At 29.5% G+C, this 62791-nt stretch overlaps 1 protein-coding gene across 9 annotated transcripts; it reads left to right on the forward strand.

Annotated features, from left to right (window-relative positions):
* The first annotated feature begins 34347 nt into the window (after positions 1-34347).
* LOC8274823 (homeobox-leucine zipper protein HDG2) lies at positions 34348-41141 on the forward strand. Of its 9 annotated transcripts, none has more exons than XM_048377086.1 (13): positions 34348-34609; positions 34868-35429; positions 36122-36354; positions 36453-36570; positions 36843-37031; positions 37142-37582; positions 37701-37802; positions 37897-38097; positions 38187-38361; positions 38728-38999; positions 39828-39938; positions 40041-40439; positions 40524-41141. In XM_048377086.1, exons 2-12 carry the CDS (start codon positions 35325-35327, stop codon positions 40410-40412), a joined length of 2319 nt encoding a protein of 772 aa, XP_048233043.1. In that variant the 5' UTR covers positions 34348-34609; positions 34868-35324; the 3' UTR covers positions 40413-40439; positions 40524-41141. The 9 variants fall into 9 exon arrangements, with proteins under 9 accessions (XP_048233043.1, XP_015577878.1, XP_025014011.1 ...); XM_015722392.3 differs by having other exon boundaries at positions 34349-34609; positions 40564-41141; XM_025158243.2 differs by having other exon boundaries at positions 34351-34609; positions 34865-35429; positions 40569-41141.
* The last annotated feature ends 21650 nt before the right edge of the window (positions 41142-62791 follow it).

Here is a 62791-nt window from a genome sequence, read left to right on the forward strand (position 1 = left end):
ATCATCTCATATGAGGAGCATATATGATCTGCTTGGTCAAGTACCAGGACTCACAACAACCATGCAAAATCTGTCAAAAAACAGATCTACTGCAAGTAAGGCCAAAACAATAAAGCACAAGCCATTCAAGCCTCCAATAGTTGTTTAGAAAAATAGTCAAGCACTAAAGAATACTGCATCAAACCAAGAGATTTAAATCAAACCGACTAAAGATACGATAGACAAAAAGATTGAGGATATACCTGCCAAGAAGGAAATTTATGGTGATAAAGAAAAGGAGAAGGTTGATGACACGAGTTCAACGACCAAGAAGGCTTGGCTGCCATCATGAAATGGAGAAGGAAGTAGATAGGGGAAGACCTATTAGGATTACTATTAGCACTAACGTGTGTGAGACCATCTTTTGTATTTAATACTCATTACTATGCATTTTGATGGTGGATGGTGTTTGTGTTCTTTTATTTATTTTGAGGACCAAAATGCATAGTGGTCCTTTTTGCTTTTTTTTTCTATTGCTGGATAGGATAGTATGCAGGGCTCAATTTTGTATTTTGAGCAGTTTAGCACATATTCTTGACATGTGAATCAAACAGGTCTTCATTGCTTTTTGTGGTCAAACTTTAGTTATTAAAATTTATTGTTTGCATAATTAGAATCTTAACTCATTATTTGCACATTTCATCACACAAGCACAGTAAAAACTCATATAAATAATCAACTATTTTTTTATTAATATGGTACCAATAAAAAAAAGTTACATATATTGATTTCAATGATGCACATACCCTACATTTTGGCATTTCAACTACTATAAACCAAAATGAAAATAAAGTTTAAATATATAGTACCATTTTGAAATAAAATATTAAGTCTCGGTGCCATACAATCTAAAGATACTAGGCAAACTGTCATCACCAACATCAATACTAATTATAATAGATTTTGTAGATTAACAACCTGATAGCAGCATAAAAGCCAATCTTATAGTAATTCCTGCCTCCCTTCATTTCATCTATTACCTCTATTGTTTTCTTGCACTGTGATTTAGTTCCTTCTATTTTCTTCTTCACATTTCTCAGCTCACTCAGCTCCCTAGCTTCCCTTTATCTCTTCCAAAAGTTTCAGCCTCAATCCTTTCTAAACTCGCATTTAGTTTTCTCAGCTCTATCAATATCAGCACTTTCCTCTCGTTGATCCACTCATCATGCCACAAGAAAGATTCACAATTATTACCTTGCAACACCAATACAAAAACATATCATCACTAAACAGTCAAGTAAGAAACTTATATATAAAATAGAAGGCCTTACATTTATATGGGCATCCCAAAGATCTTCGTCCAGGATTCTAATGAGTTCTTAAGATCCGTTGGCGAGGTCGATTTCCACAGCCACATCGAGATATCTGCATCCCTAGAAACACATCTCCATCCTCAAATCTCTTACCTAGTTCAGAGTCTTCTAATACTGTGATGCAACTTCCTTTTTAATTTCACTCGAATGCTTGATGTGCTTTTGATAGTTACTTGTGACATTGAGAGGGAGAATGAAAGTGAAAATGGGAGGTGAAGAAAGAAATCAAAGTCCTTTATTTGGTGAAATTAGAATTTTTAATATTTTGGTAAAAAATATAATTTGAGATAAGTTTATACATGCTGATTGAGAAGGCTTATATGGAACTTATATGTCAAATATTAGAAGAATTCTAACTCTAATCACCATGTCAACACTATACAATCAAAATTCTTTTGGGTACTAAAATTCAGCCGTCAAATTGAAAACGAAGTACTAAAAATAAAAAGAAAATTAAGATTTTAATACCGATTAGAAACAAATGTATAGCTTTGGTACCAGCTAGGTTATTTATCTATTTTTAGATCTCAATCTTTATATATAAAAAAAATTGATATTTTACTTTCAAAAACTTTTTCTTTTCGATGTAGGAGGAAAAGAAGAAAATAAATGCTATATTTCCACTAAGGTAACAGATCAAACTTATTTTTATTCTTTTCCTTTTTATTCCTTTTACAAAATTAGAATAGTTAAAAAAGAAGGAACAAAATTGGAGTAAAAGAGTTGGAAGTTTGTTGATTTTAGGGGTCACTTCATGCCAGAAGATAGCCAACTTGCAATTGCTCTCAAGCCCATGACAGCAACAAGAGACCCCAATCCAGATGTTTGCCTGACAGCACTACCGGGTCCATTGGGCCTACTTGCATTTATTTTCACCAGCAAATTACCATAACTTTATTTATTTTGATTAAGAAAAAACATGAATTCCTCTTCTTCTTTTTTAATTATTATTTTTAATGTTAACTCTCTTAATGATTTTAATAATAAATATAATTATCATATTATTATATTAGTGTGTTAGAGAGAATGATGAATTTTTTTTATAAAGTGAAATAAATCATCACATTCGTAGAGCGGTCAACTCTCGACACTAAATGCATAGCCACGGTACTAAAGACTGTTCATTAAAAATCAAACTCAAAAATCTTACAATTATGGAAACATTTTAGTACTAATAGAGCTGCACTCGATTAGTATTCTTACTCAATAATTTTCTTTGTACATATGTATGCAAGTTCTAAAATTTATCAGTTTATGCATATTATTGATAGAAATTGTATCCATGCGTTATGTTAAGTGACAAATTTAAAGAGAAAATCATAAAAGTTTGGAATATGTGCACATGATTATAATTACCATTAAAATATGAGAATCCAACTAAAATCTTTTTATCCATGACAGGACCTCCTTCAACCCCATTGCTTCAATTTCAACAGGCACCTGAAAGTAATATTTAAATATTTTTATATTTTTAATTTAATATAATTAACATATAAAATTTTACTTTTAATAAAATTTATGTATAATATATATAAACATATTGAATAAAATTATATTTTAAAAATATTAAAATATTATAAAAAATTTAAAAATAAAGTGTTTAATGACTGAATAATTATCCACTAGAATCCAATATGCATTTAGGCAAAAGGGAAAAAAAAACAATTGAATTAAAATTAGAGATATTTGATAAAAATAACTGAACTTATATTATCATTCAATTCAACATTGATAAGAAATACTCAAATTTAAAAACTACTATACGGTTACCATAAATGAAAATATTACTGTGTCATTTATGCCAAGCTATAATTAGAAGAATTATTACAAGTATAAAATGACTAACTAGATTCCTCCAATCATCGTTTGTATTTGTAATTTCATATCATTATTATCTTATTTATTGTCTTACTTTTAATGCCCAACAGTGCTCGAAACAACAGAAACTCAGATCCAAGTAAATCTGAAGTTTTCTAATCAACAGCAACTAGTCACACCATTATTCCTTTAAATCAATCTCATCAACGACTAGTAGGGGGCTCGAACGACTTTCAATCATTGAAATATAACTCACTTCTTACTCTCCTCCTTCAAGGAAAAAACAGAAACCCTGAGTATAAATGTCGTTTGGTTCAAGCTCCTCCTCCAGTAATGATCCCAGTCCTAATCTAAGCCTCTCTAACCCAATTTGAGTCGGTTACTATTCAAGAATCCAATAACATAATTCAAAATGAAGACGTTGAAAATGATAAAAAAGCAGTTAATGGATCAGTGAACGAGAACGGTAGTCACGAAGAAGATAGTAACATTCAATGAAAATAAGAACCATTCCTTACAAATTCTTTTTTTAGAAAAAATAGGGTTAGTCCAATTTGCTTTCAAATTCTTTAGGTGAAAAGTTTAACATGTTGTTTCTTTCTTCTCTAGGAATGACTATGGTCGGTCTTAATCTTAAATGATTTTTTGTATCCTGGAAATTTCAAAGACATAAGACAGTAAAAACATTTAAAAAAAAAAATTTTAAAGAATAATATAGAGATGAATTTTTCACTTTATGAGTTTTAAATGATTGTAGAAAGTTTCAGTTATATCCGATATCGTCTTTTTTCTTTTTTATCATATTGGGGCAAATTGGACAAAAATTAGAAAGTTTTGATATAATTAGACCAAAAAGCAAATTTTGGGACGAATTGGACTTCAGTAAAAAGTGTTCAGATGCCCAAGTTGACCCTTTAACCCAGTTGATGTACAATATATGGCTTTTGACCTGTTTGATAGATATAATTATTTAAGATTTAAATTTCCAAACTATTGATCATAGTTAAGGTAGGTAGCTAGGCCGGGCCAAAACTTAGAGGAATTAAATGTTAGAATTAATTACCTTTGTTTAGACTCTGTTAATAAAATTTAGTTACCCAAAGGTCACGAGAGTCATAAATTCCAATGGCGGGTTGAAGAATCCATGAGATGTATGCATTAGAGGAAGTCATTCTCAAAGCAATAAATATAGAGAGAGACTCGCACACAAGGAATTTATGTCACTAGTCACAGTAAATATTTTGAAAGTGATTTTGTATGAATCCATGTTATGCATAAAAAGTGTTCATTTGTAAATTTTTAGTTTAAATAAAATTCAAATAATCAACAATGTTATATATATAACAATTTTAAAATCTTTCCCTCGTCAACAAAATTTTTTTAAAAGAAAAAATGAAAATTTTTTTTCATTGCCACAAATTTAAAAAAAAATAATTTTAAAATTAATTATCTTAGATCTAAATCTCAAGTATAAAGTATTTGTACTTAAAAGCAAAAAGTCTTGCGTTTGTATCTTCTCTTTCGGACTATATATATTTTTACTTTTATAAAAAATATAAAAAATAATTCAATTATTATATATTTACAGCTCATTAAGTTTTTTATAAATAAAAATTTTAAAAATAACTAATTGTATAAAAAAAAGTATGAATAATAAAATGTAAAAAAGTAATAATAAGAAAGAATTTATCAGTTATATAGTTAGTAAATTTACACATTGCATTAAGAATATAGAAATTACTAGACACTAATTGAGGAGTTCATGGTGGAAATGGCACCACATCCCAAAATGAATGGAGTGAGACATGCCCACATTCTCACCTTTGACCTTAAAATAATGTTTGTTTTTTGTTTTATTTGAGTCATACCCCAGCCACCTAAAACTTGACTTGGAATTTGGAAATTGGTGGCCCACATGCTGCCTCATGTCTCTTAAGAAGTTTAGAAAATTAACCAAAAAAAAAAGTTATTTAATTATTTTCCTGATCAAAGTATAGTCAAAGAGTTGAATTGCTAGGTCATATTACTTGCTTATTTCCTAATGCAATTAGCTTAAGTCCTTTCTCTTCTTATTATAAATTCGATTTATAATTTCATTCTTTTTGTATCTAGACTTTTTCTTATTCTGTTTTTTTTTTTTTTTTGCTGTTTTTCTTTTCCTCCAACTCTATATATAGACTTCAGTGTCATACATGGACAATGTCATAATCAATCTAATTAATTAATTAATTTTCTAACTGATACCAATCTGTTGGACTCAAAATCCCATGGGAAAATAGTGAATTGTCCTTTCTTCTTTGGTTGAGGAGGTTGTACAGTGATGATGCAAATGGGTTGGCAACAAAAGAAGATGATCATGATGGAGATAGTACAGTGATGGTTGAAATTATATATATAATCGAAGGAAAATAAAAGAAAAATATTAAGAATGAAAGATATGTGTATTGTTCTTTAAATCCGCTAGTGTTTTTCTTTTTTCTGGAAATTTAATTGGTAGCCCACACATTTAAAGTTGGTAATAAGAGAAAAATCTCAATGTAAATCTTAAAATACTGAATACAATCTTTGTATAAATAGCAAAGCTAGTTGTGCAGAAATCTTGTTTTTCTTTTTCTTTTTCTTTTTCTTTAGTGAAAGGGAGGCCAATGGCCTAAGAAATACTACATATAGCAAATTTTAAGAAAAAGAAAGTCCCATACTCTGTTGAAAAATCAGACTTTTAACTTTATCAAATTCAAGGGATCATTCAAAACATGAACACCCTAAATCATAACTGAAACCAAGATTATGTGAGGGTCTCATGTCTTAAAATTTTGAGGATGATCCTCGCTAAAGGCATCTCTAGAGGCTTGTTTCCTTCGTGACTAACTCAATATAGCCCACACATGATTTGTGATAGCCTGATTTTTAGAAGCTATCCGATACGTGATAATCAAAATAAAATGTCTAAAGAAGGTGCGACTTTTAGCAGATTTTTAAGATAGTAATTTTAAAAATTAATTAATTTTCAAATTAAAATAGATGAGACTGTGTCTGGATTACACTAAAAAGAACATATCTATAGTGATAGTCTATATACAAATAACATCTATATTGTTATAAGAAATTATGGTTTTGATTTGAGCCAATTGTAAATAGAAATAAATTTTATATTGTAATAAATTATAAAAATTTTAAATTTTATCTTAAAAAATATTTATTTATATAATAATATTTATATATATATATATATTTTAAAATATATATATTCTACGTTTTGCTTATAATATTATTATTTTGTCTCTTTAATCTTATTTATATAATGTGTCAAGATATTAACGTATTAAGTTAAAAGAAAAATTTTAATATTCAAACCTCCATTAAATTATCACCTTATTACAATGATAAATTTTATTTAGTTTTAAATATACGATTATAAATAGATTTTAATGTATATATATATATATATATAAAATTAAATAAGGCACTTTTCAGTGGATTGTTTTAGTTTTGCAAACAACTCTAAGATTAACCATATAAAAAATATATTTTAAGATGGTAAACTTCTAGAAAATTCTTTAGTTCATGGGGAAAAAAACCATATATAAGGCCTATGAGGACAAAATATAATTTTTTTTTTTTATGCAATTTTTAATGGCCTTACAAATGATATGAAAGATCAACGATCGAAGTCATGCTTTCATCAATGAGCTAAAATTAGAGTTTATCTATTTTTTGGACAACTGTTTTCAAAAGAAAGTTTTCGTGGCAAGACTTTATCTCAAATAATATATATATATAGGTTATTTGTAAAACTTAGTTACAAAATAAAATTAAGAACTTTATTAAAATATAAGAGATGCAAATAAAACTGGGTTATTTGTAAAACTGAGTTACAAATAAAAATAAAAAAATTTATAAAAGTTTACAAAGCACTGAGTGAAGAACTTATATATAAAGATTGAAAGTTTATGGGCAAGAAAGTGAAAGAATTTGTTAAAGTAGAGTTAATCAGTAGAGAAAAATTTCAAAATATATCTTTGAGAAATTGATGTTGCAAGAATGTTAAGTCGGAATTTAATATTGCTTTTCCTCTTTTCCTTTTCTCATTTGACCCACTTGCATTTATTTTGGATTTGTATTACAGTTATGTTCAATGTTGCTTGCCTTATGATTGAAATTTCTTTATTAATGCTTATAGTTAGAAAAGAGATTTGCTTTATACTTGGTTAAAATCTGAGATTTATAACATTTTATTTATAAATTTAAAATTTACGTATTTTTTATAAAATAAAAATTAATTTAATTTTTTTATTATTAAAGAAATGGGACTTTCATAGCTTAAGGAGACCATCAATCAAATGGTCAACAACACTAAAAAAAAGTGTAAAAAAGAAATAGATAAAATTTTCAAATGAATTTCATATTAGTAATTAATATATTTTATAGCACTAAAATATTTTTTTAATTTAATTATTTTTATATTATTTTATATTTTATGTTTTATGTTTTTTAATTATATATATATATTTTAAATAAAATAAATTTGTTAATAGATTTTAATCAAATATAATATTAAACTAAATTTAAAAAATTTATAAAACAACACTCGATTATACTCTACCTGACGGGAATCTTTCCGTTTTTTCAAATTTAATTGTGTTAAATCAATTCTAAATCACTGATTGTTTTTATATTTTATTCTTTCATCTGAGTTTCTATTTCTAAAATTTATTGTCTAATTAAATTTCTCTATCTTAATCTGATGCATCTAAGAGTCTTTGTGTACTCTTTTATTTAATTTTGCACTTACATGTCATGCACATTAAAGTGCCTTTTAGTTATAAAGGTTTTGCCAAAAGAAACATTAGATCACTGCCAATAAAAAGTATTGAATGTCTTCCATCAATAAGCTCATTAATTCATTGCCAACAGAAAGTATATGAAATTGAAAGTGCCACGATAAGTAGCTGGGAAGAATTTAGTTTAATAAATATTTGGGTGGTAGTATTATTGCCAAAGATTAAAGAAGTTGCCACATTACAAGGTTTAAGGATCGTTCAGTTCTAACTTTAATTTTAGTTTAGTTTATTTTTTAAATTTTAAAAGTTACTTTTAGAGAAACATGTAAATGTTTAATTCCTCTTTTCAAAAAAAATATTTGGAAAGACAGTAAATAAATAATTATGTTAAAAAAATAATTTCTAAATATACCTTTTTAATATCCAAACCACAATTCTAAACATATATATTATCAAATTTGAAATAATTATAGAAAAGTAACCAAGATTAGTCAAAACGGTTGCGGATGGTATTAATGCTGTATTGATTAAGTAACGGGTTGGTGTATCGTATTAGTGCCGTATCGACTGACTCAAGTGATACAATTAGGATCAATATAAACATTACCTATTTATTAATCATGTCAATATATTTTAATTCTAACACGACATGAAATTTAAACGGGTGACACAAATACGATGGACACACAATTTGAATCTCCCACCTGACTGGACATTTCCTCAATTTACAAAAGGGGAACAAACGATCTAGCATTTATGTTTGATTTTACAGAATATTTCTTTATATATGGATTTCGTAGTGATTACTTTCAACAAATTAAACCTTAAATTTTCTCCATTTTCTTTCTTCAGGACAGAGGATGGATGTAACATATTTATTTAATTGGATATGCAGTAAAATGTGTAGCACGATTCGATATGTATAATATGATATGACACTTATAATACCTTTACTTAAATAATAACTAAATTAATTAGTTGTATGCAGTAACACATGTAACACGACACGACAATATATAACATATTTATTTAAATAATAACTAAATGAGTTATAATAGATTTACACGTGAATTCAATATACAACACGCTTTATATCGTGTCATAAATAAATCAACTCATTTTCAATCAAAACCCATTAAAGTTTAATTTTGACGCACTAATTTATGTGTTAAGTGAATTGAATTTGCATGTTATTGCCTATTTTGACACTCCTAAGAGTAACATACAAAATTACTATTAGAAGAGTCATAAAAATATATTCATGATAAGAATTTCTATATTTGGTGAATTTCTCTTCTTAGTGACTACTTTTTTCATTATCAATTCATTATTTTTTAACCTCTCTGTATATATTGATATATTCTTAAAAATCAGTTTAAGTAATAAATATATTAAAGATATTATTTCTTCAGCTTATTATTAGTCGGTTAAATTTTAAAATTCTATAAATTAATTCATCTTGATGTAAATATATTTTCTGAAAACAAAAACTATAAATTAATTTACAAATTTAATATAGATAACAAATCTTTAATAAAAATAGGAAGGTACAGCAGTTGATGGAAAAAATGACCCAAAGAAAAGAGTAAATAAAGGAGGAGGATTTTGAACTTTGGCTATATGATGCTGTGTGATGAAGCCATGAGGCCTGGAAGTCGGAAAGATCGAAATTGATCCATCATATTCATATCTCAGCTGAGTATGGGTTCAAGAGCAGCCACGTGCAACGTGTGGACAGGTGGGCCCGATTCTATGTACTGAGCTGTAGCGGGAGCACGGTTTAACTAACTGGAACATACTCACAAAAACAATTGACTATACGGTTTCCATTTTTATTTTTGCCTAAAATTAAATTAAATATACAATTAACTTTTAATTCCATAAATTAAACACCATTCAGAGTAGTACTTTCACCAAGTGGCTTTAGATTCTGAATTCAAATTTTAATAGAATGATTTTTTAAAAAAATTATTCTCAAAAGCATCTAAAACTGCATTTTAGCTGGTCTCTTTTTCTAGCTCTGAAACTGATATTGCGATAATGATCTTAGGTCCAATTTAAATTAATTATGACTAAAACATTTTGCACTAAATAGAGCTCATATGACCACATCTAATAGAAATTAATACCATTGATCGTCCTCTCTCTCTCTTTTTTTTTAACTAAAAAAATCGATTAATTAAAAAATTTGTATATTAATTATGACTTTTTGGTTAATAAAATAATTAATTATGAAAAAATATAATTTTACTTCTGGAAAGAAATTATATATATTATATAATGTAAATATATTAAAATATTTTTTAAAAAATTATATAAAACTAGTATAAATTTATGTTTATCTAAAATATATATAGAAATAATAAAAAATTAATTATAAAAATATAACCGATCAATTTAATTAATCATTATTTCTAAATTAAAAAATAAAAGCAAACCAATCAACTATATTTTTAAAATAAAATTGAAAACAAACTGACCAATTCCATTAACCAATTTTTCAATTTGATTTTAGTCAATTCAGTTTGTTCAGTTTTTCACTCATCCGTCCTGAGTTGTTATCACCTGGAGTACCTTTTTTTATTCAGAAAATATTATTTTAATTCTTAATAAACCTTCTTAAAATAGTAAATATTATAAAAATAGAAATAATAAGATTCACCTAAAATTGGGAAAAAAGATAAAAGAGAGATACAGATGGAAGCGAAGCACGTGATAAGAGAGCAAGAGGGCGATGGTCAAACTCATTGGGTTATGTGTTGTGTTGTGTGTTATCTTCTTTTGTTTCCTCTTGAAAACTCGATGCCCTGTAAATTGGAAAGAAGCCAAAGTCAACTTCAATCAATTAAATGATAAAAGATGGCTTTGCTTGTCCTCGTTTGCCTATTTATTCTTTTTACATAAAGTGTTTGACTAAATTCTGTAAAATTTATTTATAAATTTAAAATTTTATATATTTTAATTATAGTAAAAATTATTTTAATTTTTTATATAATTAAAATTATATAAAATTAATTATAGTTAAACTAAATTATAATAAAATTGATAGAATTTACAAATGAATTCTACACGACTAAGTTAATATATTTCATAACACAAAAATATCTTTTTTAATTTTATTATTATTTTATTATTTTATATTTCATATCTTTTTTCGAATAAAATAAACTCTTTTATAGACTTCAACCAAACACATTATTAATCTAAATAGAATTTTATTATATATTATTACTTATCTGAATGTTGCTAGTATTTTAATTATAAATATGTTAGTACTTAAAAGTTATTTTATATATTTATGAAGGGTTATTTTATAAAATTTAGTAAAATTATTGTATATTGCAAAAGTATGTGGGATATATTCTTAAAATAAAATTTTAGTTAAATACTCATATATACATGCACTAATTTAAGATTGTTAATATATTGTGTGTCAAAGTATTCACAAAGTTAGTTTGATAATAGTCGTACATATATATTTCAATTATATAAAGTATAGAGTTGAAGTCCTTTAACTCAAAAAATGTGTTACATTATAAATTATTATTATAAAACTCATAAAATGAAGGTATCTAATAGCATGTTATATTATATATTAAATTTTTTGAATGTGTTTAAGTGTTGATTATTTTTTTATATAATATTTTTCAATTAATAAAATTATTTTATTTCTTAGAGATATTTAAAATATATGTAACAGTGTATGTTAGGGCAAATGTGACATGTCTGAATAAAAGCATGTCCTAATAGACTTTTAAAACTGCATCCTCTAGAGTACATAGTGTAGGAATGAATTAAATCGCCTCTCGGAATACGAAGAATGCTGATAATATATGATGTGTTATTTAGTAAGTTTTATAAAATTAAAATTTTTCAAAAGTTATAAATTTAAAGAAATTTCAGCATGAATATTCTTTTAAAATTATTTTGAATTCACCAAAAGAATAAAACTGTAAGGCTTGTAGAAATTAAACTAAACAATTTCTCATACGATTTTAATTCGGGTGTTGGTATCTTTATTATTATTATTATTAATTTAGAATCATAAATAATAGATTAAGAATAAGATTATAAGTCAATATCGCATACAAATTTTTCTATTTTATTATTTATCATGTATAAATAAAATTTTATTAAATACAAATAGTTTATTACTTAAAGAAGATGAAGAATTGCTTATACAATTTCTTTTAAATTTACTTTAATGCTATAGTCAATTAAGAGCAATTGGGTAATTTATTTTATTCGAAAAAAATATGAAAAAAATAAATAAAATAAAAAATGATAAAATTAAAAAAGTTATTTTAGTTATTATGGAATATTTTAACTTATTACTATAAAATTCATTTGAAAACTGTATTTATTATGTTAAAATTTAATTTAACTATAATCAATTTTACATGAATTGAATTACTAATGAATTTAATTATATAAAATTTAAAATTAATTTTTATTTCATTTAAAATATATAAATTTTAAATTTACTGATAAACTCTTTAAATATTTATAAATTTTAACCAAATAAAATATAAACCCGTAAATATAACCTTCACTTTTTAAAAATGACCGGTCTTATCGAGATAAAAGAAAAGTTTCAACTAAAAAAGACATACTAGATTAAGTATTACTATTAAAGAAGCTAAAAATCCTAACGGGGGAATTTAGTAGCAAAAAGCTGTGAAGTGGTTGACTAATGGGAAGTGGAAAAGGAACAAAAAATGATAATTTTATGCTCTTGGAATACTGACCAAATAATAGATTAGTGGTGGTCACTGTAACTCTATGTATAATTGGGGCCCGGCGCTTTGGGTAATCCCATATTAATAACATATTTGTCAGTCTAATCATTGCCACGACATCGTTTGACTTTCGAGCGCTTTTAACATTTTCCACTCTCTTGCGCGCCACTTGAAGAAGGGACCCGGCAATTTGTACACTCCATTCGTTAGGGCTGTTTGTTTGGCTTTGTTGTACCTTATTTGATTTTTGAAATATTAATTTTTTAATTTTTTTTATCTTTATGTTCTAGAATTTACTTTTAAACAAATAAAATTAACTCTATTTTTCTCAAAAAAATTTAAAAGCTTTTTTAAAAGTTGAATTTATAAAATAAAATAAAAATTAAGAACAAGTGAAAGATAATATTAAATTGGCTCCTACTATAATTTTTAAACTTGTAATATTATAATTGTTTACATATTTTGTAGTCCATAAATAATTAAAATATCAGTTTAAAATTAAGCTCAGTCTAAAATTAGGTTCAGGATAAAGATTTAATTAAAATAATTATTTTAATTAAAGTGATGGGCAACAGTTATTTATGAAGCATTTGTTTCACACATGTGGAAAAAGATATTCAAAACTAGAAGTTATTTTAAGCCCCTTCTATGGCAGTTTTGAGATTTAGCCTCATAGTACATATATTAAATACAAGTTACAGTTCTTGATGGGAGTTACAAACATACAATTTAAAAGGAAAAGCATAACAATGATAGAGAGGAAAACCAACACAACACAAACAATTTCAAGCAATAATTTTCTCTGTATTTTCTTTATGCAATTAAGCTTTCTTTTGTATTTTTGAAACTCTTAAGCAATATTATTCCAACACTTTTTTTTTTCAGGTTTACAATCATTTATAACCATTTAGTAGAATATTCAAACAAATTATGGCTGAAAGGTGTTTGAAAACCCACAAACATTTAATTAGAAGTCAGAAGCGCAAAATCCAAACACGGTTCATGTATCATACACACGTGGCACGCCCACAAATCTAAATTGGAGCCAACAAAATTTGACATGCCCAGTGGGACACTATTTTATAATGGCCCGAAGAACAAGAAATAATAATGGAAAAGAACTAATGGAGTCTCAAGACACCAGGGTTGCTGCTGATGAAGCAGAACGTGAAGCTGAGATTTCTGTTGTTAATCCATTATTAGGATTTTTGTTGCGTTCACAAGAAACACAGAAATATACATCTTAAGATCCTATAGAAAATTAATGAGAAATTAACTAGTAGTCGCCCTAATACTCCCAAGAGTAAAAATTCAAATGCTACTTCTAGAGAGAGGAATGTCCTAGAGGAACTCGGACGATAATTTTCTGCAGAAAAAGAAAGGGTTAATAGAAATAGTGTAGAAGGGACTAGAAGGGTGGAGCCTCAAGCTTTTTTAGCGAGGAAAGGTATGTACCTCCACATAAGAGAGAGGATGTTAGAATACAAATTCCTAACAGCCGCAGTAATGTTATCAGGCCCTACTTACCCCATCAAAGTTTTGTTAATACTAATCCATTAATCAACCTACTATGTATGATGTGGAAGCAGGCCTCAGAGGCAATCATCCGATAATTAATTAGTATAAGAATACGAGGAATCTGCTTTTTCAGCCTCACAAACAACCCCATTAGATGTAGAGGTTGTTAGGGATGTGGTACAAGAATTATATGGTCTGGGCCTTAGACAGATAGACCGACCAGAGTTTCATAAGCCATATCCTAATAACGTGGATATGGACAACCCTTATCTTAGGGGATATAGGATCCCTACTTTTACTCTTTTTCTAGAGAGGATAATCACTCAACCCTAGAGCATATTGCTAGGTTTACAATTCAACGTAGGGAATTGGCTAATCTAAAGAATTTTGCTAACTTTAAGTTAAGGCTTTTTCTTAACTCTCTAACAGGAATGACTTTTACTTGGTATGCAACTTTTCCAAGAAAATCTATATGTATATGGCATGAAATGGAATGTCAATTTCATACTCAATTTTTTAGGGCAGAACCAGAAGTATGTATTACATAATTATCTAGAGTGACACAGAAGGTTGGTGAATTGGCTGATGTTTACATTGCCAGATTCAAGAAAATGAGAAGCATGTGTAAGATTTATCTCCTTAAAACAGAGTTTGTAAAAATGGCTCAAATAGGATTAGGCATTGAATTGAGAAAGAAGTTTTAGGGGATGGAATTTAGGGATTTTTATGAGTTAGCAGCAAAAGTAATTAAATATGAAGAATTATTAAAAGAGGAGAATCAAAAAAGAAAGGCTGCTATGGGGAGTTATTAACAAGAAATTTATAATTCTGAGATGGAAGTAGTAGTGGCAGATTTTTCAGCCACTGGTTCTTGCACTTGTCCATCTTTAATAAGGAAAAATCCTGAGTCTTGGAAGAAATCACATGCCAATGGTGCCTTTCCACAATATACTTTTGATGTTTCCAAGATAAAGGATATTTTTTATTACCTTCTTAAAGAAAATTTCATTAAGCTGCCTCCTGACCATAAAGTCCCAACAAAAGAGGAACTTAAAGGAAAGGATTATTGCAAATATCACAACTCTCATAATCATGCTACCAATAGTTGCTGGGCTTTTAAGAATTTGGTGCAAGATAGAATTAGCCAGAGAATTTTGAAATTCCCAGAAAAAAGAAGCCATGTTAGTATATGAGGATCCTTTTCCTCCTATGGTACTTATTAATGCAGCCACTTTTGATTTAAGATATGTTTTGAATTACAGAAAGCTGAAAAAAGAATTAGAAGAAGAAAAGAAGGCTGAGATTAGGAAAGGAAGAGTTGAACCAAGGGTATTTAAGTCTAGTAATGTGTTTCATAAGGTCTGGGTACCAAGGAATTCTCTAGTACGAAGGGAATTAAAATTTTCTGAGAAATCTCCTAAAGCTGATGTCAGGAAGGCACATTATCCTCCCAACAGATTGGATTCTCGAGAACCTAAGTATGTAATTCCACCTAATGTTTTGCCCAACAATAATGGTACAGGGTGGAACATAAGAAGTTTCCTCAGCCCTTGACAAGAACATAGAAAAGGAGATTTCAAAGACAAAGGGCCGAGTAACAAAGAAAAAAGGAGACAACCGAAAGGGTGCAAGAGATTAAAATTGAAAAATCAAAATTCTATAGAAAAGAAACAGAAGATGTGGATATGACAGGAGAAGAGGATAACGACCTTTTATCATCAGTTGGGAGTTCTACAGAAAAAGCTTGTAAAGAGCCTATGGTAGAAGGAACATTTGTGGTTAGCGGGATTCCTATTCCATATGGTTGTGCAACTCTTACACTTTCAGAAGTCTTTCAGTCCTGGGGTGTGAGGGAAAAAACTTTATTGAGTTAGAAAGAGGTAGTAGAAAAGAGACTGAGAGGCAAGATTTGCCTTTGAAGGATGAAGGATATCATAGTGGAATTACTGTTCAGGCTATCAGTTTAGACAAGCTGAAAAGAGTAATTTTAAAGAAACCTTCCCTGGAGATGACCAAACACATTAGGCCACTATATGTAAAACCTCATTTGAATGGAAGGCCTTTTTCAAGGGTCTTGGTTGATAACAGTTCAGCTGTCAACATCTTACCTTATAAGATATTGAATGCCTTGGGTAAAACTAACGCTGATTTGATAGTGACAGATGTTACAATGGCAACTTTTAATGGTGAAGTGCTAAAAACACTTGGAGTTCTTCCATTAGAGATCACCATTGGGAGCAAGACTTCTCTTAGTGCTTTCTTTGTAGTTATTGAGGACATTTTAGATGATTGATTACACAAAAGAAGAACTTGCAGTAGCTGCCACTGTGATATTTAAGCATCAAGTGCAGCAGTTAATTAACAAAATTGAGTTAGGGATGACAGAAGAAATTGAGTTCAGCACATACTAAGTCTTGCTCCATAATTGGGTCTTCAAGGCTGAGGCTAATTGGATCATACACACCAACTTGTTTCCAAAGTGGAGAGAAGATTGATCTGAGTGTATCAACCTAAGTTAGCCAATGCTTTCTACATTTTGGCCATGATTTTATCTTTCCTGGAGTAAGTAGTTTATATAGAGTCTTGCCCAGTAACAATGCTCCTTTTTCTTTATGTCTTTATTTCTTCTTTCCTTGATTTTTAAAGGGAAAAAAGATGAGAGTTTTGGTTCAGGATTGAACATGGCTGGGAGATCTCTGCAAATAAAGGTATTGTTTGGTTTAGAATAATAAAACTACATTAAAGTAATACTGGAGCTCAATATAAAATTAATTAGGTAGAAGCAATGAGTTCACCTAAAAGTGAGAAAGTCGGGAACTCCTGAAATAGTGTAGGTGAATTTAGCTAGTATAGGTGGTGCCTGTGAAAGGCAAGAATTAAGAGTGTTTTGGAAGAAGCAAAAATAGGTAAAGATGCGTGTGTAACAAATGGTGTACCTCATGAATACCAATAGTTTGAGGATCTATAGGAGGAGGTAAAGGCATAACAACCTATGGTGTAGTAGTGCGTAATAAGAGTAACTCCTATGAAACCATGATCATAAAATCATAAGAAATATTGGATATTTTCTGTTTTATTTTTCAAGAATTAACTTAGAGATTAAATGAAGTTTACCTGAGCAATGACTGCATCAACAGTAGTGGGTTTCCTTGGAAGAGAAGAGCTTGCAACACCTCCTGAATTCATGACAACACCTAAACAAAGAAGAGTATAAATTTGAAGGTATACATTTTTATCCTTTATCTTTTATAAATTTGTGGCTCTTGAATAGTTTGATGGAGTATATCAACAGTCAATAAAAATAAGGCAGAATTATGTGTTAAAGTATTGCATAAAATTAGTATAGTCATAAACATATTAGATACATAACATTTAGTGGAACACATATATCTCAAGATAAAAATATAAGTAAACTAAGGCCATATGTTTAAAGAAAAGGGGGGTTGGGGGATGAATGAATCAAAGTAAAAGAATTTCTAGAGTTTTGCTGAAATAAAATTTTTGAAGCTTTTGACAGCCTCGAATTCATTTTCAAAATTTGGGGCTTCAAAGAGGTTTGAATTCATTTCAATTTTGAAGCTCTAAAAGGCCTTAAAATCATTTTAAATTTTGAGGATCCAGAGAGCCTCGAAATTCAAATTGCTAAAACTCGAGGCTTTTGTTTCTCACACATATATATTTCTATGAGGCTTAATTCTATAGAGACATGCATACATCTTCCAAAGTTTACAATAAAAAATTCAAGGGTAATGCTGAAAATTTGGTTTGCTAAACTAAGACATAAATTTTTCATTTTGGGTCACATCATTCAAAATACAATTCACAAAACTAATTTATAAATATTTCTCAAAATTAAAATATCAACAAACCACAAAAATCATACATTATCAAATTTGCCAATAGAACCTACAATTATAAAAGTAAATAATAAAAAGGGAGAAAGATTTTCGAGAATTAAAAGAAAATGCCTTTTTCTTCTTCTTTAATATATCAAAAGAGTTTTTGTTTGGCTAGTTGAAGGAGGAGTAATTGAAAAAACTTCCCAAAAATATTTTTTATATTTTTGATAAAGTGAGTTTTTTTGCCAAAGAAGGTGGAATTTAGTGTTTTTGTATGTGGGTATTGGAAATATAAGAAAATATTTTTGGTATGTGGATTTGATTAGAAAATGGACTTTTTAATATATGTGAAGAGGAAAGGAGAGATGTTGTTGTTATGCTCGCTACCGTTGATGTAAGAGCTGTTGTTGTTGATGTCGTCGACATTGTACTACAAGATGGTGAAGCTATTGTGAAAACCACCATCGTTATTGCTGATGGATGAGATGCAAGCACTGGAGAAGGTGGAAGCAGCGCTGCAAGTTCTTCAAGCTGATGGGCAGAGTGAATGGGTGGTACCAATGCCTATGGTGGAAGGAGTTTGGATGTTTTTGGTTGGTTGGATGTTGAGAATGGGTTAATGATGGTGATTTGTAAAGATAAATGAATAGAAGAAGAAGGGAAATTTTGGTCCTTTGATTTTCATATTTTTAAAGAATTGGAATTTAGAGATTTTGGAGGAAGGAAAATTGAATTAAATGAGGTGGTGCTTATGTTGGTAAAATTAATGCTAAGGGATTTAAATGGATTTGAGAGAACGTGAGAAATCAAATAATGAGGGTTTTAAGGTTAATTGATGAAAAATAAGATGGGGAATTTGGAGGTATATAAGAGAGATTCAAATTTTATTTTTGTTGAGGAGCTTTCTCTAGAAGGAATGAATATTTTCTATAGAATTCTATTCTTCATCAAATGGATGAAAGAGAAATTTAGGCCTAAAATATTTAAACTTGATTCTGATTTCGTTTTCATCCATGGCAAGAAAAAGAGGCAAGAAATTATTTGTGGGGCTTAAGACTTATTGTATGTATATAGGGCCTTCGGCTTTTAGCTAGGTTATATACATACAAGATGGTATTTATATACATCATATTTTGTAGCCTATGAATAATTAATAGGCCAACCCAAAATTAAGCCCAATCTAAAATTAGATCCAAAATAAAGATTTAATTATAATAATAATTTTAATTAAAGTGATGGGTGACAATTATTTATGAAGCAATTATTTCATACACGCAGTAGAGATTCAAAACTAGAAGTTATTTTAAGCTCCTCCTATGACGGTTTTGGGGTTTAGCCTCATGCTACATGCGTTAAATACAAGTTACAGTTCTTAATGGGAGTTATGGAAATACAAAAAATAAAAGGAAAAGCAGAAGAAGGACAAAGAAGAAACCAACACAACACAGACAATATCAAGCAATAATTTTCTCTGTATTTTCTTTATGCAGTCAATTTTTTTTATATTTTTAAAACACTCAATTAATATTATTCAAACACTTTCTTTTTCAAGTTTACAGTCATTTATAGCCATTTAGTAGAGTATTCAAATAAATTGTGGCTGAACAACGTTTGAAAATCCACTTAATTAGAAGTCAGAAGCATAAAATCCAAACACAGTTCAAGTAGTACACCCGCAAATCCAAGTCGGAGCCAACAATAACATATATAAAAATGCGAATAAATTAAAGTTACTTAAAAGATAAATTATTACTAGTGTTAAGAATGATTATTCTTTTACTAATTTGATAAATTTTAATGAAAAATAGATAATAATACATAAAGGTTATGAGAGTATTTGGTTCAAAGGTTTGATGGAGTTGATAGTTATTTTTTGCTGAATAACTATATTAAAGTATTTGGTAAAAACTTAAGAAACAATGGCTGATAATTGATTTAGTCCCGATTAGCCGCTGATTGTATCATATCTATTTCAGAGTTTTTTTTTTTATCAGCTAATAGCTGGTTTGAGTTTTTTTATTTTATTTGGACCTATCCTTAATAAAATTTATTAATAATAACTTACTTTAAGTTGATATCATATAATTAGATTTTTATATTTTAAAATAAATAATAATTATTTTTAAATTATATTTAATAGTTAAATAATTATAATATGTATAATTATGGTATTTAAAATTATAAATTTTTATTAGTAGAATTTAAATTTAAATTTTTACTTTTAAAATAATTTTTATTATAATTATTTTGAAATTATATTTAATAGTTAAATAATTATAATATGTATAATTATGGTATTTAAAATTAGAAATTTTTATTAGTAGAATTTAAATTTAAATTTCTACTTTTAAAATAATTTTATAAATATTCTTAATAATAAATACAATTGAGCTAAAGAAACTTAACTATAATATTTTAAATTATTATAATTTATTTTTATTCTATTATATCGTTAAAATATAATATAATAAAATAAAATAAAATATATTTAACAATAAATTATACCTTCAATGGTTCTTTAATATACTAACAGCAACTATTAATAAAATTTTACCAAAAAGTTAAATTTATCAGCTATCAGCTATCAACTATCAGCCACCAGCTACCAGCAGTATTGATCAGCCAAACCAAACAGACATGTATTTATATAAACAAAGAACTTTCAAGAGATTGTGATAAAATAAATAAGAATTATAAAAAAACTAAAAAGAATATCAAAAGAGTACGGGTAATGACCAATACGTTAAGGCTATATTTGATATGATGTAATGAAATATGTAGTAAAATCACCGTTACATTACATGTTTTATTATTTTATTTGATAATTTATTCTTTGTCTAATATAATGTCATGAGAAATACATCATGTAAGTAATTATCTTTAACTTAATGTAATTATCAATAAACACAAAAGCTATGTAATTTACAATATATTTATATTTATTTAATTAATTATTTTTATTAATATAATTTAAACACATTCAACCACCATTCACTATCATTATTCGGTGATTGGCCACCGAATCTGATGGCCGCTGATCAAATTTCGACGACCGACTACTAGATTTCTATTGCGCAGATTCCAACAATTGGCGACCGGTGATATTTTAAAAAATAATAAATTTTAATATTAATATTAAATAATTTATTTAACACTTTATTTATACACCAATTATTATAAAATAAATTAAATATTAAATAATTTATTTTCTTATTATAAATAAATATAGTAATGAAATAGTTATTACATTACATTGCATTACAATTTTTATTATATTACATGATTGATTACATTATATTTTACTACGATATACCAAACATAAAAGAGATGTGGGGATATCTCCCCATACCCTCCTCACTACATTTTATATTCTACCATATATTATACATATGTATCGTATAATTCTTATGCACGATACTTATTATTATATCTTTTAACCATAATTTAGATTCCCTATTTTGTGTTTTTATAATATATATATAAATTTTTAAGACTTATATTCTTTTTGATATATGTACTTATATTTTGATATATCGAATTTTTATTTTGGTATGTATATTTTTTCTAACACACATGATATTTAAGTTTATTTATAATTTTATATTTTTCATCAATTTATTAATTAATAAATTATGCTCCTAGTTAAATACTGATTCTAATCCAAAGACATAATATATTAATTATATTTTAATACAATATTAACTAATAAATAATTTTTTTAATTAGATAATGATTGTAATTCTATTATAAGAAATAATATATTAAATAATAAATTAATTTTGTAATTAGATAATAATTTTAATTCTAGAAAATAAGATTTTAAATAATATTTTTGATATTATAATCACTAATAAAGTGATCTTTTAGTTATATAATAATTTCTAATCCTAAAAATTAGTAATCTTAATTATATTAATAGTATTAATTTATATAATATTAAAATATTTTTAAGATAATTTCTATACTATTACATTAATAAAATTTTAAAATAATAAAAATTAAAAAAAAACAGTTAAAAATATTTAATTTGCTGCTTTTAAAATATTATAAATAAATATTAAATATTAAAAATTTAATTAAATCTGATCTATAAATTTGAATTTATAATCAAAATAATAACAAAGGTCGTGCAACGCTAGAGTAAACGACTAGATACCCAATTTCATAGTATAATCTCTCACTTTTACTAAGTTGAGTTTGTTTTTTAATTTATTAGTTTTAACAATATTTTTTAGATAAAATATATATTTAGACACTTGAGATTTAATTAAGTATTCACTAATTTTGACATTGTAACATGTAATATAACTTATTAAACACTTTGTGACACGTGAATTTATTCAACTTGTCCTCATATATTGTATGCATTTTCAATACTATTAAAAAGTTAAAGTTTAATTTTTTATTAAATTAAATTGAATATTAAAATATCAAAATTACTAAATAATTAAAATTGAGATATCTAAATATGCTTCCACCATAATCATAATACTATTATTAGGTCATTCTAGAAATAATTCCAAAGCACTAAATAAACTTCCTGTCAAAAATTACTTATATATTGAGTGAATGCCTGACTTTTTTTTTTTCTTTTCGTTTTTGCTCCTTTGTTTCCCCTCTTTTCTCTTAATGTTGCTAAAAAGCATAAAAATTCATATAAGTTAGTAGGGAGAGTGTGTACGTGCAAGAGAGGCATGAACATAGTAAATGGCTCTCAGGTTCTTTTAATGCCAAAGATTAATTGCAGTAATAAAGGTTGTATAGTATCATATAATATAGTATACTTCGCTGTAATACAGAAAGAGTAGAGAGAGGACCTCTTTCTTTTTAGGGTTCACTATGCCCTACATACAAATAGGCCCACCTAATTTACTTGGGTTCTAAAGAAGATTAGTGGTCCTACAAAAGAACCCTACTCTTCAAGGAATTGCATCCTTGCCTTTGCATTTACATTCCCCACTTCCTCAACCAAATTCTGCATCATTTTCATATCTGGTTCATCAAAATCACCATAAATTTGGTCATTGTAATAATTATTTTCAAAAAGGAATAATATGTAGGACAATGCATGATGCTTTTGGATTTTAATGAATTTTAATTTTCAATAACCTAACAAACATCCAAAGTCTATTTTTATGAACTTTTAGACATTTTTAGTTTTCGATTTAACTTATCGTACATTTGAATTTTATTTTATGATAACATTAAAATGCTTACGGATAATATCCGTAGATATATTGAATGAAACTACATGTTAAAAAGTGTTTAAATATCATAAAAAATACAAGTTGAGGTGTCTATCAGATTGGATTGAATGTTAAGATGTTAAAACGACTAAATAACCAAAATTTAGATATCAAAATATGCATTTGGCTAATAATATATTTTTATTTTAACATAAATACTAAATTAATAATAGTGAATATAATCAATAACAAGTTTATTAATTTATTAACGAGTGAGTCTTAATAAATAATGAGAGAATGAGTAGTATCCTTCATTGGCTGAAAAATATTTGTTTGGAACTATTCTGAATTCTGATCTACACGTAAATGCAAAAGGGTCCATCCATATGTATGTCTATGCAATAAGTTCAACATCCTTTATATGGATAACATATCTGCCTCTCATTTTAAGTACCAACAAATAATAAATAATACCTCTTAATGAATCAGCACTCAAAATGTTTTCTTTTTATTTTATTTTATTTGGTACCTTAGCTTCATAGTTTATGGAATAATTTTATTTTTGAGATGAAAAATAAAAAAATTCATTGGTAAGTGATTTGTAAGCATTTATATATAATAAAGTTCAAGTGTTACTTACCATAGCTGATGACAAAGTCATATCCATTATATGGCTACATTTACAAAATAACTTTAAAATTTGGTCCAATTTTATGTAATAGTCTCCCTTTAAATATGTATGGTTCTCATTTAAAAAAAAAAAAGAGTTGTCATTTTTTTTTTAAGAAAAAAGAAGAAAAAGAAACTATACCGACTAATGAACTTATCCTGCCAGATCAGACATAAAATTTTGGGTATAAGACAAATAAATAGAATGATTATGTGGAATTTCTTGTCTTGCTCACTTAGCCTAATATGTAATCTTGCTTTCCTTATTTGACACTTTACATTAATTTTTTATTTTTTTAACAATGGAAATGTATTCTTATTTGGAAGATAAATTGTACCAATTGAATTTGTTGGAATCAAATAACCCTGTGGCTATAAATCAAATAAGCCTCTAAATAATTGCAAATCACTATCTTACCTTCACATATTCAGTCAATGAGGATTCTATCAACTACCAACTTCTTAATTTACCTTTTTCTTTTTACTTTAATTTTAATTTTTTGATACCAGATTGAGTGTGGCTATTGGTGCCGTCATTCTTTAAAGTGACAGCCCGGTATTTATATTAATTACCCTTCTTACTATCTAATAAATGCTTTTCAATTGGAAGTTTGGAACCCTTGTCAAAAAAAAAAAAAAAAAAAAAAGAAGTTTGGAACAGTTATTATGATAGTAGATTACTTCGTATTTGTTTCTTTGTCTATAATTGACTTTGAAATGGACTGACAAAAAAATTTATACTAATTTCTGTACTAAAAATCAATAGATGTTTGTAGTATGGTTCATTAAATTCTATTTGTATTCAATTTATTATTTCGGTTAATGATTGATTGGTTTAGCATTTATAATACTACATTCAAGAGTTAAAATTATGGAGATGATCATTACTTTATTTATTTACTTTACTTTATTGATTTCATCTCATAAGGGTCTCCAAATGGTGGAAAATATTAAACGTATTTGTGCAACATTATTATTATTATTATTATTATTATTGGAGGAAGTGGAATGAGATGACTCAGCCCTATCCTCCCTTCATTGCCATAAATGGAATAGAATTTCCCTATCGGATTCAGGCCCGAAATGAATTCTTCATTTAGACATATTAAAATTTCCATTTCTAAATTCCCACTAATCTTGCATTTCCACCTTTCAATGTGCCATCTTTATTTCTACTTTCCCTCCCCACTTTTTCTAAGGATTTGTTTCTCTAAATATTAATAATATTTCTATATATCAAATTCTTTATTACATAAAAAGTCATTTTATAAAATAAAACTTTAATAACTCATTATCTTTTAAATATAAAATAAAGAGTTAGTTTGTGAAGATTAAAATTTTATCTGATTTTAATAAATGCATTATAAATTTCTATATACTTTGATTAGAAAAAATTAAAAAGCAAAAAAGAAAAAAAGAAGAGAAATTCAAATTGTTCTACTCATGGTGAAAGAATATAAAGCAAAATGTAAAAAGCTCATTGACTTAAATAAAATTTTGGAAAAACTACAAAAAGTATCTTGTAATTACGCATTTTTTCAATTAAGGGTATGTGGCTTTTTCTTTTTCATTTTAAGCATGTAGTTTTATTTGATTTTTACTTTACCCTCCCAACTAATATTGTTACAATTTTTTATGTTATGATATTAATGAGTATTTATTTTTAATAATAGAGTCATTTTTAAGTAATTTATTATTAAACTGACTAATAAATATTCATAAAAATATTATAAATTTATTTTAAAATCTATTCCTTTTTATTCTTTATAAAATTAGATAATATATATTAAATTTATTAATCATGAATTCGTTATAGATACTTATATGATATGTTAGTGATACAAGTTTTTATTATTAAAGTTCTATATTGTATCAAAATAAAATTATACAACGATATTAGTTAAGAAATTATTAAACTGGATATAAATATTATATAATATCTCGATCTAGTCGACTCTATTGATTCAGTTATTTTTATATCATATTTTTTATAATAATAATAATAATTTGACCGCATATAATATACATATATAAATAAGTTATGTTTACGTTGACATTGAGTTGCGCTAAACACTAAATAAGAGTTCCATCCCTCTAAAATGGGAAGTCTAAACTTTATACATACTTCACTTTATAATCTTGTCCTAGATCTAAATCTAGCAAACCCCTCCCAATTTTAAACCAAAAATAACAAAAACACATTTTTCAGATTTTTTTTTTAAAAGTTAAATGTGCACGCATATATACACACACGTACATAATCATATTATTGAATGTTTCTAAAAAATAAAAATATAGTTATAATCAATTTAATGATAAAATGAGAGCACTTTAAAAATATAGTATTATGGTTTAGAATTCATTAAAAAAAATAAAGAAAAAAAGAACTAGAAATCATTGCTATACCTTTATAAATAGAAGAGCTGTACACTAGGATTATAAAAATTAATGACAACATTAAAATCAAATAAGAATATAAAATTAAAACCAAAAGAGGCACAAAAATTAATGACATTATAGGTTTTATACTACTTCACATACTTCCTACATCCATATTTCAGTTATTATTTAGTGGGTGTTTGATTAGAGTTTTGTGATTTTTTTCACTGAATAATAAATTTTGAAATATATTAACACGTATTTAAGAAACTTGTTGATAGATGATTTAGTTCAAATCAACTGATAATTACATCAATTATATTTCAAAATTTTTTCTTACCGGCTGATAGTTTACTTATTTATTTTATTTGGATAATATTACTTTTATTAAAAATTATTAATAATAACTTACTTTAAATTGATAGCATATAGTTCTTTTATAATTTGTAATAAATATTTATTATTTTAAAATTATGTTTAATAAAGTATGATATTTGAAAATAAAAATTTCTTATAGTGAAATTTAGATTTTTGAAAAAAAATTATAAATAACTTTAATAATATATACAGGTTAGCTAAATAAAATTAATTATAATATTTAAATTATTATAAGTTACTTTTAATAGTTTGTATCATTAAAAATAGTATAGTCAAATAAATTATATGCTAAATAGTCATTTAACATATTAACAACAACCGTTAATAAAATTTTATTTAACGGTTTAATTTGTCAATTATCAGCTATCAACTATCACTTCCTAACTATATTCATCAGCTAAACTAAACAGACTCTTATAATTCTGAATTGATTTACAATCAATTTCATGCTTTTCTTGAGTTTAAAATATAACCAGGATATTCTTTCTCAATAACTCATACTCAAACATGAAAATAGAACTTTTTCCACAAAATAACCCAAAAAATATAATACCTCAAAAGAAAAGTAGTGCCACAAAAACCACATAGCTAAAACATTAGAATTTCAAAATATTTAATCCTATCTCTTTCCAAAAAACTTCATAAAAAGTTAATTATACTAATTTAGTTTCTGAAAGAAAAGAAAACACTGTGGCTTCCTCTTTGTAATATAAACAATCTCTCCATTCTGGTTATGCTACCAAAAGAAAAATACATAAGAAAATTACAATTTCTTTTTGATAGGTTAAGAGGTTTAGGTCAAGGAAAGAAAATGGTTTCTGTTTATATTTTTATTTGTTTCTATAAGTTATGCAATTAAAAGGAATTAATTTCCTTCAACAATTAGAAAAAGTTGAAATCTTTGTTTTGAAAATACTATTAAATTGTTGATTTTTGGAACAGAATTTCATTGAAACACAAATGATAGTCATTACTATGATATGGAATATAAGTACTCAATGAACTATTGATACACATGGTTTGAATTGGTATGCCCTTTTTCTCTAATAAGTCAGACCATGTTTTTGGGTGGTAAATATATGTGTAAATGTGATTATATATAATCTTGTGGTCCCTGGCTTGCTAATCATGGCTTGAGCTGTCTCTTGTTTCTAATTGATAACACTTAAATATTTTGCAAATTCCTCTTTTCGTTTTATTGAAAAAGTTTCAAATTATTAATTGCAAATATTTGGTGTATATATTGATTTTAATACTAAAGACATGTAAAAAAATGCATTTTCTTTTCAGCAATCGCCACTAATTTGTGCCATTCATTTGAATGCCCAAGTTCTTTTTTTGAAAAATATAATTCATTCATAAACATGGCTAGAAAGGGTGCCTCATAAAAAAACTTTGAGAGATAAAACCCAATAGAAAAAACTCCTTGAAGAAAAAAAAGTGTAGCCAAGCAAAAAAGACACTGCTTCAGTTATCTGCAGAAAAATCAGACATAAGAAAGTTATCGAGCCATGCAGGACTCTCATCCTCCAACCAAAATTGACTATCAACTAAAAAATTAGTTGTTCTTAGAACATTAATAAAGGACAACGTTACACAAATCATATAGAGCAAAAATGTCTTCTACTAATAAACCAATATCAGAAAAGAAACTTCACTCTTGGAGATAGGTTATTCAGATTCCTCCGAATTTGTCTCCATCATAATATTTTTAGAACCACTTTCCAGATAAAAAACAACGGCCTCTCGAATCATAACTATAAATTGACCAGCACAATCCCGAATTACAGACCCTACTCCTGCACAACTCGCTTGCTCAACAAACGACGCATCCACATTTAGCTTATACACACATGCACATGGAGGATTCCAAACAGCGGAACCATGCGAGCAATCATAACAATTCAGGTCATCACTATTTTGAGCTTCAACATATGCAGCATGAAAAATACATGCTCCGTCATAGCGCCAGTCAGTCAAAAAGCCTCGCTTCCCATGAAGCCTGTCATTTCTAATAGTTCAAATCATCCAACACATAGAACTAAGTATCTCAAAATCAGAAGAAGAAAGGGAAAAATTAACTGAACACAATACATTAATAATAGGTTGACCAACCCTTCCCCAAATAAGATTAGCAAATGTTCTTAGTTATTGGACCAAAAAAGATCGCATGATTTGAAGATTCGAAGCCAAAAGTACAACTTGAACAGCTCGAATGCACCAGGACATGATGTAGCATAAATTTAATACCTGTAGGCATAACATTATGAGACAACCTCCGAAGGAAAGTTCTGATATTTGAAGGTAGTTTCAGATGTCATAAGAAATTCCACCATCTATCCATATCAGTAGAGATCGAACCCTCCTTAGGGAGCTCTTAGTTTTAGATGAGGATTATTCATTAATTCAAATATTTATCAAGACCAGGATATATTTAGTCGTAAATACTTGTTTTTGAATTATGTCTCATAGTTTAGTTTTTATGACGTACAAATGTACTGGATGGGATTGTTAGTTATTTGAGATCCCGGATAAATTTGTTTTAAATAAAATGAAGGAATAAGTACAAACATGCGATTTCACCATTTGACAATTTTTAGTATGTGGTTTTTCTTACGGATAAAAAGATGTATGTGGTTAAAAATCGTGACAAAAAATATTTTACTATTAAAAAAATTGATTGGTAAGGATTTAATTATTTTTACTTTGATAAGCCAGCCATCTTTATTATATTTCTCGTGTTTGATAATACGAGTTTAGATTTTAACAACTTAAAACTTCATTATTTGACTGTTAAATCGATCTCATCATATCGATAATTTCTTAATTGCGATTTAACGGTTAAATAATAAAATCAATAGTTATTAAGCTCCAAATTCATATTCTCAAATACGAGCAATGTGATAATAATGACTGATCGGAGTAAAGATGGCTGAATTCTTACAAATTGTGAACTTTTTAATAGTAAGATGTTTTTTCGTAACGATTTGAAACCATGTACATCTTTTTGTTTGAAAAAAATAATATACTAAAAGTTGTAAAATATAGAATATTTTTTTTGTACTATTCCTAAAATAAATATATAAAGTATGTATACTTTTCTTGAGACTATGTTATATAACTAAATTAGAATTATTAAACTATTTCAAGCTCTAACTACAAATAATTTTTTATTTTTATTTTTGACCAAATTTGACAAGTTGAACTCCATTTTAAGTTAATTTGAACAATCATATGTATATCTAAAGTAGAATACAATCAATCCTCTTATAATTAATATAAATAATGGATAAATATTATTAGATATTAAAATTACTAATTATTAAATCTATCAAGTATAAAAACTATAAAATAGTATAAGACTAATATATTAAAAGTAAATTTCATACATAAACTTAAAATTAATAAACTACTATATAAAATAAAGAGATTTATTATATAAATACAAGTTAAATACTTAATTTACTTTTAAACTTACTTTTCAATTCAAAAGTAATTGGTACAAATGATTCATATTCTAAAATAATTTCATAATAACTGTCCTTTTTTTCTATATACAATAAAATTTGTATTTCATCACTTTCTTTTAGCGGCACATATGCAAAATTCTTTTGTATTTAATGACTTTTATTATTTTATTTATATTTGGTAACTTCTAAATCTCAAATTTATTATTAGCGTCAAGTATTAAAATAACAAACACTAACAATATATTTTACTAAAATGTATTAATAAATTCATTTTATTAACAAATAAGTTTATATATTTTGTGTGTTAAATAATAACTAGATTCACTTGAAATGAAATTATATTATATATTAAATATTTTATAATTAAAAAAATAGAAAAAATGCAAGAAAAAACTAAATGAACTTAATCTTATAAAATAAATTATTTTATTAATATCCATTTTGAAATTCTATGCAGTTTAATTATGGTAAACTTATGAATTTAATGAGTTAGAATTTTAAATGAATTTCCATTTTGATCATATAATTTTGATTTAGAAATAAATTCTACAAGATTATTCATTTCAATTAAACGCAGTGTAAGAAGAAAAGATAAATAGATAATTAGCATCTTTCTTTTAAATATTTCTTCTAGATATTGATAATTCTAAAGATTATTTTAAATTATTTTATAAATTATTGAATAATAGAATCATTAATTATCCAAAAAAGAACGAGGTTGGTTTTTTAAAATTTATAAATTAATAGAATTCTTAATTTATTAAATATTAAAAATAAAGGGTAGAATGTAATTAAAATTTTATTTATATTTAACTTCTTTCAGGTTTAAACTTAAAATGAACTTTTCGATTTCATTTATATTTAACTTCTTTTCTACTCCCCTTCTTAGAAAAAGAAAGAAAGTAAATGCTTAAACTCTTATAGTTCATTTAGTTTACGGATTCATAATTCTTAGAATTAAATTTAATTTTATGTTTAATTAAGTTATAATATTGCTTATATTAAATATTGTTTAGTACAAGTATGTTAATCTATAGAAAATTAATTCTATTTTTATAATCCTATATTTGGTAGGATAGTTTAACTAGATAAATAAATTGTTATAGTAATCAAATTACTTAAACATCATTTGCCCTATGTTTAAAACTTGTATCTCATTTTTTTTCTTTCTCTCAAAATGCCTTCTAAGTTTGTTCATCTAGTCTACATCAATTTTTGGCTTAAACTACTAGTTTTTGCTTTAGGGTATACCGATATATGCATAAGTAATTGTGAAATAAACTAAAAAATTAAGATCATTTTAGAGAAATAAAATAAAAACTCAAGGCTATTTTAGAGATCAAAATCTTATTAATTATAGATTAGTAATCCCATTGAATATGACTTACTAAGGACATAAGAGACTTGGTTTTAGATAAACTTATCTCAAAGGTTCGCTAAGCTATTGGAATTGTTAAGCCCAACCTTTATCATATGTACCAAATATAATGTTATTTACTAATACTATGGTTAGCTAAACAATCTCATATAGCAAACAGACTATTAGAACATTCCCAATATAGTACTTTTTAATTTAAAAAGTTCTATAATAAACAATATTTATAAAAAAATAATAAAAAATATAAAGAGTAAAGATTTTTACTTATGTCCAAATAGATTTTTTTTAATATTTTACTCTTTATATTTAAGTATTAATAGTTAAATTCTTTTTTTTTTCTTTTTTAACTTTTACTAATAAAATTACATAGAAATTTGTAGTGAATTTATTATATTTAAATAAAAAATAAAATTTGATTATTCAAATATAGATTATAATCAAAGATAGAATCTACTGGAGTCTTATTAATAGAATAACTTTTTATTATAAGAAATTTAATATATCATAATATATATAAATGTGCAAATAATTTACCCATAAAACTTTATTTGTTATTCTATAAATATTACCTAATTTGGTAATTTAGTAATTGAATTAATATTATTAATTTATTAGATAATAGGAACTCTTAAAAAATTGGTCTCTTTAAAATCACAAACTCAAAGAAGCGGATGATGATTAGAAGTTGCCCGAAATAGGAAAATATCAACATATATATGGAAAACGTTTTTCTTTAGTGTATATGTCAAAGATAAACCTGGCATCCCATTTTGCTAAGAAGTGACCAATATACATGAATATGTGAACAAATAATTCTGCTCTGACAAATCAAAAAGGAGATGGCGGCTTCATCATATACTAGAAAAATAAACAAAACAATAAATTAGGTGATATTTAGATTAAAGTACCATGAAAAAAAATTAAAACCTTAAAAAGATCATCAAATTTAAAAATTGATTTGAATTGATGTAAGATATCTTTCAAAACATATTACTTTATATTTATGTATAAACTTTAACAAGTCGTGCTTTTTTTTAAGGCAGCGTTATAAATATTATTTTTTATATTAAAATTATTATTATAAATTAAAGGAAAAAATAACAATAGTATTTAAAATATATTTATTTCCTCTCAAAAAGTATACATATTATAAGAGTTTATGTATTAATATGTTTTTATTACTATATAATGCAGCTATGTATAACATATATAATTTTTAATTTAATAATCCTATTATCAGGTTATCAACAATAATTTTAAAGTAATTGACTTGATTTAAATAATAATTTGAATAAATTTTTTATATTTTAAATTTTTCTATAAAATAAATCATCAAGCTTCAATTAATTATATTTATTCAAATAGTAATAATGACTTAAAAATATATTTTAGATATCTAAATCTAAGTATAATATTAAAATTAAAAGGTTTAATTTTATAATATTTTAAAGTAAAAGATAAAAGAATAATTCATACTATAAAGTGTTGCTATATTTATTTTATTAGAATAAAAATAAATTATTAATATATATTATTTTTATTAAATTTATATACATTTTAAATATATATGAATTTTAATTTTTTAATAATATATCATTTTTTGTTGCTAGTTATAAAAATAATTAGTAAAATTCTATAAGTATTCTTAGATATTTTTCTTAATTCTTTTAAATATTTCATAATTTTATTAATATAATATTATAAAAATTATTTATTAATTAATTTGAATATTTTATAAATTAATAATTTCAATATAATTGACATTGTTAAAATTATAATTAATTTAAAATATTATTTTTAAAATTATATTATTATTTATTAAGAAATTAATATATTAGTTAATATAATATTAAAATATTAAAATATAATTAATATACTATTTCTTAAGATAGAATTAGAATTATTATCTGATTAGTAAATTAATTTATTAGTTAATATAATATTAAAATATAATTTATATATTATTACTTAAAATTATAATTATTACTTAATTATAAATATAACTTATAAATTAATAAACAAAGAAAAAATTATAAATTATGCATAAATTTGAATTTCATGTATTAAAAATAAATATAATTGTCAAAATAAAAATTTTATTCATTAAAATATAAGCACACATTTCAAAAATAATTTAAATTTCAAAAATTAATATTTTATATTTGAATATTTCATAAAATATATTTTACCATAAAATTCATTTGAGAGTTTTATTGTTACGAATGTTTGATTTTCCTCAAAAGAAAAAGAAATACTTGAGCATTTGATGTTTTCTTCAATTTACCAGAAAAATACATTAATTAAGGAATATCCATAACTAATATATAAAAAATCACAATCATTTAGGAAGTGGTACTTAATTATTATCTATTAATAACATCTACTAATATGTTCTTTAAATGTAAAGAAAAAATATGAAATGGAATAATTAATTTAGAAAGCGTTAATTATTCTCTATAATATCATCAAATACACATGCAAAAATAAGAAAAGTAAGAGTAATCTTTTATGTAATTCTTAACAGGCAGTTGGGAGAAAGCGTGTTGCACCTTTCAATTTAACTCCTTTTTCTTTTTCTTTTTCTTTTCTTTTCCTGTTGGAAAAAGGAAACACAATTCCGAGAATCTCAAAAGAGAGAAAGAAATTCAAAGTTATGTTTTTTAGATTACAGAGAGTGTTTGGTAGCCGTCATTCGTCGATGCAATTGCCTTAGAGGAGGAAAATTAATTACCAACCAAATAATAATCCTTACTTTTCTTTCTTTTAAGAATTTTTATTTATTTCTCTCTTTCTCTCTCTCCATGGCAAATAGTAATTACACCTCTCGTCTCCACCATTAAATGCAATTGCTCAATACGCTCTGCAATAACTCCTCGCTGCCACATTTTCATCCATCTGTTTTCCCTTTCTTCTTCACTACTTCACTCTTCTCTCCTCTCCTCTTCTCTCTTTCTTCTTCCTCTTTGGTTCTTCATCTTCTTCGTTTTTCTTTTTTGGTTTACCTCTTACTCTCTATACCTACTTCTTACCATAAAAGTTCTTGCCAAAGCTGCCCTGGAACCCACCTCAAGATCCCCCGAAAACTGCTCTCGGATTCACAAGGTAATTAAGCTTGATACCAGATCCAAGAAAACTCTTCTCCCTTTGGGTTCTCTTCATGGGCTATTTTTGTTTTTGAATGAAGTTTTTTGTATAAGTAGGTTTTTATTTTTGAAGAGAGAGACCGAGTCTTACAGTACCTTTTTTTTCTCTATTTTTGGCACTTTTAATGCTTATAAGTGGTTTTGCAAAACCACCCATTTTCATTTCTGAATCTTTCTTGCATTTTTATACTGATTTCTTGCCTTGTTCTTGAAGCAGAAAGATAGACATATAGAGAGAGCTAAAGGGAGAAAGGAGACAGTGAAGACAAAGTTGGATTTTTGGTGATCTTAGCTGGGCGTTACAACTATATATTTATATAGATATTTTTCTATTTGCTTTTGGGGGGCTTAGCCAGAATTTTATCTTTGTCAACTCTATCTTTCTTGTATTATATTCTGTCTCTCTTACATTGGTACGTGAGAACAAAGATATATAGAGTCCAGAGAGAGAGACTCATTTCAGCGGCAAAACAGAAAAACCAAAGTCAGCCCTTGCCAGAGAATCTATATATGAAAACCCTACTTTCTCTCTCTAATCTCTATATAAAGTTAAAAAGAAACAAACTCCAATCCCCAAGACCCGCTTAGTAGAGTGAGAGAAGCAGATATCTAGCTATTATCTGTGTAGTTTCACACTTCGCAGCCTGCTTACTAGGGTTCGTGGGTTGCGAAATATGCCTGCCGGAGTGATGAATCCGGCGAGAAACATGCCGTCGATGATTGGGAGTAATGGAAATGTTGGTGGGTTTGGATCCTCTTCAGGGCTTACCCTTGGTCAGGTCTGTGTTTTAAGTTCTTTATTTTTTTTCCGTTTTCGTTTTAGGGGCTTTGATCTATAACTGTTCTGCTCATCTGTTTGATTAGTGTACTTAATCTTTTCCACTTTCTTTAACCTCTTTTTCATGTTATACTTAAGACCATATTCTAAATATATCCGATCTTTTCTTCTTTTTCTACAGTTAGTGAGCTAGAAAGGTGTATTATGTCGGCGATTAGGTCATTAGTCAGACTAATTGGCCATTTCAAGCAAAATCCTTCTCGATTTTTGCAAAATATAAACGCGTCAAAGTCTTTTGCTCTATCCCAGCACTTGCACAGACACTGAGAGAGAAAGAGAAAGAGAGAACAGTAAAAAAGAAAAAAACAAAGAAAAGAAAAGACCCATATAAACCTTCAAATGGGTTCTATCCTCTTCAAGATCTAATGTTTTTCTTCATGTTATTAGGAAAAGATTTCAGAAAAAAGAAAAAGAAAGAAAATTTACTACTTCTGTTTTCTCTTCTTGCTTAAAACATTTCTTACATGTGAGCGCGGCACACAGACACACTTGATCTTATACATAACTATGTGTTTGGGGGTGTTGTGTGTTTAAGCCTTTTGTTTTGAGTGGAATTTTTCCATTCTCTGTGTGTTTAGATTGAAAAACAATAAGCTATATAGCTATAGCTTCAGGAATCTTAAAGATCTGTAGATAATGTTCCAGCCAAACATGCTGATGGAGGGCCAACTTCACCATCTGGACATGACTCAAAACACATCCGAAAGCGATTTAGCTCGAATTAGAGATGAAGAATTTGACAGTACTAATACTAAGTCCGGCAGTGATAACCATGAAGGTGCTTCCGGTGATGATCAAGATCCACGCCCCAACAAAAAGAAGCGTTACCATCGCCATACGCAGCATCAGATCCAAGAAATGGAAGCGTAATTTCCTTCTTTATCACCTTAATTGATTAACCAGTAGAAATACATTCTATTGTCTTTTGATTGACAATCTTTTCTTTATTGTTTTTTTTTGTTAGTTTCTTCAAAGAGTGTCCGCACCCAGATGACAAGCAACGGAAGGAGCTGAGCCGTGAATTAGGGTTAGAACCATTGCAAGTCAAATTTTGGTTCCAAAACAAACGCACCCAGATGAAGGTATAACGTATTTGCACAACCTTTTATTCTGGACTTTACAAATATAGATTTTCACATATATGTCTGCTTTCTTTATATTATTTTCTTACTATAGGGACGTACGTTACAGTATCCTTCTCCTTCCTTTTGGGAAGTTTTTTTGTTTTTTGTTTTTTCCTGTAATGGGTGTTTCAGTAGTCAAATTCTACTTTAGGATTTTGCATTTTGCTAATTTTAGTTCCTTTAGTATTAATTTTTCACCCATTTTATGTTAAATTTCTTCTTTCTCACAGACTCAGCATGAGCGCCATGAAAACACACAGCTTCGAACTGAGAATGAAAAGCTTAGGGCCGACAATATGAGGTATCGAGAAGCTCTTAGCAACGCCTCTTGTCCTAATTGTGGTGGCCCAACTGCTATTGGTGAAATGTCTTTTGATGAACATCATTTGAGGCTCGAAAATGCTAGATTAAGAGAAGAGGTAAAAAAAATAAAATTAGAAAATTTATTTATTTTTATCCAATTTCAGAGGCTTAAATGGATGAATATATGCATATTTAATGTTCAACTAATATCTTTTAAATTTTACAGATCGATCGTATTTCAGCCATCGCTGCAAAGTATGTTGGCAAGCCAGTGGTGAATTATCCTCTTCTATCTGCTCCAATGCCTCCCCGCCCGCTTGAACTTGGTGTTGGGAATTTCGGAGCTCAGCCTGGCATTGGAGGGGAGATGTATGGAGCTGGAGATTTACTTAGATCGATAAGTGCACCTAGTGAGGCTGATAAACCCATGATAATCGAGCTCGCAGTTGCAGCCATGGAGGAACTCCTTAGAATGGCTCAGATGGGTGAACCATTATGGATGAGCAGTCATGATGGAACAAATTCTGCGCTAAATGAAGACGAATACATCAGGATTTTTCCTCGGGGAATTGGACCTAAACCTGCTGGTTTTAAATGCGAGGCTTCCAGAGAAACTGCTCTTGTTATCATGAATCACATCAACCTTGTTGAGTATCTCATGGATGTGGTAGGTTTCCTTGTATTTTCCAGGGAATTAATGTTTGTGTTTATTGCATATAGTCTACAAATTCCAAGATTGAGAAGGCTTAATTCTCTACATTCAATGTCTATGTTGTGGCTTTCAGAACCAATGGTCGACTGTGTTTTCCGGGATTGTCTCAAGAGCGATGACACTGGAAGTATTATCAACAGGAGTAGCAGGGAACTACAATGGAGCCCTGCAAGTGGTAATACATGCATATATTTGGTTCTTTTTAAGGATAGATAGTGCTATGCAGATGTCTGGATGAAAACATTAATATTCTATAATGTCTGACACAGATGACGGCTGAATTCCAACTTCCTACTCCACTTGTTCCAACTAGGGAGAGTTACTTTGTAAGGTACTGTAAGCAACATGCCGAAGGGACTTGGGCAGTTGTTGATGTTTCCTTGGACAATTTACGCCCTAGTCCGGCTGCAAGATGTCGAAGAAGGCCATCTGGATGCTTAATTCAAGAAATGCCTAATGGATACTCGCAGGTAAACTAATTCAAAATCTTAAAAGATCAATTGAATTAATTATAATTAACATGTAATCATACTAAATTGTAATGAATTCAATATCTCAGGTGACGTGGATTGAACATGTGGAAGTGGATGATAGAGGTGTTCATAGCCTATACAAGCAGCTAGTTAGCTCAGGCCATGCTTTTGGGGCAAAACGTTGGGTAGCTACCTTAGACAGGCAATGCGAGCGCCTTGCAAGTGCCATGGCAACTAACATTCCCACTGGTGAAGTTGGTGGTAATACTAATTATTCCTCGTTATAATTATGAACTAAAGATAACTTATTAGTTTCACCAAAAAAAAAAAAAGATAACTTGTTAGAGAAAAAAAAGTGTATGATGGGAGCAATCTTATTCTCATATAATAATGAAACACGACACCATTCAATATATGGTAGAATGGACAATGTTTTTTTTTGAAGATTTATATAATGGGGGGAGTAAAATATAGTGTTAAGAAAAACCTATTGTACTGTTGGTAAGGTGGTTGTAGTTAAGTTCGACAAATCTAATGACTTAGAATATTTACAATATCGGCATCGTTTGAAACCGAATCAATTGCGCAGCTCCCAAAACAGTTGATGTATATATGTTAATGTTGCAGTGATAACAAATCAAGAAGGGAGGAAGAGTATGTTGAAGCTGGCGGAGAGAATGGTGATAAGCTTTTGTGCTGGAGTGAGTGCATCCACTGCGCATACATGGACAACACTATCAGGAACTGGGGCTGATGATGTAAGGGTGATGACACGAAAAAGTGTGGATGATCCTGGGAGACCCCCAGGGATTGTGCTTAGTGCTGCAACTTCCTTCTGGCTTCCAGTTCCACCAAAAAGGGTTTTTGATTTTCTTCGTGACGAGAACTCTCGAAATCAGGTAGATGAATTCTAACTTAGAACTGCTTTGCTCTTTGTTTGGAAGAGGAAAAAGTAAAAAGAAAGAAGAACATAGGAAAAATGGGTGGAAAATAATTCAAAAGTTTCCTTTTGTACCATATATTCTAAATTTCCAAATTGAAAAGAAAGTACACCTTTCTAGTTTTAAAAACTTTCTCCATTTTATATTTTTTCTTTCATCCAAACAAAAGATAGACAAACAATGCCCCAGTATTTTCTTTCTCTTCCATTTTCTACTCTTCCATAGTTTCCTCTCCCAATTTTCTTTGCTCCCAAATAGTGTTCCAGCTCAAAAAGAAAAAAAATAAAATAAAACATGGAGTTGAATCCGCAAGAGCTACAAGGTAAAATGGTTAAGTTGTGTGAAATCTTTAGCTAACTCATTATTTTTTATGAGCTATGTAAGTTATTAAATATTATGTACCATATATATGTTTATTATCCATATTTAATTAAAAATGAAAACTAAAACAAATGCACATATATTACTTGAAAAGATTTGTTTCAAGGCCTCTGAAAAATTAGGTGACAGGCAACTGTGCAATTCATGTGTTTGAACTAATATGGGGATTGAAAGATATATGTTTTAATTCCTTGAAGCAATCTGACCATAGATATAATCCCATTAGTATTATTATGCAAGGCTCAGGAACCAAAATGTACCTCTCAAGCTAATTATGTACAATACAATAATTGTGCCTTTTTTTTTTGAAAAAATAAAATAAAATAAACTGCACTATCTTTGAATTAAATTGGCAATCCTGTCGGAGTGGATCTAATTATCCAGCTTTTTTGGTCATGCTTGCAGTGGGATATTCTATCGAATGGCGGGGTTGTCCAAGAAATGGCACACATTGCTAATGGCAGGGATACAGGAAACTGTGTGTCTCTTCTTCGAGTAAATGTAAGTACCACACAGGTATTTGTCACCTATTATCCAGTTATATTACATCAGCAGCTTACAGGTACATTTCAATCTGTAAGTCTTCATTGACCCCAAATGATGTTTCAACAATTTTAGAGTGCGAATTCGAGCCAGAGCAACATGCTGATTTTGCAAGAGAGTTGCACAGATCCAACAGCCTCTTTTGTCATCTATGCGCCTGTTGACATCGTCGCGATGAATGTGGTTCTTAATGGTGGGGATCCAGATTATGTAGCTCTTCTCCCCTCAGGATTTGCCATTCTTCCTGATGGGACCACTGCGCATGGTGGAGGCATTGGTGGTGAATCCGTGTCAGCAGGTGGATCTCTTCTGACTGTTGCTTTTCAGATACTGGTCGATTCAGTTCCTACAGCGAAACTATCTCTTGGCTCGGTTGCAACTGTCAACAATTTGATCGCTTGTACTGTTGAGAGGATTAAGGCTGCTTTGTCGTGCGAGAATGCCTGAGCTCCAAATTGTTTTATATTCATACAGGTAAGTTCCTTGTCCCTAGTCCTCGCAAAGCAGGGACTCTCGTGCAGTGAAGATGCTGATTTCATTTTTAACCAAACTTTGCAGCCCAACAGCTTGAGTTTTGTTCTCTTATTGATATTGTTAGTGCAGTTCTTAACTGAAGAAGGAAACAAAGAGAGGAAATGAGAAACAAAAAGATGTGAAGATTATATATATAGAAAAGATGGAGAGAGAAGTCAAGAGCGCACCTCAGATGATCATTTTGCACTAAGGGATGGTTTTTGTTTAGGGTTAGAGGGAAACAGACTAAGCATTTCATCACTAGCGTTGAAATGAATTAGAGGTTCGGGTATTGACTTCTCCATATGAAAAAAAGAATCCTAAGTTATAATTAGACCTTATTGTACAAGGTTGAGCTATCTATCCCCTTTTCTTCCAACTTAACAATGTAGTTTAGAGAGGCAGCTACTGGGTTTTCCTTTGCTTTCCTTTTTGCTTTGTGCAAGTAGCTAATTAAATTCTGTCCTCTTTATTTCCTTCTTCAAGTTGTAGTGTGTGTTCTCTGAAGCATCAGTAAGTGGAAAAGAAGCTCACATTTACTGATAAAACATTTGCTCCCACCCCCCCCCCCCCCCCCCCACCCCCCCCCCCCCCCCCCCCCCCCCTCTTTTTCCCATCTTAAGAGCTTTAAAAAATAGACTACTTTTCTTACTTGTCTTGTTAGTTTCTGGAGTCTTTCTTTTAGTATTTTGCCTTGTCCAGTTCTAGGTATGTTTCTTTACAGTTATTCTAAGCAATTTGTTGGGGATTAGTAGTTGGTGATAATGGCAGCTGTTTTGCCTTCATATTCTTCTGCTGGAGCAAGCCTTCAACTGCCCTAAAATGAAATTGCTCTGTTCACTAGAAATTCTTATATATACTTGGCAACTACATCATCTCTAAATAAAATCAATTACATGTTGTTCTTTATTAAATATTAATTTATTTATCATTATTAATTATCATAATTAAAAACCAACTAATAAATAATATTATATATCATTATATAATTAATTTTATCTACACATTTAGATCTGATATACATTTATTAGAATATTTAGAACCGAAACACCTAATATAACTCCATATACAGTACTAATAAATTCAGAAATTTCAAGCTTTGCTTTATCAATATTGGGTAAAATATTTTACCTGCTTTCAGCAGTATGTTTTCCATTTAAAACATTATAATTTAATACACGTGATTAATAGATTATTAATCTTGTCATGCCTCCATTATTCTATCATCTTGTAATGCAATCATGTCCAATTCCTCTTATGCTTCTACTACAAAATCCTTTCTACTTTCTCTTGTTCCCTACTGTATTTTCTGATCACTTTCTTGCGGCACCATGGCCAGATTTTCATATGCCCTTCTTGACAACCCAGAGGAATTTAATCCCTCTTGTATACTGGCGGTTGCCTTAAGCCAAGATTTTCATATATTAGTATTGGTGATTATTGTTTCACTAATATTATGAAGGCCACTTTATTAATATATTCCTTTTATACATGCCCCATTCTCCTCTCAGATAACAAAGTTTAGCAAGTTTCATACTTTTTCTAGACCTAACCAGAACGATGATCACTCCCTCTTTTCAATTTTGATAAATTGTTTTTTGTCTGACATAAAATACAGACCATTTTCTCTCTTTAAAGGTTAGTTTAATGATTAAATATCTAAAATATCTTTTTGTTATATTTATATTAGTTTAATGATTAAGTATCTAAAATACCCTTCATTATAGTTATGTTAGTTTAATGAATAAATATCTAAAATACCCTTCATTAATAAATATAAGTATTAACATTCATAATTAAGTTTCATTTTCTTAAATTCGAAATTGCATATTACTCTCTCTATACCGTAAGTGGCATTTTTTAGTGTTTCACTTGGATTAAGAAAACGATTATTAGGTTTAATTATAGAAAAAATTAGCTAAATGTGATTAAATTGCCCTTTTATAGAAATTGTCAAAATTTATTATATTTATTCCAATATTTCAAGTAATTCATTAATTTATCCACTTCCACCTTATCTTAATTATTATTTTCTTAGTTTTTTTTGAACCCCGCTCTTTAGATCAAATTGATATGGAGCAAATGGGGCATTTTAATAAAATAAATCTGTCACTAATTCTAACTAATAAAGGTATACTAATAATAATAAATTGATAAAAATACCTTTAATATGTTTGGAGGAAAAACAAAGAGAAAATTTCTCTCCTCCATCTACAACAATTTCCTTCCATTTCTAATCATTTAATACCTTGCCTTTCCCATGCAAGGATTAATGATTTCTGTTTATAAATTGATTTAGCTTCACACATGCATCAACCATCAAGATTTTGATAGAGATTTCACCAAAAAGAAAACTCTCCCGTTATGTGAACAGTTGACAGTAAGGATAAATCTTAAAGTCCTAATACCTCGACCTAATGCACAAAATTTAACAAAAGATTTAGCCATTTATTTGCGTTAGGTAAAGCCTGATAGTCTTAAGGTCTCAACCCAAAGAAATCAATGGAACTGAGGAAAATGAAATTACAGGATCTCTTTATGAAGAATATGCCAATGATGAAGATGATGAAAGTTGTTAACTATATTTAGTTAATTTGTTAGTGTAGAGATAAGTATGTATAAGCTGTAGTAGTTAGATGTTATTCTAATTGTATTTTTTATTCTTGTAACAAACTTCTATATATATTCAGGTTGAATGAATAGAGAAAGAGGACGGAAATTAATCAATTATTAGAGTTTCATTATTCACATGGTATCAGAGCAGCCGCTCACCATACTAAAAACAAATTTTTCAAATCAAAACTGAATCCCTAAACTAAATTATGAGTACAGAAGATCCACCTCATACTCAAATCACGAATCCGTCTTTGAATCAAATTATCATTCAACAAGATAATGTATCATTCCCTACCAGTGTTATACTGGACGAATCGAATTATTCTCTATGGTCACAGCTCATGGAGATGCATATTGAAGCACAGAATAAGATTGGGTGTTTAACCAGATCGGAAGCGAAGCCTGCAACTACAAATGTGAGATACTCTACCAAGATAACTGAGAATCAAAAGGTAAAGAGCTGGCTGATTGATTCGATGATACCTTCACTAATGCAACGTTTCATCAGACTTCCTACTGCCAAAGATGTTTGGGAGGCAGCAGCAAAAACATTTTACGATGGAACTGATGAAACGAGGTTATTCAAATTGAATCAGAAGTCTTTTGAAATCAAACAAGAGGGCAGACCATTGCCTACGTATTACTCTGAGTTGATGGAAATCTTCCAAGAGATAGATCATCGTACTCAGTCACATGAAGGCACAGTGGATGGAGTAGTAGCGTTGCATTCTGCCATGGCAAGACTACGCGTGCATATATTCCTCAGTGGGCTTGATTTAGACTTTGATCAAGTCCGAGGTGAGATTCTGCGCAAAGACCCTAAACTTGATTTGGAAAAAACATATGCTTATGTTCGAAGAGAAGATCAACAACGTAAGACAATGGGAGGAACAAATGCAACTATGGAGCCTACTGTATTTCAGGTTCAATGGAATTATGGAAAAAACAGGAAAAATGGAGCTGGAAAAAATAGTAACTTGCTGTGTGAACATTGTGGAGAGACTGGTCATACTTAACAGCGTTGTTATGAGATCATTGGGTATCCAGATTAGTGGGACTTTATGCAGAAACCCGGGAAGAAGGCTGTTGCAAAGACGGTTATAACTCATACAAATGGAGGAGAATCCAGAGATTGTGAAAATCCTACTGCTCACGTTGCACTAGCAAGAAGTGTTGGTAAGAATACCCCCTTTACTCTTTTAAGATCGAATACCTGGATAATAGACATAGGTGCATATGATCATATGGTATGCAATTCTGATCGAATTCATTCTTTCATTCCATCCTCTCATTCTACCGTGTCAACAGCAAATGGACCCGAATGTATTGTTAGTGGAGAAGGATCCATTATTCTTTCAAAAAATCTGAATTTAAAATCTGTGTTGATTGTTCCTACACTGTCTTGTAACTTACTCTCGGTTGGACAAATAACCTTGTCTCTTAACTGTACTGTAACTTTCTGGCCTTCATATTGTGTTTTTCAGGACATCCTGAATCGGGAGACTCTTGGTTATGGTGTTAAACGAGGCAAACTTTATTATCTAGACTTGACCGAGACAGGAGGGAAGAAAATAAGTGAGGTTTACACGACTGAAAGCTCAAGTAATGCAATGGAAAGAATTTGGCTATGGCATCGATGCCTTAGACATTTGTCATTTAGTTATTTGAAAAAATTAAAACCTGAATTGTTTGTTAATTTGGATGATTCCGTGTTTAATTGTGATGTGTGTGAACTTGCTAAGAGCCACCGTGCTACTTATTTGCCTAGTTTTAATAAAAGTACTAAACCATTTGCTGTTATACATTCTGATGTTTGGGGTCCTGCAAAAATTCCTTCATTATCAGGTGCTAGATATTTCGTAACTTTTATAGACAAATGTACTCGTATGACTTGGATAACCTTACTTCGGAACAAAAGTGAGGTAAGTAAAGCTTTTTGTGATTTTTGGAATTTTATTAGAAATCAATATCGTACATCGGTTTTAGTCTGGCAAACCGATAATGCAAAGGAATTTATGGATAGTCATTTAAGTAATTTTTTAACTAAGAATGGTATTCGACATAATACCTTATGTACTTATACCTCTCAGCAAAATGGATTAGCGGAACGTAAGAATAGGCAAATTTTAGAAGTAGTTAGGGCATCTTTATTTGGAGTAAACATGCCTAGGTTGTTTTGGGGAGAAGCAGTAAAATCGGCAGTGTATTTGATAAATCGAACCCCGTCGAGTGTCTTAAATTTTCAAATTTCCCAGGCCAAATCTGGAACCCCGTATATTCTATTGCACTATTTTTACTCATGTCCCGAAACCACTTCAGAATAAATTAGAACCCCGAGCTGTTAAGTGTGTGTTTGTAGGGTATTCTGATTCTCAAAAGGGTTACAGATGTTATGAACCTAATCAGAAAGAAATGTATATCAGTTTGGATGTTACGTTTAGAGAGTCTAATTTCTTTTACTCGCAGAATTCTATTCACTAGGGAGAGAGTGTGAGTGAGAGAAGTGTTTCAGATGTTTCAGAATTTGTAAAACTTGATAGTTGTGATAGGGCTGACAGTGAAGAAGTGGAGAGATAAATGATTGTGGATACAGATAGGAGAAGTAATCAGTAAATTGTGGTGACACCTAGAGAAGGAGTCGAACAGGAACAAGAGCATTTGAGGTCGCCTATTTTAACACCATTTCCAGAGGAAACCGAACCTCAAGTCAATTCTCTTCCTACTGTTTCTGAAAATCTTGATACTTCCTCTTCTCTTCGGGATGGAGACATTAACTTAAATGATTCTATTTCAAGATATCTATAAAGATCAAATAAGGGTATTGCTCGAAAACAATATGAACCGAATCTTAAGTCTAATGTCAAGTATCCTATTTGTAATTATGTGTCGCATAACCATTTATCAGATTATTATGCACTTAGCACTAGTGAATTATCCGAGATTGCGATTCCTAATAGTGTGCAGGAGGCAATGCAAGACTTGAAATGGAAAGAGGCGATGGAGGAAGAGGTGAAAGCCCTAGAGAAGAATGCAACATGGGAGTTTATGAAATTACCATAGGGGAAGAATACGATTGGCTGTAAATGGATCTATACAGTGAAGCTTAAGGCAGATGGGAGTCTAGACAGGCGAAAAGCGAGACTGGTGGCGAAAGGATATGACTACCAGGAAACGTTTGCACCTGTGGCGAAACTTGGTACGATTTGAATACTGATTTCTATTGCAGCAACTAAAGGATGGGCATTAAGACAATTTGATGTAAAAAATGCTTTTTTACATGGTGATTTGGAGGAAGAAATATATATGGATGTACCACTTGGTATTAAGTTACTAGGATTAAATGTAGACAAAGTATGTAGGTTGAGGAAGTCCTTGTATGGGTTAAAACAATCGCCGAGAGCTTGGTTTGGTAAGTTAACTGTTGCTATGAAGAAATTTGGGTACAAACAAAGTGAATTTGATCACACTTTGTTTGTGAGAAGAAATGGAGTAACGGTTACGGCACTAATAGTTTATGTGGATGACATGGTTGTAACTGGTAATGACAATGCAGAGATAGAGAATCTGAAGGAAAACTTGGCTTCTGAGTTCGAATTAAAAGACTTGGGAAAGCTGAGGTATTTTTTGGGCATTGAAGTGATAAGGTCGAGTGATGGCATATCTTTGTCGCAGCGTAAGTATGTGCTTGATATGCTTGAAGATATGGGTATGCTGAGATGTAAACCCTGCGATACTCCCATTGAGATGAACCATAGGTTAGGGATTTTTCCTAATCAAATTGCTGCGGATATTGGGAAGTATCAAAGGTTAGTAGGCAAATTAATTTACCTATCGCATACCAGACCTGACATTGCCTATGCAACTAGTGTTCTTAGTAGATTTATGCATAATCCTAGTAATAAACATATGAATGCTTCATTTCGAGTCTTAAAGTACTTGAAGGGATCTCCTAGGAAGGGACTGCTTTTCTCAAAAAGCGATAATTTGAAGGTTGAAGGGTATACAAACGCTGATTGGGCAGGTGATATTACAACTAGGAGGTTGACTTCAGGCTATTTTACCTTCGTTGGTGGGAATTTGGTGACATGGAAAAGCAAGAAACATAAGGTAGTTGCAAGATCGAGTGTTGAGGCAGAATTTAGAGGAATGGCTCATGGTGTGAGTGAGTTGTTATGGATTATGCGTGTATTGAATGAATTGGGTATGGTATTTGGAAAACCAGTAAAATTATTCTGTGATAATAAGGCAGCAATAGAGATTGCTCAGAATCCTGTACAGCATGATCGTACGAAACATATCGAAGTGGACAAACATTTCATAAAGGAGAAGCTGGACGAGAAAGTACTTTCATTTCCGTTCGTGAAGTCTAAGGATCAGTTAGCTAACGTTCTTACAAAAGCTGTGTCAAAGAAGGATTTTTCTGATGCCATTAACAAGTTGGGCATGACAGATTATTACTTGCCAACTTGAGGGGGAGTGTTAACTATATTTAGTTAATTTGTTAGTATAGAGATAAGTATGTATAAGCTGTAGTAGTTAGATGTTATTCTAATTGTATTTTTGATAAGGTTGCTTGTTACGTAAGTAGTTAGAAGTTATCCTTGTAACAAACTTCTGTATATATTCAGATTGAATGAATAGAGAAAGGGGATGAAAATTAATCAATTATTAGGGTTTCATTATTCACAAAAGTGAACAACATCCGCAATTTCTTAGAGGATATAATATGGTAAAAGGCCCGAGTTAGAATGAATTTTGAAAGAATTGACACATGGCATGGTTTTTATCGAGAATATGCTAGGTTGAAAGGTTTTAGTATTTTTAGGAAATCAGTTGCAAAAGGAAAACGAAAATATCAAACCATCGATTGTGATAAAAGTAGAAAAGCATATAACTCGAAGCGGATAAAAAGAATCGACTGCTCGACAAAGATAAATACAGTTTCAAGAGATATTGGGATATGAGAGGTGACAACAGTAGTGAGCAACCCCAATCATGATTTGCACCCTCAATGTCTAGATTCATGACTCCTTATAGGAGCATAGATGGAAACGTTAAGAAGAATTTGGAGGCTAAGTGATATTGCTGGCATCAAGCCTTGCAAGAGTATTCGTATGCTAGAAGTACAAGCTGGAGGTCCAGAGAACTTGACATGTTTGACTAAGAATTGTTGAAATTATATTGAGAAAAGGAGGAGATTGAGGCTTAGAGTTGTGATGCTGAATCCACAAATATGATGCTTGTTAGAATGCGATAAAATGATAAATATTTTTTTCATTCCATTCAGACTGATGAGGAGAACATGCTATTGAACATTGTTTGGGTTCATCCTCGGTCTAGCTCATCGTATGAAGAGTTCCATAATATAGTCATTTTTGATACAACTTATCTTATGAATAGATATAAAATGCCATTTGTGGTATTTGTTGGTAAAAATCACCATAGTTAGTCTATTTTTGCTGAGTTGTGCTCTGGTATCTCATGAGGACACAACTACATACAAGTGGATTTTCAACACATGGCTTGCTGCTATAGAAGACATTCAACCTGATGCTATTTTTACTAATTAATGTGAAAGTATGAGAGCAGCGATCGAAGAAATAATGGCAAATACTCGTCATAGTTTTTTCTTATGGCATATTATTTGCAAAGTCTCAGAGAAATTTAAGAGTATGCATTGTTGCAAAGAAGCTATTTGTGGAGTTTAAAAAAAGCTGTCATGTACGACAGCTTGAGTAAAGGCATGTTTATTAGCAATTGGAGGAGTTTTTTGATCAAGTATCAATTAGAATAGAATAAGTGGTTATTGAAGCTATACAATTGCAGGAATTTATGAGTCTCATGGTATGTTAATAATGCATATTGGGCTAGAATGCTCCCTACGTAAAGAATTGAGGGCATGCATATATATTTTGATGGTTATGTGAACTCTAGGAGCACATTGAAGCAATTTGTGGAACACTATGAAATTGTTATCCAGGATAAAGGAGATAGATGCTAATTTCAAGTCCAAGAACATTTGTAATCAAATGCATATTTGATTTTGAATGAGAAAAGCAATTCCAAATAACTTTCACCAATTCAATGTTTGGACAAGTACAAAAAGAGATACTTGAAACGATATACTGCAATACTGCACCACTTAATGATCAAATTCAAAATGCAGAACCAATTCAGTATGGTGTAGAGGTACAAAATATACTAAACTGAGCCTTGATCAATGATTATTATGTGAAGGAGTTTACATATGCCGTCACTAACAGAAAAGAAGGGGCATAATTCAAATGCTACTACAGAAAATTTGAGAGCAAAGGAATTGTATGTTGTCATATACTTAAAGTTTTTGTTGTGAAGGATATTAGGCAAGTAGATGAAAGGTATACAACAAGAAGATGGATAAAAGATATTTTTTGAAGGTACACCATGATGTATTTTATTGGAGGATATCCACACATGACAGAGAAATTTAAAAGATTTAGAGAATTGAAAAAGTTTTCCAAGAACATCAGATTTAGCTATCGATAACAACAAAAAATATGAATACATGGAATCGAAACTATAAAATTTGAAAGCTGATTTAATCAATTGGCAAGAGAGAGTTATCCAACAAAATTAAAATACTCATGAAAATATGAATGAGCGAATCCTAAAAAATCCTCTTATTGCTAACACCGTAGGCCGTCCATGTACCAATCGGATCAGGTCTCTCTTCTAATTGAGGTGAGTTCGCACGAATATGACTAGTAATGAACAAAACAGTCGAGGATAGCTCAGTCGACGATTAGGGTGAGATGGGGGAGGAAATAATAAATAGAAGGTAGTATTCCATATTTGAACATCAATGCAAAATACATTAATGATCGGGTTCAAGTATGGTTATGAAATATGTTGCATTAATAATGTTTGTTATTACATTGGCTATAATTTAATTGTCAATGTACTTGTGTAGGCAGGTTTTAATATGAGCTAACTCAGAGCAGCAACAGAATCAATTTTAACCAATCTCACAGTACTAATAGAGTGTTCTTCAACCTTGCAAATATTATTCTCAGTCAAGATCAATTCTAAAAGAAAATAGTTGGCTTGAATATGGTAGAATGGCCTTCTTTTGAGTATGATATGTAATAGCACTTTAGTCGCTTTTTAAATGGTTTTATAACTAAATTTGTCCTTTATATTGAATATGGTTGAAAACAAATATCTTGATCCAAGTTTAACAATGTTCTTTTAAAAAAAACGGAGTTCAGGTTGAATCCTAAAAAGTTTATGATTGATCTTAATGAATTAATAGAAGGCATAAATTGTTTCAGTTGTTTTTATTGAATGAATTAGATTAAGACCTCAATACTATAGAGCTCGACCTATTATTTAAATAATTTAAGTTAAATACAAATCTAAAAGTCCTTTTAAGAAGATATAAACATGGTCTAAACACGGTTGTCCTATGTTTTCGTTTTCTTTTGAGAAAAAATTAGGTCGAGACCTTAATACTTTAAGGCTTGACATATTATTATCTAAATAATCTATGTTAGATATAGAGTTGGAAGTCCTATTAAGATGGTATAAACGTGGTCTACTTATTTTAAGAATGCATTAGGTTAAGACCTCAATACTTTAGGGTTTGACCTATTATTATCTAAATAATCCGTGTTAAATACAAATTTGGAAGTCCTTTTAAGATGGTAGAAACATGGTCTATTTACTTTAAGATTGCATTAGACTCAGACCTCAACAGTTTAGGGCTTGACCCTATAAATTAAAATCTCTAGGCGTCATATAAAATAGCTTCAAATTTAGCAATAAAGTGGTATATCAGTTGTTCCCGGATTGCATTAGCTTGAGTCCAATAAATATAAGGTTGGCCTACTGAATTTGAATAGTTTTTATTAAAAATATCTCCTTAAGAGTATGTAAATACATCCTCAAAATTACCAGCTTCAACTTGATAAATACAGGATTCAACCTGAAAAATATTATCAAACTCAAAAACTGGTATAAACAAGTAATTTATAAAGTAGAAGTTATGCTTAAGCATTAAACGTGATAACAAAAAGTCACTTACAAAATTAAGGAAACAAACAAAAAATCACTAACAAAGTTAAGCCAACCGGCAAAAAATCATTAAAGCATTGTAACACAACAGACAAAAAGTCACTAAAATACTAATAAACAAGCAAACAAGTAGCAACCCAATAAATTATTTAAAATGATTAATAAAACACACTTAAACAACTGCACTGTTGTCTCGTAGCATATTCAGTATCGCACCAAGTCCGGATACCATTTATGTCTTCAACCATTGTTTCCATTTTTGCTGTATAGCCCCAATTTTCTCCTCCAATATCTGGATAGCCCCCATTCTTTCTTCCATTCTTTGGATGGCATTCCAAATCTCCTGGATTGATGGCTATGATGTCAATGATGATCACCCAATTGTATTCTCCTCTTCTTTATTCAGGTTTGGAGGGTTATAATCTGCAGGTTTAATCCATGTTTTAGACTCAGGTTTAATGTATCTCATTCTTCTCATAGAATCTTTAAAATACAACGTTATGCATCAATTATTTTCTTTTCCTCATTCTCCATATATATTCCAAAGTGAAGTAGCATTATAGTAATCACCCTTGGAAAACAGATATCCTTCTTCACGTTCACGACATTCAACATCCTATCAATGATTATCTTGCCAAGGAAAGTGCCCCTTGCTTTCTAGGACCATCACTAAATGGTTAAGCAAATACAAATAAAGAGTTTGAATATGGCCTCGATTGCCAGACCTTGGATAGATGTTAAATCCAATAATGTGCTATAAAATAGGATCCCTTATTGATAAATCGATAACATTTATTTTGACTAGCTTGAAGTCCAAATGCCTTCCTCACTTCATTCTCATTAAAACCATCTTCTAGGGTATAAAATTTACCATTATATGGCAACACCCTACTTCTATCAACCAACCCAATAATTTTTCCAAAACATCCTTATCAAGCTTAATACCAACTCCTTTCACCGTTATCATGATCCCATCATCTTTATCATTTTTTAAATTAATGTTGGCATAAAATTGAACCACTTTATACGAGTAGTAATTAGTTGAAAGATTTAGGATAAGACTCTACCCAAGCTTGTCAAACAATGCCTTAAAGTTGAACAAACTTTTAACTTCACTACTTACACTCCTCTCCACAACAAAGTCTTCAACATCAGACATATGACTTGGATACCACTTGTGGCTTTCACCACTAACGTAATGCTTTCTTTTCTTATTTTGAGTGTCATGGTTTGTTTTCTTTTCTACTAGATTTTAAAATTTCATGGTTAGAGAACCTCTTTATTTGTACGACCTATAATTAAAATTGAAAGAAACAATGCAAAATAAAGAATAAATAAATGATTTATCATTAACAAAGATTTAAAAAGTCACTAAAATAGAGTAAACATTAACAAAGTATCTTGAATGTGAAATCTTTGAAATGGTTAAGCGAATGGGTTCATCTCTGGTGAGCAAATTCTTCTTCAATACCAGTCAATTTGGGACAGAGAACTAAAATTATGAACCTAATTCATTCTAGGACGGAGATTATAAAACATGTTATATAGGCAATGAAATTTTCAATTAAAATGACTTGATAGTTTTTGAGTTTAGAACGTATGTTAAAGGAGGTGTTCAATGGAGAACGTGTCTAAAGAAGTTGAGAGGTTTTCAACACATTTAAGTCAATTACAATGGAACTATAGATTTTAAAGTATCTATTTCCCTCTTTGAGAGAAATAAAATGAGTTTCCTGCTCCTAATAACGTGAATATTAATTAAAGTAGGTCAAACTCTGAATTAGATAGGTTGCAACCTAATGGTATTACACATTAAATTAATTACATAATTTATTAAAATAAATGTAAATTAGTCTTACATAATCACTATAAAACCCTTAGATTCACCATCACTTAAAAAACTATTATTCCTTAGTTATTATAAATGGAGTTGAGAAAGGACATTCCGAGACCCTTATATCATATGATCACATGAAAATAATATTCCTTAATTATCATGGATGAGATCTAGCTAGGAAGCTTAATGTACCCTTATTTCATGATTATATGAAGATCAATTGTTTCTTATTTAAATTAATTATCATAGATCGAGTCAAGCTCACTTAATATACCTTCATTTCACGATTACATGAAGAACAATTATTTCTAATGTAAATTAATTAGATTAGATGGATTCGAGGGCATGACACTCTAAATTTCTTATGTCATGATCAAATAAAAAACAATATTACTTAATTAGATTAAATTAATTGAGCTAGGACACTCCGAAGCCTTTATTTCATGATCACATGAAAAATAATTATTTCTTATTTAAATCAATTAGATTAGATGGAATCAAATTAGGACTCTCCAAATTTCTTATCTCATGATCAAATAAAAAATTATTATTACTTAATTAGATTAAATTTATCGAGCTAGGACATTTCAAAGCCCTTATTTCATGATCACATAAAGAAAAATTATTTTTTATTTAAATTAATTAGATTAGATAGAGTCGAGCTAGGACATGTTAAGTCCCTTATCTCATGATCAAATGATAAATTATTATTTCTTACTTAATTAAATTACATTTGTTGAGCTAGAGCACTCCGTAGTCCTTATTTCACGATCACATGAAGAACGATTATTCCTTATTTAGATTAATTAGATTAGATGAAGTCGAACTAAGACACTTCAAATATCTTATTTCATGATCAAATAAAACGTTATTATTTTCTCTTACTTAATTAGATTAAACTTATTGAGCTAGGGAACTCCAAAGCCCTTATTTTATGATCACATGAAGAATGATTATTCCTTATTTAAATTAATTAGATTAGATAGAGTTGAGCTAGGATACTCCAAGTCTCTTATTTCATGATCAAATAAAAAATTATTAATTTTTTTATTACTTAACTAGATTTAATTTATCGAGTTAGGGCATTTCAGAGTCCTTATTTCATGATCACATGAATGATGATTATTTATTATTTAAACTAATTAGATTAGATGGAGTCGAGTTAAGACACTCCAAATCCCTTGTTTCATAATCAAATTAAATATTATTACTAAATTACTTAATTAGATTACATTGAGTCTAGCTAGGAAATTTTAGAATCCTTATTAGTCAATCATATGAAGAACGGATGTCCTTTATCACGCATTCTGATGGACAAATAAATACAATCTCTTTACCTAATTGGATTAAATTGAGATGAGCAAGGCTACTCTAAAATTGTAAAAGGAATAAAATATGGGAAATATAATTGTTTTACCCTTTTTATATTGTCAAAATTAGTTAAACAATGCCGATTCAAAATCTTTATCACATGTTACATGGAAAATAATAATTTAGAGCTAAGTTAGATTAAATCAATGTCCAAATTATTATATTGGAATGGTGAACTATTCTATAAGTTTTACGTTTTAATGGACTAAACGGTTATCCCTCTCATGGTCAAATTCTTCAATAGACGCAATTAATATAACACTATTCACAAGTAATCTCACCACACGACAACCGTTGAAGCCACTTTGGACTAGGCTCTATGCATGTTGAATTATTAAACACGGTTGACTATGCAAAACTTTTTCTACCCTATATATTCTTTATAATATATGTATCAGTCACCTCTTCCTAAACCATGTAAATAGTCTGCTTAAGTTAGACCCTTATATTATCAGGTTGCAGCCTAATTAAGCCACTTGTTTGAAGTGAAGATATAAAGTATACAACCAATATTTGTAACGATCTGAAACCATATCACATGAAATATTGTCCGGTTTGGCCTCCCACTACCTTCACGGTTTTCGTCCCTTTGGCGGGTTCGAGAACTTTCTAGGAGGTCACCCATCCTGAAATTCTCTGAACCAAACACGTTTAACTTTAGAGTTCTTACAACTCCACAGCCAAACAACCAAAAGTCGCCTCATATGATTAGTTCTAACTCTTTCCATATATGTTATCAACCATTTCCCGCGAAGGTTATAATCTTTTTCCTTTTCTTTAAATTGAAAGATTTTTTCTCCTCTTTTTCTATGCAATTCGATTCATTCATGTACTCCCATACTTTAGAGTGCTGCCATCCTAGAAGCCTACCAGAAGCTGCTCCTTATCGAGGCATCCTATCTTTGCCCCGACGTCCACTTTCCACACTCATCGGACCGCTTTTCTAGGCCAGGCTATCGCATGCCCACCAGCTTCTGCCTGGTTTGTCCTCGAACCATACATCTACTAGAGAGATCTTGCTTTAATATCATTTCTAATGACCCGAAATCAGATCACATGAGATATTGTGCGCTTTGGCCTCCCACTGGCCTCATGGTTTTGTCCCTTTGGCGGGTTCGAGAACTTCCTAAGAGGTCACCCATCCTGAAATTTCTCTGAACCAAACTCGTTTAACTTTGGAGTTCTTACAATTCTACAACCAAATAATTAAAGACGCCTCAAGTGATTAGTTCCAACTTTTAACATATATGTTATCAACCATTTTCCGCCCCGTTTTCCATGTGTAATTTGATTCATTCATATACTCCCGTACCTTAGAATGCTACCATCCTAGAAGCCTGCCAAAAGTCGCTCCTTATCCAGACATTATATCTTTGCCCCGGCATCCACTTCCCGCCCTCATCGGACCACTTCTCTAGGCCAAGTTGTCACAGTATTCATATTTACGATGCATATTCAATTACTAAACACATTTCACTATGCAAAACATAATACTCAAGATATTTTTTACATACTTGATGTCTCAGCGACCTCTATATAAACCCCTATCTTTTGGTGGCAAAACCATACTTCAAAAAAAAATTACCAAATCAATTGAGCAATGGAGAAGAACTTATGCATCACCTCTTCTTGAAAAACTAAGCCCGAGAGCCCTCTCTTTGTTACACCTGGAAAATTAGAGGTAATGTATAAGAATACCAGGGAGCAAGTCAAGAAAATTAGGAATGGAATATTCGAGCCGCTGAAGAGGATTTCATATGATATGGGCATGGAACACCAAATCAATCTTGCTTGAGGAGTTTCCACTGTTGGAAGCGTTTGGCATGCTTGTTGACATGATAAATGTCGAACCTACTGCCAATGTAATTATTAACATCTCCAACACCAACGTATTAGAGGAAGTCTCAGTTCATTCATGGACTACACTGTTGGAGTGTTAATTTACTATATTTTTAATTTTGAGAAGTTATTGAATAAAAATTTTATTATCAAGATCGGTTGTTTGAGCTTCTTTTCTTTCTTTTAACTATTATGTCTTTTATATGTTGCATGGATGTTAAAAATTCTTGATCAATTTATGTTATGTACATAACAAGCTTTAAAATAAATTTTCACTGCTTAATTAGACATCTTCAGAAAGAATTGCACAGGTTTTGTATGATGGAGAAAAAATTACCATAATAGAAAGACAGACCAAATTCAATGGAAGATGGTGAGTATGACTTAGATTCAAAATATGAAGAGGATTTATAACTATGGATTTTAGAATCCATCTTACTATATTTCAATCCATATTAATTTTTTATATGGATTGTTTAAACTTCTTGAATAAATTAATCTTTATTGAATAATTAAACATCCTCAAGATGAATATACTTCTTAAAAATAATCCATTTCACTATGTTTTGGTCAATTACAAAACTTAGCTAGGTTTTATCCTAAACATGATGCATATTTGTATTGCAAGAAGATATTTGGTAAAACATTGATCTGTATTGTCATAATTAGGCATGTATCTGCACTCTTGCTAAAAAAAAATTACAAATCTAATTAAATGCTACATCAATTGAAGGTTTCTCCTATAAAATCTTTTCATTTCCCTCCATACAAAATTGATGTATACGAGGTCCAATCATATTAGTCTTTACGTGTTTTTAAGAAGGGCTAATAGTAGAAATTTCATTTTTTTCAAATCGTCTAAACTAATTTATAGCAAAACATCAAAGTGTTTAAGAATGGCTATGAGAATTGTGCCATCTCCTTTGATAACTATACTCGCGTTAAACAACATATCTAGGGAAAACTTAAGAGGTCAAGAAATGAAATTTTAGAGACTATTAGGAGATGCATTCATGACCATGGTAATGAGTATGTTTGTAATAGGTTGCTCTGCCAATCATCCTTGTTGAATTACTATAGTATTATCTAGATCTGAATGACATAAAAACCTACAAATCTCTATTAAATATCTATATAATGTGAGTTTCCAAAGTTTGAAGTATTGTTGCACAATTACTATTGGAAAAACAAAGTGGTTAGTCTCTAGTTTGAACTATTATAAATTTATTTATTTTTACTAACGACTTAGTTAGTTAATCATTTAAATCATTTCTTTAATAATGTAGAACATACTAATAAAGTTTGCTAGAAACCATCTCGACGATAAGGTCATGAAAATTCATTTGTATGTACATGGAGGTGAAAGATTTTGGTAGGTCAAGTATGTTTCTTGATTCAATGGAAAAGGAAAGATGGTTACAACAAGGCCAGAGAACAACTGGCTCTAGTTTGTAAATGCCAACAGTCTTAAAAGAAATGATAAACTTCATTTTATTTTGCAATTGCAAGAGAAAAATGAGGAACTTGCCTTCTTCAAAATTTTAGTCAAAAGGGAGCATAAGTAGAATAGTTTCAGTGATCCTATTTAGATGTACAATAAAAGTTCATTCTACCTTATCAATATTATCTTATTTTCTAATATGAATTACAAAATTGCTTTTATAATTTTTTTTATATTTTACTTTAGATGATTTTATGTGTTTGTTAATATGAATAAAAATTGAATAAATCATGTTTTGGTTCAACCTTAAACTATCTGCCATGAGTAGAACATGATGAAATAATGTAATAACTTCAACCTTAAACTACTAGGTTACAACCTAAAATTGGAAGTGCATTCACTCTAGTGGATGTAAATTCCTGGACAAACACCCTGAACACAACATAGAATTTTTTTTCCATCTTACAATCACATAATTAGAGATGTGAAATTCAAGCAGATAAACACACTTAGCAATATAACTAAGGGCATGCCTATTGCTCGAAGGTCTAGAATACGAGTGCTTATGATCATGCTTCCTCCTATGTTGTAAGGCTTTAGAGTTTTGAACTCTTTGCCTTTGCCTTCCCTGACCACTAGCCTTTTTGGGTTAGGTTTTAGGAGGTGGAGCTTGAACCCTTCTAGGTTCAAAACTAGAAGCTCCTTTACTAGAGTTGGAGAAAGACGCAAAACAAGTTTGATGGGTTTACAAAACATTTTTTGTTCTTACTAGAAGAACATATTTAAATCCTAAACCATGCTTGACTAGAGGTGACCTTTGAGCATTTATCAAATCATCAAGCTTCTCTTTCCACTTTAAAAGCTTAATAAGTTGAGAGTTTATTTTGAAAGCTCATTTTTGAAACTCTCATTTTCTTTAGAACACTTTAAGTTTTTAATAGTTAAGTCCTCATTAAGCTTAGTCACTTTCAAATGTTCCACAAGTGCCACATTTTCTTTAATTAAACATTCTTCTAAGGATGTGGTCAACTCTTCATTAGATTTGAAGAGTGAACTAATCCTAAATTCCAAATCATTAAGAAGTTTTTCAAGATCATTTATCTTATTTTTATAAAACTTTTTCTTTAAAGCCATTTAATCATACTTATGCATGGCAAGATCACACATCTCAACAAGTTTACTATAAGTAGGAGAGTTAGACTCAATTATCTCATTATTTATAGTTTCCTATAATGCCATGAAGGAAAGATTGACCACTTTATTCTCACTTAGGCCATCATCATCTTTGAATTCGCCAGATACATCCCAAATAGTTTTAAGTGCCTTATTCTTTTGTTTAATGAGATACTTCTTTAGCTGAGGAAAATCTAGTTTGATGTAACCCTGTTTAATATAACCAAAGCATATGATGGATTCTTCTTATTGTCATCATGCTTTTTAGATGGTTTGCCAAGCTTTTTCTTCATGAGAATGCTTTTTAGCCTTTTGAAAATGAGAGCAAGATCCTCATCTTAGTCATCACTATGATAACTCATTATCATTAGAGAAAACTTCATTGGCCTTGAAAGCAATTGACACTTTTTTTCTTTATTAACTTCCTTCGCATCTTCCCTAGTCATTTGACATGATCATCTTATGAGTAAGGAGTTTGCCTATAAGGAGATCATTAGAGAGAGTAAAAAGGTTGTTTGTTTCCTCAATTGAGTTGACCTTTGACTCCTACTCTTTTCTAGGAAGAACTCTCAAAGTCTTATTGGTGAATTCCTCAAGTTGATAGATTTCGCCAAGCTTCTTCAAGGCATTGATGATGATTATAAGGCGACTATACATTGTAGAGACCTTCTCATTTGGCTTCGTTTGGAACATCTCATATTCATGTACCAAGTTTTGGGTCTTTTTGATTTTAATTTGAGTTGTTCCATCATGTTTGTTTGCCAAAGAATCCCAAATCACCTTTATCAAAAGACAATGTTCAACTCCGCCGTACTCTTTTCTAGATAGAGCACAATAGAGGATGTCCATAGTTGTTCTAACCTTTGAATGTAGCTCTCTTTCTTCTAGAGACCAGTCTTTCTTTGTCTTGAGTATTTGGGAGAGAAATATTAGGGTTTGAGACGTTCTCCCCCCGCTCTCTCTTTTTTTTTCCTCTCTTCTTTCTTTTAATTAATTCCTCCTGTCGCCACCAACACGGCTGTGTTGATGCTCGTGTTCCCAACACGGGATGGTGTTTATGCCCGTGTTACTCTCTATGGCCGTGCTCCTTAAAAACTTATTTTTCTTTGATGTTTGATGCAACCAACACGGTCGTGTTGGTGCCCGTGTTGGAAACACGGCTAGTGTTGAAACCAACACGGCCATGTTCAGCTTCCTCATGCGCATACTTAGCTTGTTTCGGCAGCTTCGACGTCCAATTATGCTCCAATTCTTCCCTTTATCATTCTTTGACTTCTTTTAGACCTAATGCACACAAACAGACGCATAGGGTGAGTGTTGGGACCAATTCACATCCAAATGTCTATAAAATCAATCTTAAAAATTCTATTTAGATGTGTGTATTTTACGCACATCAGTATTTCAACACCATTTGTTTCTTTATTGGAAGAGTTACTCATTCTATAATGTTCCATAAGTCAATTCCATCACTCTCATGAAATATCTTTATAGGATTCTTCCATTACGGATAGTTGGCTCCGTCAAAGAAAAACGCCTATTGAATGCTTGACCCATATGGATGGACTTTTACTTCAAGATGATTAAATTTTTTATCGAAGAAAACCAAATTTTTTATACCAAATATAATTCTAAGGCAACCAAAGGGGGGGTGAACTGGTTGAAATTGAAAACCAAAAACCAAGACTAAGTAAGAAGAGAATCAAGCACAATCACACAACAAAAAGAATTTATAGTGGTTGGACCAACACTTGCCTACATCCACTCTCCAAGAATTCTCTTCAGATTTTCACTATCAATTAGAATTACAACTTAACTCTATTTTAGTTCTTTTTCACAATGCTAAGAGCTAATCTAAGTATTTTTCCAAGGCCCACATTATAAGCTAATCTAAGATTTTTAATTTTAGTTAAAAGAGCAATTAATCTTTTACTCAAATACTCAACTGACCTTTTTTGAGCATTAGATATAAAATTAATCACTCAACAACTAAAAGATTCAAGTCCAATCTTAAATTTTTAAAAGAAGATGAAATTAAAGAAGATTTTGAGATTGTTTGAGAGTTAATACAAATAGTGACTTAAAGTAAATGCTCTTGCTTACCCTAGAACTATTAAAAATGGAATTTTTATATTATAGGTGAACTAGAGACATTGGAGCCTCAATTAATGCCAAAATAATTGTTTTAAAAATCTTCATAAATGTAGCTTCATATGTGGTAAGCTTTCTTTATGGCTATGAAGCTTCAATCAAAATTCATATTAAAAAAATCTAGAAGTCGTCTTAGGCATGAATAAGAGTACACGCTTGGAAAAACCTGACTTCATGGCTGGAAACTTTAGCCATGAAGTCTTCTATAGTTTTTTAAGTTTCAAAGAGGAAAATCCTTCATGAGCGTGAGTCCTAGTTCATGGCCATAAATACTCCTTCATGGGTGTGAAGATTTGTTTATTGTTTTCAACTTCACAGCTGGGAAGGGCTGGCCATAATCCTTTTATGGTTTCTTCAAAATTTAGGGAGGTAAGATTCTTCATGGAAGTGAATACTGGTTCGTGGCCGTGAATCACCGACTTTATGGCTAGGAACACTAGTCGTGAAGTCTTATGTAACTTCTGCTTTTGTGCTGCAAGTTCTCACATGTGCGAACTTTATTTCATGGTTGTGAATTAGACAATTCACAAGCGTGACAAATAGTTTATTGACATGAATCTCCTCTGTTCTACAAAGATACATGATTGCCTAATAGATAAACACCTAAATCAAATTGTTAGATATTCTTAATTATTTATGATCATCGGAATAGGTTTAATAACCCTTAATATTCAACATAATTAATTAGTAGGTTACAAATTATATAAATAGTAAATTTAAATAATTGATAGAAATACTTCAAATAAATTATAGTATTTAATTAAATATTTCAAATAAATTATAGTATATTAAATTAAATGTTTTATAAATATTAATTCATATTATATGAAATCGTATAATGGATAAAAAATAACCTGCCAATTGAACCTATGACCTATTATTTTAATGCCTTCATCAAGTCAAGATCTCGACTTAGAGTGAAAAACTTATTAAGTTATTATTATAGACACTAGAATTAAGTATTGTTAAAATGTGAATTTTTATCGTAATCTTATAAAACTATAATTTTATATGAGTTTGATAATATTATTTAATTTGAAATCTTTAATTTTGAAATTATTCAATTAGATAATATGATCAAATTATGTTAAAATTTAAATAATTGTACTCTAATTCAAAAAAAATAATATTTAAATAGTTATTATCAATTTCAAGAAGTAGATTGAACTTTTTATATTGATTAAGTTTTTTAATATGGTGAATTAGACTATTTGCAAATTACTACATAAATTGATCAAAAAATTAGAATTGGTGGCAAATTGATACCTTAGCCTTTTATGATATAGAATTATTAGTAGTAAGCAATAAGAATTACAACTATCGTATTTGTACTTTTGTACCTTTTTATTTGAGAGAGGGGTTGGTAGCATGAGAATGTAAATATATAGGACAACAAGGACATTGTACTAGTAGGAATATTCTTACTAGAAATTGAATACCATTTCTCTATCCTTCCTTAACTGATTTCTCTCATTCTTCTTTCTAATTCTTTATTTCATTAATCTGCCATAGATATAGGATTTGTCTTATATCATGGTAGTATTAGAGCTGTTGATCCATAGGCCCCAATTATTTTTTTAATTAACATGTCAATTTTTGAAAATACTAGAGCTAAAGAAAATGGAAGACTCCATTAATGGTTGGGTGGAAAACCTTTTTCAAGAAACTTCAAAGAAGTAAGATGCTGCATTCTAAGAGTTTTCTCAATGCCATGAGAATGCCTCTATTGAGCTACATAGGAAGTTGAATCTATTGATGTAATTAATACACAATTCACAAACTCAAAGGTCCAGCCTATTCAACACCTATTGACCCTATACATTCCCATGCCAGTCC

The sequence above is a fragment of the Ricinus communis genome, chromosome 7, assembly GCF_019578655.1.
Source record: "Ricinus communis isolate WT05 ecotype wild-type chromosome 7, ASM1957865v1, whole genome shotgun sequence".
In the NCBI taxonomy this organism is placed as follows: Eukaryota; Viridiplantae; Streptophyta; class Magnoliopsida; order Malpighiales; family Euphorbiaceae; genus Ricinus; species Ricinus communis.

Coding starts and splice junctions, on each gene's coding strand:
- LOC8274823 (XM_048377086.1), top strand. CDS start 35,325: ATGCCTGCCGGAGTGATGAATCCGGCGAGAAACATGCCGTCGATGATT. Junction 36,571..36,842: donor ACAAACGCACCCAGATGAAG/GTATAACGTATT, acceptor TCTTTCTCACAG/ACTCAGCATGAGCGCCATGA. Junction 38,362..38,727: donor TCCCACTGGTGAAGTTGGTG/GTAATACTAATT, acceptor TTAATGTTGCAG/TGATAACAAATCAAGAAGGG.